The 72,089-nt window shown below is 43.5% G+C and overlaps 4 long non-coding RNA genes across 4 annotated transcripts; 1 reads left to right on the top strand and 3 right to left on the bottom strand.

Annotated features, from left to right (window-relative positions):
* Positions 1 to 5,073: 5,073 nt before the first annotated feature.
* Positions 5,074 to 9,911, bottom strand: LOC309374301. Its single transcript, XR_014170498.1, has 2 exons — positions 8,957 to 9,911; positions 5,074 to 6,098 (listed from the first exon to the last, which is right to left on the bottom strand). It is a non-coding gene; the product is annotated as an uncharacterized lncRNA (long non-coding RNA).
* Positions 9,912 to 32,266: 22,355 nt separating this feature from the next.
* LOC309374319 lies at positions 32,267 to 34,896 on the bottom strand. The gene is made up of 2 exons (XR_014170521.1): positions 34,806 to 34,896; positions 32,267 to 33,325 (listed from the first exon to the last, which is right to left on the bottom strand). It is a non-coding gene; the product is annotated as an uncharacterized lncRNA (long non-coding RNA).
* Positions 33,325 to 35,109, top strand: LOC309374306. Its single transcript, XR_014170507.1, has 2 exons — positions 33,325 to 33,587; positions 34,859 to 35,109. It is a non-coding gene; the product is annotated as an uncharacterized lncRNA (long non-coding RNA).
* A 7,025-nt stretch (positions 35,110 to 42,134) lies between these two features.
* Positions 42,135 to 44,294, bottom strand: LOC309374318. The gene is made up of 3 exons (XR_014170520.1): positions 44,235 to 44,294; positions 43,711 to 43,766; positions 42,135 to 42,272 (listed from the first exon to the last, which is right to left on the bottom strand). It is a non-coding gene; the product is annotated as an uncharacterized lncRNA (long non-coding RNA).
* Between the last annotated feature and the right edge of the window lie 27,795 nt (positions 44,295 to 72,089).

Genomic DNA, 72,089 nt, shown 5'->3' on the forward strand with positions numbered 1-72,089 from the left:
AAAGCAGACCCCCCCAAGTGCTGTCTCCTCACGTCCTCAGGTGGTCAATTTTCCTTGCCAGCTACCAGTATGCACTGATTCACCGCCCTGGGAAGGCGATGGGCCATGCGGACGCCCTCAGCAGGCTACCACTACCGGAAACAGGCCCCGACCCAGCACCTGCACAAGAGGTTATGAGCCTGGAGCTGCTTCCCGACCGCCCCATTCAGGCACAAGAAGTTGCACAAAATTCCAAGAAAGATAGGGTCATCTCCCGGGTCCTGGACTGGGTGTGGAGGGGATGGCCCAGCAGCAGCCCCGGGCCAGAATTCGCCGGCTACACAACCCGCAAACATGAACTGTCAGCCCACAAGGGGTGCCTGTTATGGGGAAGCAGGGTCGTTGTTCCCCAGCCCCTCCGCAAAAGGGTCCTCACAGCCCTACACGAGACACACCCAGGGGTAGTAAGAATGAAAGCCCTTGCCAGGAGTTATGTGTGGTGGCCGGGGATCGATGGAGAGATAGAGGCCTGGGTCAAACACTGCCAGGCCTGCCAAGAATCCCGCCCAGATCCCCCAAGGGCCCCAGTCCAGTCCTGGGAGTCCGCCCGAGCACCATGGTCACGCCTGCATGTGGACTTCGCTGGCCCCTTTCAGGGGAAAACATTCTTCATAGTGGTGGACTCCTACACCAAATGGCTGGAAGTTGCACTGGTACCGTCCACTTCTACGTCCGCAGCCATCCAGGTACTACGCAGGCTGTTTGCAACCCACGGGCTCCCTGACACTCTCGTCTCAGACAACGGGACTACATTTACGTCAGGAGAATTCCAAACCTTCACAGCGCAGAACGCCATCCGCCACATCCGTTCGGCGCCATTCCACCCAGCCACCAATGGCCAAGCAGAACGCATGGTGCGGACCACCAAGGACACCCTTCGCCGCATGATGCAAGGGGATTGGGATACCGCCTTGCCACATTCCTTTTAGCACAGCACAGCACCCCCAGCTCAACGACTGGCCGGAGCCCCGCTGAACTACTAATGGGTCGGCGCCTTGCAATCAGATTGGACCGCCTTCACCCCGATAGAGCTCAGGATGAAGTAGGGGTGGGGGAAGGCAGGAACCCCCGGACCTTCGAGGCCCAGGACCCAGTGTACGCAAATAATTTTGGGGCAGGCCCTGCATGGGTACCCGCCACAGTCACCAGGGTCACTGGCCCCGTGTCGTACGAGGTGCTAACAGATGGGGGGCAATGCTGGCGCCGCCACTGCGACCAGATACGGCGACGATTCCCGGGAGAAAACCAGGAGGAGGAGGACAGGTCAAGGGAGTCCCAAGGGAACAGTGGGGCAGTGAGGCCCATAGAGCAGCAAGGGCAAGCAGGAGAGGCAGAATCAGTAAATACAGAGAGGACCCGTGAGGCCGAAAGGACACCAGAACCAGAACTACGACGGAGCGAGCAGGTTGCACCAGACCAAACAGCCCCATCACAGCCAGCATCCTTGGAACACGAGCCAGAACCTGAACCCCGGACCAGGGAACACCCCAGGCCACAACGCACACGTAGGCCGCCGGCGTACCTTGAGGACTATGAATGCGACCTCCCGGGCAGGACTGGAACTTAGAGGGGAGGGGTGTTATGTACTGAATTGAATAGGATCCAAACTGCAACAGTCTGATTGGTCCTAGAACAATAGGATCCAAAAGGCAGCAGTCTGATTGGTTCTAGAACAATAGGATTCAGAATGCAGCAGTCTGATTGGTCCTAGAACAATGCAGCAATATGATTGGTTGGCAGGAACCACCCAATCATGCTCCAGATAGAAGTGAATCCACAACCTGATTGGCTTACAGTAGAATTCCAGAATTAGCCAATCATGTGCAGCCCATTGTGTAAATAATGTATATAAAGCAGATACTTTGAGGGGACATTGATTCATTCCTCCTCACCACTATGAGCTGAATAAAGAGCATGAAATCACTTTGCGACTCTGAGTATATTTCACCTCCCAAACACTTTCATCTTATTCCCTGTACAGTTGTACCTTGGGTTAAGAACTTAATTCGTTCTGGAGGTCCGTTCCTCACCTGAAACTGTTCTTAAGCTGAGGTACCACTTTAGATAATAGGGCCTCCCGCTGCCGCCGCCGCGCGATTTCTGTTCTCATCCTGAAGCAAAGTTCTTAACCCAAGGTACTATTTCTGGGTTAGCAGAGTCTGTAACCTGAAGCGTCTGTAACCCGAGGTACCACTGTATTGTTAGGCTTTTGTTTAGTTATGAAAAGGTTAAATAGACCCTCCATGTTTAGAGATAGTGTACCCCTTATTTCTGGACCAACACTGGGTCCTGAGAGCATGGGGAAAGTATACAATGTGGTCCTGGATGCAGAATTGAGATCTCTGAGGATCTCAGCTTTAATTTATTTAAAGAAGCCAAGTTTCTGGTCCCAGTGAAGAAGGAAGTAAGCCACCTGTGCTTTCCATTCAGTTGCTCAGAAATAAACCAAATTATTTCAAAATTCAGGAAATTGCCTGAGAGTTTTTCCTGAACTAATTAAAGGTCAGTCTGATTTTTCCCACCATGAGGCTCCAAGCCCCTTTCACCCCAGCCAGCCTTCTTCCATCCCATAATAATAATAATAATAATAATAATAATAATAATAATAATAATAATTTATTTATACCCCACCCATCTGGCTAGGTTTCCCCAGCCACTCTGGGCGGCTTCCAACAAAACACTAAAATACAATAACCTATTAAACATTAAAAGCTTCCCCAAACAGGGCTGCCTTCAAATGTCTTCTAAAAGTTTGGTAGAACGGGTTCTCCCTAAATGAGAGCATGTGTTGCGGTTGGGGAATACAATCCACCCTGTTGTTACTGGGCAGTTTTGGCCAAACCAAGGACCTTAAATGGTTAATTTGGTTACTGGGGAGTTTTGAATGTTGCTAGTTTGGAGGAGGGGTCAGAGGCCATAAATATAGGACGCCCAATGCTGGACGTCCTCTTGGCTTTTTGCACCGGATCACCCGCCCACCCTCCCTTTAATAGGGGGGGGGGTTCTTGATCACTTGACCTTGCTATGCCTGTCATGGGGTCGTTCGCCTTGGAGTGGGGGCCTGGTAGGAGTTTTGCCATTTGGCGGATTGGCTAGTGCCATTTGGTTTTTGCCTACTGCGTAGCAAATTGTCACAACTTGTAAGGTTGGTGGTTAGGCATTGGTTAAAATTGGTTGGTGGAGGGGTAAGTGCCTACCCCTCCAATGGTGGTGCGGAAAAGGGAATTCCGTTAAAGGAATCCAGGGGCTTGCCATTCTTTTCGTCCTTGTCCCTGGAATCGGACTTGGGCTGTGCAAGCCCCACTGGAACATGAGGGTGAGAAGTGATGGACTGATGCCCAGCTTCATTTTCTCACCCAATACTTGTTTCCCATGCTGGCTTCCGCTAGAATCTGGAAGTCAGTTCTGTCCCTGGGCATGGACAGATAGTCATAACCAATGCCTAAGCAACCACTCACATTTTTGTATTTTGAATAAAGTTGTGGCCAAAATTATGCCAAAAACCTTAAACAAAAATTGATGTGTGATGTGTGACTTTTTGGTGGGGGGTGGCATTGTGGGACTCAACACGCAATTATTTTTCTCTTTGACATCTGGTGGGAGGGCGTTCCACAGGGAGGGCGCCACTACCGAGAAGGCCCTCTGCCTGGTTCCCTGTAACTTGGCTTCTCATAGTGAGGGAACCGCCAGAAGGCCCTCGGTGCTGGACCTCAACGAATCCTCAAACCTGAACGATCCTCAAACCTCATAAACTTGGTTGCTGTGGCTAACGATAAGCAAACACAGGTAAGGGAAAGAAACACAGAGGATGCACATCAAACTCCCATATCACCCCTATGGAGGGACACATCTACTATGCACAGACACATCATTGAGTTTTGGAGGTTGCACAGAGACAAAAAAGTCTCCTCCAAACCATAGGTGTGTATTGTGGAAGAGGAAGTCCCAGCTCCCTCCAGGGATGCCCTTGTTCTAATGGGTATTTACTGATGGAGGATATTCCCTGCCTCCTTTCCAGTTGTTTTCAAAACTGAAGCCTCTTAGTTCAGCTGCCTGCGATGGCTGGCCCAGTTGAATTTAAGGGAAGTGGGGCAGCGTTGGTGGCTGGGGTCTGTTTTGGTGCTGAGTGGTTATGAGGGCCTCCCAGCCATCTAAGAATTTGTCTCCAGCTCAGATTTTAATCTGAGCCAGAGAACAATTCCAGTTGTTTACACTTCTCTCTTCTTTGAGCCCCTGGACTCCATATCTTGGTCTGACTCCACGAGTTTCAGTGGCAATTCCTAGTCTTTACGGCTGTAAAAATCTGCCATGAACCATATTGGCCAGTGTTTGCTGACATAGATAAAAAATAGTCCTTTATTGTGAAACAACCAGTTAAAAAGCCGTTAAAGAAAAAAATCCAATACATTTCAAGCCCCTTAGAATTTCCTTCAGGGACTCCTAAAACTGTTTACAGTGAGGACAAATACCTTCTTCCAGCCTCCTGAAAGCTCTGGCATCTGGATAAGGGAGAAAATGCTTATTTCCATCTCTGTAAAGTGATCAGTGCCTTGTGTTTTCAATGGCCAGCCCACTTTGAAAAAGCAATAGCCTCTCTTGTGGGCTTTGTGCTATGTGGGTGCTGGCGCCTGCCTCACAAAACTGCATGAAATATAGTCCAGAAGCGACACAATAATGTGATTACTTCATACGCAGCGGTGTCGAGTGTGAAATTCACCAAATGATTAACGGTATGAGCCTGCTGTAAAATATCATCCTGATGCTTTGCTGTTGCCCCGCTTGTCCAGTTTTTAGCGCTGGCTTTCAAACAGTCAGAAAACTAAACATGATTATAGCAAAACATGGCTTCATTAGTCCCCTCGGGGAATTAATTACCTGCTTTATCTGAGAAACTGTAATAATCCTCTTAGGTCGTGAGTTGTTAATCTATGTTAACATTGCAGTGTAGGTCAGAAGTGTGGAACAAGACAATCTATATCCTGAACAATCCTATTGGTGACATTTCTTTTCCATACAACGACCGAGACAAAGAGATATCAGAAAAGCAAGCTTTTAATAATTTTCTCCTTAGCTTTTGGGTACTGCTGAACAAAGGCAAGGACATACAGGGATGTGCACTTCATATTAGCCTTTTCATTGCAACTGTCATAGCAGCATCTACTATGGATTAAAGAGATCCATTCTCAATTTTTCTTAAAACTTGGTTGTGTCCTATTCAAACCTAGTGCAGGAGCAGAATCACTTTTCCTTTTCTTTTTTTGCAAACAATGCCAGAAATGATAAAAAGCCTGTTTGTAGTGTTTGCACCTACAGTTTCTGCTTGCAAAAAGCGGGAAGCAGCTTACCAGATTGGGGGGAGCAGCTATGCGAGGAGAGAGAGGGGTGAGACGGTGAAGTCAGTGCAAATACAATAGTGGAATCAACTTGGTGATCCTGCCAGTGGTTTGCACCATGCTGACCAATTTGGTGACCTTGCCAGTGAGTTTGCACCATGCTGACCTGCCTGCCCTCTTTCTCCTGTTAAGCAACAGTTACCCAAAGCTAGGATAGCATTTCCACACTGTCCTGCGTCTGCAAAAAAAATGTTTATTCATTAAATTGCCTTCGGTGAAATTGTTGTCAAGTCAAGCTGGCTGGTAGCATCTGGCCCCCTGATTTTATTTAGAGTTGCACAATATTTGTACCGAGGTATATTTTCAGTGCAAACATAGTCCTCAGAGCTGGGACCTGACTACTCATATTGAGTGAAGGACACTGGTGGTGCTACAGAAAAAGAAAGAATAAATGCGATGCTTTCAGAACCTCCAAAACATACCAGGGAAAAACCCTTTCCTCGCCTTGTTTGTAAGCCAACTGGCTGCTCCTTGATTGGCTGCTGTTTCAGGAATATGAATCAGATGATGAAATGGACTGTGCTCCACAAAAGTGTTTGCCATCCAAACTTTGGTCATCTAAGGTATCTCAAGACTGTTGGTTGTTTCACATATTATCCTTTGTGCTTGCACTGCAGCAGCTGAAGCCTATGACCAGGACTGGGCTGTAAGGAATGTCCTTAGAAGCTGCAGAAACAAAGAAAATTGTTCTTGTCAGTGGTGAACCACATTTGCAAAAGAAACTGTACTTGAAAGTGCCAGAGAATAACATTGTTTGACAATCTGTTCCTATTACTTCTTACTTGCACTAGGCATTGTGACTTTCAGATCTTTCAATCTTTGCAAACTTGACTGCTAGACTATTTCGTGATTTTAAATTTAACACAGACCAATAATCACCCAATGAATTTGAGACTCCTCATACGGAGCTCAACTTCTCTTTAGCACAATATAAATGAAATACAATCCCCATGCATCCAACTGATGGAGATCCTTGACTTTTTTCTTAAGGCATTGTAATTACTCCTTGATTCATTTTCCTTTGAATGGAACAGTTAATAGAAGTTATTTTTAGCGCTGCTCCTATGCAACTCAGGTTGAAATAAAATGTTTTATTTCCCCCAAGGAGCAATCTGTTTAAAATCATTTCTCAAGCCTGGCTACTATCAGTAGCACTGTCAAAACCTCATTATTACTGACTTCATGTTTTGAATTTTATTCAGCACCTTTTCAGCCACTGGTCACAGGAAGCTTTGGCAGGCCCAAATAACTGTTTGCAGTATTCATATGGGAGCATGAATAGAAATTAGGCAGAGCTAAGGCAGGATAAGGACGCAGTCAGACAGACAAGGCTAGCAGCGGCTGTGTGTCAACCAAAAGAGAATATCTCCATCTACCAGTGAGTGAGCTAAAAGGGCAAACAGGAATGGCAGCTTGAAACACCCTGTCAGGAATTGAGACTGGAACTGGGAGATGAGTTTATTTTGTTGGATAATGTCTGAATGTGATGTAAGTAAGGTCCATGTAAGTAAGGGAATGAGAAAAGGAAAGAAAGAGGGTTGGGGAAGGAAGAAAGAAAGAAAGAGAAAAGAAAGAAAGAAAGAAAGAGAGAGAGAGAGAGAGAGAGAGAGAGAGAGAGAGAGAAAGAAAGAAAGAAAGAAAGAAAGAAAGAAAGAAAGAAAGAAAGAAAGAAAGAAAGAAAGAAAGAAAGAAAGAAAGAGGCACAATGGGTAAACAATGTCTGTCAAGTAGCTGTAAAGCATTATAGACAGAGAGACAGAGATAGAGATAAACAATTAACTTATTTTTCGCTCCTTAAGACGCACCCAACCATAAGACGCACCTAGATTTTAGAGGAGGAAAACAAGAAAGCAACGCAAAGCGTCTTGAGTGAAGAGGCAGGAGCAGTGGCGTAGCGTGGGGGTGCAGGGGGGGCCTGGCCGCACTGGGCGCAACATCTGGGGGTTAGGGTCAGGGGGCACAAATCCACGGGTTAGGGGGCGCAAATCCACGGGTTAGAGGGTCAAATTACTTGCCTTGTCCTGGGTGCTGACAACCCACGCTACGCCACTGGGCAGGAGCGCTCCCTCTTTGCTCAAGAGGCTTTGCGTGGCTATCCCTGAAGCCAGGAGAGCAAGCGGGATTGGTGCGCATCGATCCCTCTTGCTCTCCTGGCTTCGGCGATAGCTGTGCAGCCTGCATTCGCTCCATAAGACACACATTTCTCCTTACTTTTTAGGAGGGGGAAAGTGCGTCTTAGCGAAAAATACGGTAACTATCAAACTACATATTCGGCATGGTAGGTTCCTAGAGAAGCTGGGACAGGCAGCAGTTTTAATTTTATTTATTTATTTAGAGCAGGAGTGAGGAAACACTGGCTCCCTAGGTGTTGTTGAACTTCAATACCCATCACTGGAGACAAATAGTCAGTTTATGCATTCACAACAGTGACCAGAGGAGGAGTGACTCCTGGGAGGAGCTTGGAGAGATAAAACACCATCGTGCACCTGTAGCAGCAGAACATGGATACCTTTATCTACCCTCTGCAACAAAACACGTCCCTCCCATATCGGTCTCTACAGCTACAGCAGGCGCTGTGACTGTCAGGGACTGAGCAGAGGAGAATGGTGGAGAACGCCTCCCCATCCTGACCCTTCCAAGGAGGAGGAAGAGGAAGACACTATATATTTACAACAGGGCGTTGAGGGAGGTAGCAGCTCAGAGGCAGATGAGGGGAAAAACTGGGAAATCGTGGGAGGGCTGGAACAACACCCAGCTGACATGTTGTCATTAGGAAGCATTCCAAACGATCCATCTGCCAGAACCTGGCGAGCCTTAAAAGTAGGAGAGCAAAGAGCTCAAAGACAGAGGGCATGTAGCAGCACCCACAGAGGAGATGATGAGAATGACGAATGAGGAAGTGGGAAAGATGGGGGTGGAGATTCACTCGGGATGCCATTATCCAAGAGGCTGTGTTCTATAGCATCTCTCTGTAAAAATTGAAATAATAATAATAATAATAATAATAATAATAATAATAATATTTTTTATTTATGCCCTCCCCTCCCCAGCCAAGGCTGGGCTCAGGGCGGCTAACAAGCAATAATAAAAACAAGTTGAATGAATACAACTTAAAAACAAAATTAAAATACAACATTAAATTATTGAAACATTAAAATATTAAGATGTAGCCTCATCGCAGGAGGAGAAAGGAAAAGAAAAAAGAAAGAGGGGGAGAGAATCAAATTGTCTCCAAGCCAAAGGCCAGGTGGAACAACTCTATCTTACAGGCCCTGTGGAAAGAAATCAGATCCTGCAGGGCCCTGGTCTCATGAGGCAGAGCGTTCCACCAGGCCAGAGCTAGTGTTGAAAAGGCCCTGGCTCTGGTTGAAGCTCATCTAACTTCCTTAGGGCCCGGGACCACTAGGGTGTTGCTATTTATGGACCTTGAGTCTCTCTGTGGGGCATACCGGAAGAGGCGGTCCCGCAGGTATGAGGGTCCTAAAAAAGGACGGTAAGAAACTTTCCCTTGTCTTTATACTTACCTGGACAACCAGCTGGGAGCCGCTGACAGCATCCTGACAGTAACTCTCCAATGGTTTGACTTTACCCCCGAAGGCACTTTCTTCCATCATCTCCCAAGACAGATGGATACCAACTCTCTCAACTCAACAACTCCCATCAACCCTAGGAAGCTCACTTTATAGCCTTATGAGAACTTCTCAGAGCGGCTTATAAAAGATTCCCAGATGAAAAACGGCAAGTCTGGTTTCAAGCAGAGGAACTCAGGTGACATTTCCTGCCCTCATTCTTGGGTCTGCCCTGATTTTGACCTTCACCCTCAAACCGTAGAGGCAGCAAAGCCTACTGAGAATCTTGGAGGACAAAGGAGTGGGAACTGAGCAGCTTGAATTCACTCAGCTCATAATGGAGGCAAGTCTTTCCTTGCTGGCAATTGGCCGTTGCCTGGCAACAATTCTCACTGAGGACCGCGAAGGCAAAGGAGTGGGGCTGAACTACCAGAACTTGTTCAGCCCATGATGACCTTACATAGGCATTTTCTATTGTCTTTGCTCGGTGTGCTGTGCAAACCAGCAGTTCTGATTGCTAAGAATGGGAAGTACAGCATAAAAGAGGCTAAGAGAAAGCTAAACCACAGTAAGGCTACAATCCTAAACTCACTTACCTGGCAGTAAGGCTCTTGAACTTGGAGGGACTTGCTTCTGAGTAGACTTCTATCCTATGTATAGCATTACACTGTCAATGATCTTTAATATGGACAGTGCTTTTTCTGGGGGTACTCAAGGGCACTCAGTATTGGCATCTTTTTTTTCTAGAAGAAAAGCACTGCAGATTTATGTGTAGGGAATATAAGACGAAGCTAAACTATAGCTGAGAACTGGGTCCCACCTTGTTTTCCATCATAATCTGGAGATTATACCAAAGATATACCTCCTTTTTTATTATTTAACTGCTAGGCAAATCTAGCCAGATGGGTGGGGTATAAATAAAATTATTATTATTTATTATTATTTACATGAACTGTAGGACAAATGTACACACTGAAAGCTGAATAAAAATGGATTGGAATTGACTAAATATATAATATAATGGAAACATTCTGTGGCGGAGGGAAACTAGATTATCCATTGGTGTCTTTCCAGTTTTATTGTTCTTAAATTTAGCTATAAAGCGTTCACATAAAATGTGGTCAATTCTAATGCTCAAATGGTAGTGATGTTTAGCACTTATTTTGTGTCTTAAAATCATTCATGTACATTACCTCGCAAATCCTTTTAATAGCCCTGAAAGGTAAGCTAGTGTACTACTTTTCTAGTGTTGCATATAGAGGGTCTTAAGCTGAAATTTTCGGCTTGCCCAAAACCACACAGTAAGTTTTGAATGAAGACTCTCCAGCTCACACTCAAGAGTCACTATGCTCAATCAGTTCCATGTAACGTCACAGACGCCATTAAGTGGTATTCTGAGCGGGGATATCCTCAAAACCCATTGAAGAATGTGCTGAACCTTCTCAGAGCTCTTTTGGGTCTGCTGAAATCCGTTGGCTGTTTTGCCCAAAGCAGGAAGCTCATCTTGACATTTCACATTAGGTCAAACTCACTACATTAGATCAAGGCTTAGTCATACTTCAAGTAGACCCATACAAATCAATGGGACTGACTTAAGTGCAGTTGATTTCAGGGGGTCTGCTTTAAGAAAAAGCAGCATTGGGGCACTGGTCTGAAATATGGTCCTGATCTGAAATATGGTCCTGATCCTGGCCCAGAGCAGTCTTCTATCAAAAATTATCTCCTTCCTAGATGTTAGCTCCAGAAGCGCCATATGGGGGCAAGTAGAATCAGAGAGACTCCTGCCAACCTAGCAGTTCGAAAGTACGTCAAAGTGCAAGTAGATAAATAGGTACTACTCCAGCGGGAAGGTAAACTGTGTTTCCGTGCACTGCTCTGGTTCGCCAGAAGCAGCTTAGTCATGCTGGCCACATGACCCGTAAGCTGTACGCCGGCTCCCTCAGCCAATAAAGTGAGATGAGCGCCGCAACCCCAGAGTCGGTCATGACTGGACCTAATGGTCAGGGTTTCCTTTACCTTTACCTTTACCTAGAATCAGAGGGAATCAGAGAATTCTAGACCAATCCCCTCTAGACCAACCGTTTCCAGTGCAGGAATCACAGCACAAGCATCTCTCACGAAACAAATCTGCTCCATCTTCCCTGTGAACAGCCCTTCAGATACAACAGAATAACAGAACCATTCACAGAGTTGGAAGGGAACCACCAGGGTCATCTAGTCCAGCCCCCTGTCGTACAGGAATCTTTTGCCCAAGATGTGGCTTGAACCTATGACCTTCAGATTAAAATTCTCCTGCTCAGTCTCTACTGATTGAGCAATCACACCTGGATATGGTGATTTTGGGTAGGAATTTGGTGCAGGCCTCAATCCGGATTGCAAACATTGTTCCCCGTGGCTTTTTCTTTAAAAATAAAAGTGGCTGCTTTAAGCACACCCTTTTTTCTTCCAAACTGTGAGTAACGTGACATATAGTGGCCCTAAGCATTCATTAAAAAGTTGCCTTATGCAAAATGCGATGGCAATGCCTACAGATGTATTTGTAATGGCAGGAATAATGTGTTCTCTGTTGAGAATTTTATTGTCCATTTCTGAATACATGAAACAAGCCTCTTTCTCCTCGCTGTATTCTACCTCCTTTTCTTCTTCTGCTACAATTTTGGGTTGTTTTCATGGCCTCTTCATGTTTCTCAATCCTTTATTGGCATGTATTCCGCCTCTCTTTGTCACCACTCGCATGGCACAGTCAGTGCTGAATCTGTCTAGCTCATGATTTTGTATTCCTAAAGGAGACTTTCATTTAAAACTGTCCTTCAGCTTTTGTCCTCAGAGATGGACGGAGGGGGGGGGGGAGAGAGAGAGACACCAAAACCCAACACATTCCTTCAGAAGCATAATTGGGGACAATGGCGCTGTGCACTCTGTAAAGAATGACATTCTTCTCTTCAAAGTTTCCTTAATCTTTACAATCCTTTATTTTCTGAATCACTATGTCATCTTAAGAAGGATGGTGCATCTGCAGATTTATATTATGAATAAAAGCCAGCCAGAGCCTTGGTTTTCTGCATGCAAACATTGAATTTCACAGCTGATGGACTTGGGTCTGGAGTTAATGATGTGCAGCATGAATACTTTATGAAGATCAGATGAAGTGTTTAAGTGAAACACTTCTCAAAAACCTTCCCTGTTTTCTTCAGGGTGCTTTTGAATCTTTCAGTTCACCAGTCACATATCTTTGAGGTTCTGGTTTGAAATTGTAATATACTAGACAGGTACCCTAGATTTAAGAGATTATACAAGTTTTGGTAATGTAGGAGGGTTTTTTTTAATACACTGTCTGGTGTGGTCACGGGTGGCACTGTGGGTTAAACCACAGAGCCTAGGGCTTGCCGATCAGAAGGTCGGTGGTTCGAATCCCTGTGATGGGGTGAGCTCCTGTCACTCGGTCCCTGCTCCTGCCAACCTAGCAGTTCGAAAGCATGAAGTGCACATAGATAAATAGGCACCGCTCCGGCGGGAAAGTAAACAGCATTTCCGTGTGCTGCTCTGGTTCGCCAGAAGCAGCTTAGTCATGCTGGCCACATGACCCGGAAGCTGAACACCAGCTTCCTTGGCCAATAAAGCGAGATGAGCGCTGCAACCCCAGAGTCGGTCATGACTGGACCTAATGGTCAGGAGTCCCTTTTCCTTTACCTGGTGTGGTCAGTGCTATTTTTCTAGAAAAAGAGATACCTGAACTCACCATGAATACCTCATTTGTTCTCTTATAATGGCAATTATAATGGCACCTGAGAGGTGCTGGAACTGAGTTCCAGTGAGTTCTGACTGGGGAAAAAAGCCCTGGGTGTGGTTATCATTACAACAGAATAAAGAGGAGCTTGTGTTGTCTGCTATGTGCTTGACTCTTATGTGGAATGGTAATCGAACTTTAATGTAGTATCTGTGCTTTTCATTCATTTGCCAACCATGTGTGCCAATTAGTTTCCATATGACCACTAGCTTTATTGAACAGTACTGATTTTTTTTTAAAAAAGCACCAATCTAACAACCTTTTCAAACTCAGGCCATTATACAAACAATACTCCGTTTGTTGTCAATGTTTTGGAATTTACATCAGATGCAATGTGCTAAAATGTGTAGGGAGGCAATGATATACTCTCCACCACTGTCAGGCTTCGGGGAATCGAATCCCTCCCCCGGTGGCAGTAATTAAGAAGATCAAATGCAAGGAACATTCTTACCAGATAGTTTCTTTAATAATCACAGCGAGAGACAAAGGAATGCATCTCTCTCTAAAAATGGCATTGCTCCCAGTTAAGGTTTACTCCCTCTGTCCCCATTAATCTACGTAACTCCTATGCCGGTTAATCTGAGCTTGTTGCCTCTGCTCTTTCTGTTCTATCACTCTCAGAGCCCGTCTAGTCCTATGTGAAGGGGGGGGGGTCAAGAATGCTGTCCAAGGACACTGAATCTGACAGCCATCTCTCTCCTGGTGTGCCCTCTTCTAGCTGTTCTTCACCCAGTATTTCCCAGCTTTCCTCCTCTGGACTATGCCCCTCTGCAAACCACTGTTCTAAATCAATACTGTCCTCATGCCCTTGGGAATGTTCAGGAGAAGGGAGTGGGGCGGCTCCCTCCATTCCTCCTCAGTCTAGCCCCTGACAAACACATTGCTGCAGAAAACCAGGACGCACGGCTACATGAATCACATGAACCGCATGAGATCGTGGTGCCCCTAAATGTGTGGTTTGGGGCATCCTGCTCTCAAGAAAACAGCACCCATAAACAGGATGCCCCGATTTAATCGGGGCAGTTGAGGAGTACGAAATGAAGGTAGCTTAACATTCACTGTTAACGTTTCTTATCCTGTCTCCCTACTTATATAGCTTTCTGTTACGTGTGTGTAGACATTAGTAATGCCTAATGGTACCAGTAGCTTTCTTTAAAAGAAATAATGATTTTTTGAGTTTCTCTCAGAGTCACATGCATAGTCTCATACGCTGCCATACAAAACTGAGGTCATTCTGAATTACATAAATTTTATTTCATCTCCTCAGCTTTCATCCTCAGTTCATCATATATTAAGACTATGTTTTTCATTTATTTCTCATACAGATGAGGAAACAATACACACAACTTTCTCCAAAGAGAAAGTTATAATTCCACTATATAATTGCATTATAATTCCACCCCTACCATTGCACACCCAACCGAATGTTTAAATGTGTGAAATGTTTGAATGCTTATGTTTAAAGTTAGGGTTGTCATACTGGAATACTCTTGTCGGTACCAGTGTCCAGGCAGAAATCGCTAAAATGTCTGGGAAATTCTGGACAGATGTCAACCCATGTCGGATTTCTAGATTTTGCCGAATTTCCTTAAAACTAGTTCAGTGGCAACCCTATTTAAAGTATCAATTTTTCTAAAAATAATAAATGTTAATGTTGCTTACTTATATTGATCAACCAAATGCATTTTTGTCAAAAAAAGGCTTTTATTTCTAAAGAAAATGATTTTTTACAAACAAGTGCGCACCGACCCCTCTCGCTCTCCAGGCTTCAGCGAAAGCAACACGAAGCCCCCAGAACGCGGAGGGAGCACTCCCTCTGCGCTTCGGAGGCTTCGTGTTGCTATCACTGAAGCCAAGGAGCCTGCATTCGCTCCATAGGATGCATACACATTTCCCCTTAATTTTTGGAGGGGGAAAAGTGCATCCTATAGAGTGAAAAATATGGTATTTAATTAACACTTACTCATCCGCACCCTCCCCAACAAGCATTAAATCTGCTGTGCTTACATAAGATTTAACAGTCATTATCATTAACTTTCTTTCCGATCTCACAATTCAGAGGAAGCGCTTCAGCTCCTGCTATCAAACGACCCCCAACATGAAATTCCCCCTTTCCACGGCTGCTCCTAGATCAGCAGGGAAATAAGTGCACATAGCAGACAAATAATATATTGCATCTGTCTGGAAGTAAAGTGAAAGGTGGGAGGACAGAGCGTACTAGGTCCATGCTAAGCAGAAGGGAGAAAAGTCACTTGTAAGACGGTTGTTAGTCTCCACGTGAACACAGATTGGCAAAACCTTCGAGATATACTCCTGGGACAGCTCTTTCCTCAATTCAGAGAGGCAGCTTTGATGGAATATCTTGTCTATCACTGAGGACTGAGTTCAAAAATTACATTCTGTAGAGGAATCACAGAGCCTACAGTACCTCTTAAATTCTATCAGGTCAGACTCAGTATGCACCGGCAGATTGATGCTTTATCCTGAAACAAGGTTGAGACTCATCATTCTGACATGTAACTGCTGGGCCCCTGAAAAACCCATGAATATAGATAAGAAAGGACGAGTGAGTGAGTGGAGCCTGGCTTCTAAAGACGACATAGTGCTTTTCTCCCTTCACTATCTGCCTTATGCAGGTATCGGCAAGGGTTGGAGGGGGGAGGGATTTCCATAGATTTCTCTCTTTGTAACTTATATTGCAAATTTGATTTCATCTTCTTTCTTCTCCCATGGTTTTCTTACACCTTTGTGTCCCAGAATGTCTAGGGAAGTAAATAAAGAAAATGTGGTTCATATTGTCACCCCGCCCTATTCTGTATGCTTATGTAACTCATCTGCCTTAAGAACGTCTTCTTTAAAATTAAAAGCCCCCTTCTTCCCCCACCAAAAAAAGAAGACTAGTGAGATAACTGGCTGATCTAAGTAGACAATCTGATCCTTCTTGGTATTCTTTTCCATTGAAACTCCATATATCCCAAATATAGGTGATATTTACCTGACTGTAGTATTTTCAATTCATTCTTCAGCAGCAACTTTAATAGTTTTTCTTATTTTGAAAAACCCGCACAAGAGTAGTTTGAGCATGATGACTTACCGCAGCCTTGCAAATATGTCTGCAAAAGCACTAGCTCAAGAAAATATCCCACTTGCTATATCTCCCCAATTTAAGTCTGCGGTAGGGAAATGTTTTCAGCCGGAGGGACACATTTACTTCTGAACAGCCTTCTGGTGAGGGTGGGGGCTTGTGTCAAGAATGGGTTAGAGGCAAAGTGGACAGATCCATGAATGTAAATGTTATCATTGTACGGTAGGATAGTTTCTGTATACTCAGACACCCCTCTCTGTCCTCTACCCAGGCAAGTTAAGAGCCGTGAGCAGAGTCTGAGGACACATCTCTGCCAGACAAAAAAACATTCAAAGAATGCAAGAAGCAGGGCCATTGTGGATTGTTTTCATTCCCATCCAGCCAAAGTTTCCCTTGAACTCCACCCACTGCATTGTCCAAAACAAGGCAACCGGAACCCTCCTAACTGGTGGGAATGGTTCAAGGGAAGAACACAAGGTGCCTTTCCATAGGTTCCTAACTAGACCAAACACAGTGTAACAAACATGGAAGGACAATAGAAAATGCTGGCGAAGGTAGAAAGGGGAGCCAAACTAACTTGGGCTGGAAATATCTGTTCCAGGGGAGATCTCATGAAGACTGTGGGGTTCATGGGGAGAGGATAGTGGCGTTTGCCTGTTCTTTTGGAAATGTCTGTACAGGGGGAGAGAAAGGGTTAATAGGTAGACCAATAGAAAAGCCCAGAGGTGGAGCCTACCTGTTTTTAAAAGGCTTAGCCAGAGGTTTAGACAGCTGGGAAAAAGCAGTTGGGAAAGCAGTTGGAAGACAGTTGGAAATAGAGAGACAGTTAGCGCAGTTGGTTCTTGTGTGAGGGGAGGTAGAGGAGTTTGAGTGAGTTAGAGACAGGAGAAAATAAGACTAAGAGGGTTAAGGGTAAGAGCGTTTTGAATGCATTTAAAGTTTATTTGCATTTGCAATAAACTACAATCTTCGTTGTTAACTTGAGAACCCGACTGAAACTAAGTGTTTTACTAGGGAGAACCTGGCTGGTGGCAGCGGATTAGTGGTGTACGGGTCAATAGTCCATGAAATGACTGAGGGCTCCATACGAACACCACAACTCTCCTGCTTCCTTGGCCAAGAGATGTAGCCTTGACAAAGGGAGAGTGATTTAGCAGGAAAGTGATCTGGAGTCATTATCCCACCATGGAAGCTGGTGGACACAAGTTCCCTGGCTTTTGGTGCGGGGTAAAAAGTTGGAGGTGGGTTCTGTAGGTAGAATTAAAGAGGGGAGAAAGGTCAGCAGAGGTTCTTCCTTAATTATTACTGCGGTTTTGTGTGTAAATCCTGGGTGGGAGTTCTTGAACTTTTGTGGTGTTAATGACTTGTAGATTATCTTACTGATAGGGAGGGACAATGCTTAGGGACAATTCTAGTGAAGAAACAGCCTGCCCACCTCTACTGAGACTGGGTGGCTTAGCCCTTGCTGACAGAAACTGCAGTCCCACCCGACACACAAGCAGACACACAAACTTTTCTTGTCTTATTGATATCCAGAAGTGAAGGAACCACTATATATGCAGGGGGGAAAGATGTCAGGCTATGGTTGTAATGAAAACTAGCCCACTTCATCATGGCTATGGGAGAGAATGAAGTATCAATTTCTTTATCTTTGTCACAGGAAAATCTATGTGCATAGTAGAACAGTAATTGGGTACTCATCTTGGGAAACCATTTACTGTACTGACAGTTAGCATCAATAGAAATGGGGGGGTGTAGAAGGAGGGGATAACTAAGGAGGAAACCTAGAACATGCAGCAGGCAGACTAAGAGACACATTGGGCAGATTTTTAATTTTGCAGTTAGTGTTGCCTCATGTGCTCTAGAGATCAGAATGATTGCAAAATCCTCAAATGTTGCTTTAATGATGATTGCACAATCCAGAAAATGCCCAGGCACGTCTTCCATAATGGCACAGAATAACTACACCCCAGGAGCTATCAGGCTTGGCAAATCACAATTTGCATGATATTTCCTCTTTTTAAATGGCTATTTCAGTAGGCTTGCATATGGACAGTAGCTGTATGTTTGTCCATCACTGTATAACCACTTTGGGCACGTTAAAGCATCCATCCATCTGCAACTTGCTTCTTGGCTCAGACAAGTGAGGGCATATATTGGCCAAGAAACACACCTGGTCCTGTGTTATTGCCTACTTTATGTTCATTATCTGCGTTTTCATGAACAATTAGGGGAATAAATCTTCTTCAGTGGCCAATTTTATAACCTGAAGACTCCTGCTGTAGAAATGTTATGGCGAAGCTGATGCAGTCATGGCAGTATAAAGTATATATCAGCAATCCCCAAACTGTGTGCTAAGGCATCTATGAGTCCAAATTATCTACCCATCTAGGGTCTGCCTGCTGTGCCTTTGCACAGTTCATGGAATCAAAGAATCATAGAGTCGGAGGAGGTCTTGTAGGTTGCTTAAGCCATTCCTTCTGCTTAGTGCAGAAATTCACAAATAGAGCATCCCCAAACCAGTGGTGGTTGGTGCCCATTAGGACTGATGGGCAAAAGGCAAGGAGACCAAGGGAGCCAGAACAAAGGACACCCTCTTCCCTGCTGAGCTTCAGAGGCAAAAATGAGGCTAAAGAGGAAGAAGCTGACAGCAGTGCTACCCATTGGACTGGTTGTAAGACGACAGGGAGACAGGGTGTGATCAGAAGGTGGTGGACGTATTCTGGATATTAAGCCCATTCTATTCAGTCATGTGACCTGAAAACACACTGCAAATTAGGCTGGAAAATTGGGTAGCATAACTCAAAGACTATTTCAAAGGCTTGTTTCACCTCTGCCAGGCTTAGGCTAGCTCAGCCAGCAGCAATTCCTCTGCTGAATGGAGTTTGGATCCGGTGTAACTTTACACTAGCTTAACTTATGCCACCCTTGCTTCCCACCAGCTTCTTGTCTATTGCATTGTTCCTTTAGGGACACATGCAGTTTGGCCATTAAAGGTAAAGGTACCCCTGACAGATAAGTCCAGTCGGGAATGACTCTAGGGTTGCGGCGCTCATCTCGCTCTACAGGCCGAGGGAGCCGGTGTTTGTCCATGTGGCATTTGCCCTCCTAGGTGTGTGACATCATACTGGGTCATAAGGAAAGGGTTAACTAAGTGTAAAATGATTAACCAATAGGAACCCAAGGAGAGGAGTTAGAGTTAGAGAAGGGAGAGGGAGGAATAGTCTGTGGGTTGGGCTAGTTTGATGTTAAGAGGGGTCGGTTAAACAGTTGGGATAATCAGTTAGAAGGTATTAGGAAGGTATAGGTCAGTAAAGAAACTAAGACTAAGAAACTGACAAGAAAAATTATATGAAACCATTAACTTGTTAATGCTTATAAAATAAACTTGTTTATTTGGTCTAATGTTAACAACTGTCTGGACTCCGTGTGTACCCGAGCAGTGGCGTAGCATGGGTTGTCAGCACCCGGGGCAAGGCAAGTAATTTGTGCCCCCTAACCCGTGGATTTGCGCCCCTTAACCCTAACCCCCAGATGTTGCACCCAGTGCGGCCAGCCCCCCTGCACCCCCCACACTATGCCACTGTACCCAAGAGAAATGGGTTGGTGGCATCGGGGAAGCAATCACAGTGGTGGCACAGGGATCAATAGACCGTCAAACGTCTGGGGACCCTGTGTGATTGCCACAGTCTGTTTCCACAGACAGTTTTTCCGGGTCATGTGGCCAGCATGACTAAGCTGCTTCTGACAAAGCCAGAGCAGTGCACAGAAACAAAATTTACCTTCCTGCCAGAGCGGTACCTGTTTATCTACTTGTACTGCGTGCTTTCGAACTGCTAGGTTGGCAGGAGCTGGGACCGGACAACAGGAGATTGCCCCATCGCGGGCCTCGAACAGCCGAACTTCTGATTGGCAAATCCAAGCGGCACAGTGGTTTAAACCACAGCGCCACCTGCGTCCTAGTTTGGTCATTACTCATTTTAAAAAAACAGGACGGTTTCAAAGAACATCTGCCAGAGCCAAGTATGTAAACATATGGATTTTGCTCCATTCAAAAGCCTTGAGCAAGCTTTTTTTTCTTCTCCTGGGGTTGCCTCTCTCTGTTTGAGGCATCTGCACACAGCTTGTGCAGCGAGTGCCAGCGCAACTCACTCTTACACATGAATAAGGGTAAAAATAAAAAGCTATTTTCAAATGTAAGAGCAAAGCGTGCCTCCAGTTTTAATGCCGAGTGAGAGAGTGGGAGGGAAAGTTTGCCCCGACTATCAGGGGCCTGGGAGAACTTTAACAATTTCCAAAGGCGTTTTTGCATTGTGCTTTCGGCTTATCCATATTGGCTGCAACAATCCTCTGAACAGCTGGATTGTTTAAATTCCGCCGAAGCCACTGGGATTTCAACAGCCTAACCGTCTATAGGGTTTCAGCGATTATAGATTGTGCACCCAAAAGGCTGTATTAAACACTCAGCCTTCCTTCCCCATTCCTAAAATTGTTACATCTACAAGTTTGCTGCCCCCACTCCCAACCCCAACCCAAATATGTGCCAGCGAGCAGGAGGAGTTTGTGCTGAGCGAATGCGGCTACTTTGAATTACCTTGTTCAATTGAGGGCTTGCAAGCTGTACCACAAAGAAAATAGGATCAAGTTACAAAAAAACTGCTGCTGATGCTGCTTCCAGAATATCTGAGGAGGGGGCAAAATGATTTAGGGAGGTTTATCCTGCTAACCGGATTTACTGAGCTTAGTACACTTTTGCTCTCTCTCACTCTCTCTTTTAAAAGTCTAATACAGAACAGGTTTCCTTACATAGAGATTTGGCAAACAAACTTCATTTGATCTCTGAGAGGAGCTTAAAGGGGACTTAAAAGTGGGGATGGAAGACTGCTCTTTCATAACATAAGAAGTGATTGAATCCTTCCTTCTAATCCTTAAGTGGAGCATGGCTAAATATTTAGGTCAATTTTGTTAAATTGCCCTTTTTTCCCCTTGTGGAAAATGAATCTCTCATTTTATATTTTGGCCTGGCTTGGATTGCTTAAATATAAAAGAAAGAAAAACTTAAATTACTTGATATACATACATTCAGTTCCGCAAATTACAAAATGGAACAAAGGAGATGTAAAGTGTATATTTAAATGGAATGAAAATGTCCTTCAGTTGTCCCGCCATGGTTTGAATCTCTTAGGGAGCAATGTGTAGGACCTTTTCTTTCTTTCCATTTTATTTATGCTTTTCAGGCTTATACGTTTCACTAATTTTATGATCATGTTAACATTTCCAAACTTGACTTCCTTCCCCCTCTTTCTGAGGTTCCTTAAATTTGTTTTTAAGATCTTCTGCATATCCAAATTAACTTAATTTGCTCATTTATTCATCTACTATAAATATATACTCTTATAAAACTGCATGTTATTTAAATAATCCTGCCAATGTTCTTATCTGTTTACAATTTATCTGTAAATATTCAATAAACCATTTCCATTCTTTTGTAAAAAGTTCATTGTCTTGATTTCATTTCTGCATGTTCCATAGGTTTTTGTATCCATTCTTCCTTTGCTGGGACCAGTGGCATAGCGTGGGTTGTCAGCACCCGGGGCAAGGCAAGTACCATTTGCGCCCCCTAACCCATGGATTTGCACCCCCTAACCCATGGATTTGCGCCCCCTAACCCCCAGATGTTGCACCCAGTGCGGCCTGCCCCCCCTGCACCCCCCACGCTACGCCACTGGCTCGGACTTCTGCTTCTTTCCATTTTCCAAAATGGAAAATGGTGTAGGACCCTTTCTGAGTCATGCCATTCGTCTTTTCCAAAATCTTTTCATTTCTCTTAAAAGTTATTGAATGACGCTCCTCAATAGAAGCTTCCAATTCTGCCAGCTTTGGACAACACATGTGAGTCCAGCAACTAAATGCTGCAATGTGGAGTTCTCTTGTATCTAGTCACCCAGCCACATAGTCTTGACTTCCTTCATCATACTATTCCCCTTCTCCACCTGGTTCTCCTGTCTCACACATCTACAACAGTCCATCAGCATTCCATGGACAATATATTCAAACTTCTACGCAGAACGAGTCTGCCCCTGTGCCTTGATGGAGGTAGAAACTGTCTCTCATGCCTTGTTACGCTGCTGTTTCTATGGGGATATGCGCTCGGTATTTATTACCCCTGCTATGCAAAAATCTCCAAATGAATCCAAACTTCAATGTCTAAAATCCCTGGTAGAGGACAAGGATCCTGAGATCACCTTAAGGGTAGCCAAATTCTGTGCGATTGCCATAAAACTTAGGGAACAAGTTGTGCTATCATAATGATTAAATCATAATTTTAGGTTATATGTTAGTGACTAAGTTTTAATTTATATATTTTAACTGTTGCTATATCTATCTTGTCCCTGTTATACCTAAATGCAAATTCAAATGTATCCCCATGGTGTTTTATGACTTCCTTGATATTGTATGTGGGCTGGAACTGGTCTGTGACCGAAATAAGAAAAAATCATTCATTCATACGTCTGAAAAAATTGAGGTTCTCTGAAGCTCCCCCTTGTGTTTTGCTTAGACAAGCATTGGCACTCATGCCTAAATACTGGAAATAGAAGTTTAATGGATCTGTGGGTGCCCTGACTCCCTTGGGTTTCTGGGCGTCTTCCTCACTTTTGATTCCTAGGTGCTGGGATTTAATTGATTACTGCAATCCATTATACATAGGGCTGCCTCTGAAGACAGTGCAGAAACTTCAGCTAGTGCAGAATTCAGCTGCCAGCTTGCTCACTGGAACAGGATGGTTTGAGCATATAATATAGTGATTCTGGTCTGACTGCACTGGCCACGGATTAGTTTCTGGGCCCAATTCAAAGTGCTGGTTTTGACCTATAAAGCCTTAAATGGCTCAGGACCGCAATACCTCAAGGGATCCCCTCTTTCCATATGAACCTACCCGGACCCTGAGATCATCTTCTGAGGCCCTCCTTCGTATGCCTCCTCCTTGAGAGGTCCAGAGGGTGGCAACATGAGAACGGGCCTTCTCTGCAATAGCTCCCCATCTGTGAAATGCTCTCCCCAGGTAAGTTCGCCTGGCGCCTTCATTATACACCTTTAGGCACCAAGCAAAAACGTTCCTTTTTAACCAGGCCTTTGGTTGACATCCTATACCCTTTTAAAATGTGGCTTTTTACTGGGAGGGTGTTATTGGGATGTTGTTCTTATTTTGATTTTATATATTGTGATCTTTTCTGTGAACCGCCCTGAGACCTCTGGGTATAGGGTTATATATAAATTCAATAAATAAATAAAATAATCAGTGTTTTGAGAGTTAAGATGGAGCTGACAGGCAATGGGTTTAGCAGTGTAGAAACAGAGTCCATACCAGTAACTTTCTTAATGTTCTCTATGACAGGCAATGTGTGTATAAGCATAGGAGGGGGACCTACATGTCCTGGAGGAGTTGGAGTCTCTGTGTGTGCACATGCGCGAGCAATACTTTGCAGAGCTGAGCCATATAGCTCAGGGATAAATTGGCCTTGTGTTATGCTAAATGTGTGTTGTTGTTTAGTTATTTAGTCGTGTCCGACTCTTCGTGACCCCATGGACCAGAGCACACCAGGCACTCCTGTCTTCCACTGCCTCCCGCAGTTTGGTCAAACTCATGCTGGTAGCTTCGAGAACATTATCCAACCATCTCGTCCTCTGTCTCCCCCTTCTCCTTGTGCCCTCCACCTTTCCCAACATCAGGGTCTTTTCCAGGGAGTCATGAGGTGGCCAAAGTATTGGAGCCTCAGCTTCACAATCAGCTTCAGGGGTGGGTTTGTTAATTAATCACAGGCATGGGTGGCCTAATTGTCAGGACCACAGCATGCTAGAAGGAGAAGTTCATCCCTTCCATCCCAAGGCACAGTCATTGAGACTGCCCACCAGCATATGCTACTCGAGGCGATTGCCTCATTCTGAGTAATGGCTCTATCCCCCATGAATTTGTCTAATCCCCTGTTTTTATTGATTTATAAAAGTATTTATGAATCACCAACTCATGAACAATATCATGGCAGTGTTCAATAAGATTATTAACACGGCGTAATTGTATACAAACTTAAAATACACAGCAGACCAAAACGGATTCAAAACAATTCTCTAAACAGAAGATTTTCAGCAGATGATGAAATATCAGAACTGTCTTATTTCAGTAGGAGCAGCATTCCAAACTAATAAAAGGAGTAATAATTCCCAACAAAAATAATAATAGTAAAAACACAATACAGCATCAAAACTTCCCTAAACTTTGTTTTCAGGTGTCTTTTAAAAATCACCTAGCTATCTATTTGACATCTGCTGGGATGGGTGCCACTACTGAAAAGGCCCTCTGTCTAGTTCCCTACTGGTGACACTATGCTAAAAGCTATAGTATGGGTAGAATCTCTACTGTGGAACATTTAGGAAGGTTTCTCCGAATGATTGCAATGATCTGACTAGTCTAAAGTTCCCTTTCGTTGCTAGTCTTGTTATTTCAGGGAGCCAAGAAGAGAATTTTTGAACAGGGAACAAGACCTCATTTTAAGATTCAAAGCCAAATTATTAAAATCTACTTGCCATCCAGTGTATTCCCCTTTTTTTTCCTTTTTAAAAATGGTGGCAGCACTGGTCTTCTCTTGAAAATCAGAAAACATATTTCTCTCTTCCATTTCTTTTTGTGATAAATACCGGTAATCAAATTTTTCTACTTGAAGGGAAGAACAATTCTTATGCTGCAGCATGTCACGAGGAAATGAATGGCTAGTATTTTCAACAAGCTTGGGGCCAAAGAAAAGAAGCCTTCAAACAAAAAAAGCCTAATAATGGAGGTTTTTTTGGCTGGGGATATAATCTGCTCTGAAAGCTTGGTAATGTGAGCCAAGATGAATATCGTACATTTCAGCTTCTTGAAGGCATCTTCGGGCAAAGTGAAAAGAGACCGTTTCAAAACCTAGAACGATTCCTCCCCTAAGTTTCTGTTAAATGTTTGAAGATTTCCCAAAGGACATAAAGGCATAGTGCAGTACTTTTTCAAAAAAGCCAAAGCAAACTGTGCCCAACCTGTTCCCTCTGAAATGTTGTCCTATCATTAAAGGTAAAGGTACCCCTGACCATTAGGTCCAGTCGCGGACGACTCTGGGGTTGCGGCACTCATCTCGCTTTATTGCCCGAGGGAGCCGGCGTACAGCTTCCGGGTCATGTGGCCAGCATGACTAAGCCGCTTCTGGCGAACCAGAGCAGCGCACGGAAACGCTGTTTACCTTCCTGCCGGAGTGGTACCTATTTATCAGTTTGCACTTTGACGTGCTTTTGAACTGCTAGGTTGGCAGGAGCAGGGACCGAGCAATGGGAGCTCACCCCGTCAAGGGGATTCGAACCGCCGACCTTCTGATCGGCAAGTCCTAGGCTCTATGGTTTAACCCAGAGCGCCACCCGCGTCCCTTGTCCTACTCTGGAGCAATTAAATCTCATGTATTACAGCATATTTCTGAGATGCATGTTTATAATGCTTCCAAATCATATATTAAAGTCTCCATCACATTTGTTATAAATGGATGGGGGCAGAGTGTCCCATTTTGCCACCTGAGGCAAACGGTAACTGCCCTGCCACTTTTGTGTCACCCCTCCCTTACCTGGGTTGTGTGGCAACACACATGAAGCGGTGGCAGGCTCCGGTAAGATATAGCATGGTCTCATGCACTCCATGAGATCTTGCAAGATTTCAGCAAGATCTTGAGAAATTCAAAGTGTTGGTGCTGACCTTTAAAGCCCTAAATGGCCTCGGTCCAGTATATCTGAAGGAGCGTCTCCACCCCCATCGTTCTGCCCGGACACTGAGGTCCAGTGTCGAGGGCCTTTTGGCGGTTCCCTCCCTGCGAGAAGCCAAGTTACAGGGAACCAGGTAGAGGGCCTTCTCGGTAGTGGCACCCGCCCTGTGGAACGCCCTCCCACCAGATGTCAAAGAGAATATCAACTACCAGACTTTTAGAAGACACCTGAAGGCAGCCCTGTTTAGGGAAGCTTTTAATGTTTAATAGACTATCGTATTTTAATATTGTGTTGGAAGCCGCCCAGAGTGGCTGGGGAAACCCAGCCAGATGGGCGGGGTATAAATAATAAATTATAATTATTATTAAGAGATGTGGGCAAGATATTGCCAGAAGCCAGTGCTGCTTCTCCACTGGCAGGGTGGGTACCACCTCTTGGGCTTCTGCCGCCCGAGGCAGCTGCTTCAGCCCACCTTATGAGCAGGCCAGCCCTGAAATGTCCACACAAGACATCCTATGGGGTAGGTTGGGGTGAGAGTTAGTCACTGGGCAAAGGTCACCCAATAAACATCATAGTTGAGGAAGGATTTCGACCCAGCTCTCTCTAGTGATTTAATCCAACTATCTGTTCTTTTCTTTGCCAACCAAGTTTGCACAGTGGCTGGGATGATGGAATAAAAACTTGCCCACAATATCTCTGCTTAGCTTTATTTTAAGTAATAATCAAACAGCTGCAAAATACCCCTTCTCACCACTACACACTCCCCCAGTCATTAACCAAATTCTTTAACACTACACTACTTGATTAGTAAGTCAACAGAGAGTACAAAATAAGAGCGTAAGATAGCAAGATATGATACAAAGCATTTGGTCAACTTAAATAGGAAGGACAGATCCTGAAGCTGAGGCTCCAATACTTTGGCCACCTCATGAGAAGAGAAGACTCCCTGGAAAAGACCCTGATGTTGGGAAAGATGGAGGGCAGAAGGAGGAGGAGACGACAGAGGTCGAGATGGTTGGATAGTGTTCTCAAAGCTACCAGCATGAGTTTGACCAAGCTGTGGGAGGCAGTGGAAGACAGGAGTGCCTGGTGTCCATGGGGTCACGAAGAGTCGGACACGACTAAACAACAACAGTATATAGTTTACAGTATGTGTATCCTGTATATTCTTGAAAAAGTCTGAGAAATACAATCTCTTCTGCAGCTATACTTGTCATTTCTCCTTGCTTCTCTTATTAATCTCATGGTAAGTAATAAAATCCTCAGTGTTTCCTTACCTTGCACCTGTAGTAGACTATCATGAGAGTTCGCTTGCACCAATCCATAAGTGTTATGGCTTTTATGCTATAATATGATAATACTCTTTAGTCTTCATGGAAGGCGGAGTCTTAATTTCCATAATAGGCAGTTGAGCTCACTCTTGAACTCTTACTATTGAATCCAAATGAGTCTGATTTGATGTCAAATGAAACCATCTCACAGTCTTAAGAAGAAGAGTTTCCAGACCTATTATTTCTATTGCAATAATAAAAAGGACCGTCTTTCATACTATAGTGGCTTTCAAAATGCTATGTTTCACAATGAAAGGCAGACTGTTCTTCTTTGACCAATAGCTCAAAATAATAAGATCCCAAATCAAAAGGAACGCTGTAAAAAGGAAAAGGAAAACAGGGTTCCTTGTGAGATATATGTGGGTAATGTGGCTGAAATCCTTAAATTAGATGAACTATGGTCTGAAATATGAATTCTATCTGCCACAGGAACAGCCTGAAATCTTGTAAGTTTGGGTTCTGATTTTCAGACTTTGCTGCCACTTTGAAAAGCAACTCATCTGGGTGTGATGTGGGCAATTAGATTCCTAAGCAGCTCTGAATGCCTAGGGAAGAACTGAGTGAATCAGTGACTGAGGGGAGGAATTCAATATTTATATATGTGTGGGTCTTGTGGGTCTCTATTACACATCATTAGAATCAGGCAGTTTAAACACTATAAAGCAAGATATCCCATGACGATTATAGTATGAGATAGTAAACCTCCCATAAGAATTCTGTCCAAAAATGTATTAGGGTTCAGTTTTGTGGTCCCTGGGAGGGCATCAAAGGGTGCATGGGATCTGCCTCTCTCAGTGCATAGAAAGAGGTCCATCAGAGAGAGAGAGAGAGAGAGAGAGAGAGAGAGAGAGAGAGAGAGATATGGTGGTAAAGTCCTCTACCATGTTGGAGGGAAAACAAGAGGCATTCTGGGGGACATTTCAGGAGAGGCATGTATATACATATGTAATTTGATTGCATGCTGCCTTTCCAGAGTTCAAACCATGCTCAAGGCAGCTTACAACATAAAATAACAACAAAACTACAACAACAACATTTTTTCATACCCCCACCCATCTGACTGGGTTGCCTCAGTCACTCTGGGCAGCTTCCAAAAGAATATACAAAAGCACAACAGAACACCACACATTAAAATCTTCCCAATATAGTGGTACCTTGGGTTACAAACACCTAGGGTTACAAACACTTCAGGTTACAAATTCCACTAACCCAGAAGTAGTACTTCGGGTTAAGAACTTTACCTCAGGATGAGAACAGAAATTGCGCAGCGGCGGTAGCAGTGGGAGGCCCTATTAGCTAAAGTGGTATCTCAGGTTAAGAACAGACCTCCAGAATGAATTAAGTTCATAACCAGAGGTACCACTGTACAGGGCCACCTTCAGATGTTTACGGATGGTCATATAATTATTATCCCTTCCCCCTCTTTCCTTTTCCTGCTGTGATGGAACCCCTGTTTGGGGACTTCCTTGGCTTTTTTCTGGCCCACGTAGGACCAGTCTGGCTAGTTGGCATTGGTAAAGATTTGATGTTTACTCAAATCTGCATTTTAAGTTGCATTTTATTCCTGTTTTTAAGTTGTATTTTAATCAATTGTTTTTATACTTGATGTAGGCTGCCCCGAGCCCGGTCTTGGCTGGGGAGGGCAGTGTAAAAATAAAATAAAATAAAATAATAAAATAAAATAAAATAAAATAAATCTCCTTGACATCTGGTGGGAGGGTAGATCACAGTGGTAGATCAAGGTACTGTAGATCATTACAATTGTAGCCATAAACAATAAGGAAGACATCCAAAAAAATACACAACCAAACTAAACAATTTCCACATGAATCACAAGAACTAAAATAAAGATACAAAAAACAACAGCAACCCACCAACCACAGCAACCACCCCAGCCGAAGAGTCTGTTCAGCAGCCTCAGGTTTTGTAGGTGGAGTCAGTCCTCCCAGGCCAGGTGGCAAAAGGACTGCAAGGCAGGGAGCAGGTTTTCCAGGATAAGATGGTCTCTACGCCAAGTCCAGAACCACTGTTGTTTGTTTCAATGGGAGGAAAATATTGTGTGTGTGTGTTGGGGGAAGGGGACCTGGAACTGAACATCAACAGGGAAAATGAACCCTACACTTTCTGCCCCATCCTTAGTCTGTCTGCTTCTTGTATCCTATGAATGAACTTTATTACGGTCTCAGACCAGGATTAAAAAAAGCATATAGATAAAATAGCGGTTAGGATTTTTTTTGACCGATAATTATTAGTGCAAGTGAGGACAAAGAAACAGGCATAGGATAAAACATCTGGATAAAATACAAGATTAAACACGGATAATGGATGGATAAAAAACTGATAATTAAAACAGATAAGAACTAAAAACAAACAAAGACACACAGTTAAAACAACTGTAAGAGCAGAAGAACTAAAAGACTCGCAGTTAAAACAACTATAAGAGGCTGCAGAGTAGAAGCCTCTTAAATAGAGGACACTCACAACATTAGAAACTGCTGTGCAAATATGGTTAAAACAGACAATTAAAACAATGTACAACACTAAATTTAGCAACAATGTACAACAATAAACTGTCCCAGGGAGTTGACTCAGAATCACCCATGGAGCCGTGTTTGGGGCTTTTCATGCCGGACTATTTTGAGTTGGGCGATGGTCTGCGCCTACAGATCTGTGCACAGAATCTGGAGACCATCCAGGTCATCTTCTGATCTTTGCCTAACAGCAAAAGGTCAAATTTTTGCTTTTGCGGGAGGTCGGCGAGCCTCACTAGCAAGGGATCCATGATCTTACTACGTGCTTCTTCATAAAAGGGACATCTAAAGAACAAGGGTATCCCAATAAGGCACAGCCCCTTCCATCTCTTCCCAGTCCCACTTTCTATTGCTTCTTCAGTTCTTTGTCTCTATCTCGTCTTCTCCATGTTTGGTGTACATGTTTTCTTACTGCCTTGTGCTATGTTTTTAGTCAACTGTTTCTTATTCTCCCTCCTCCCCACAGGTAGTGTGTTTCCAGTTGAAGCAGCGCTTGATGAAATTTTGACCTGTCTTCCAAAGACAAAATATTCTCAGGAAACGTTTAGTATGGCATTCAGCTAGACTTTCACACCTGACTTGACTGGCTTTAACTTGCACCGCGTTACTTAAGACAAATTTGAGAGCATTAAAAAACCCTTTAAGGTAATGGGCTTTCAGACTTATGAATAAAAGAATGAAATTGGGACTGAAAGATTAACATGAGAAAAAATCAGACTGTGTGGAGGGGCTCCTGGTGAGTTTGCAAACAGATTCCCCCCCCATATGTATACTGATTTCATAATTAACTATATGATGCCATTTATTTCTTTTGTTTGCAAAGTCACTTTGCATAGGTCAGAAGCACATTTAAAGGTTCACATCCAGTTTTCTCTTCGATTTTTCCAATTTGTTCCACTGCTCAGCAAGCCGGGGTTTTTTGCAGACTCATAAATTTTCTGTAGATTGTCTTAATGGCTGAGTCATTTTATTTCTTTGTTTTATTTTCCTTGCAAAATAATCAGTTTTCCAGTTATTGACATGCAAACAAATCTGCTTGCCTTGGCTGGAATATTTCATTAAGCCTTAAACATCTAACTTGCAGATGATGGATGTACTATTATTCTTAGTAAAATGTAGCCCATCTGCCTTATTTTCCAGCATCTAGCCGCTCACATTAGAAAGTTATATGAAATTGCACTTGAGTTTTGTTTTGGTTTCTTAAATGAAATAAAAATCATCGCTGGCCATTACTTTCCGCAAACCCAAAATAAAACTCAGGAACACACTTCCCACAGGAGGCAGTGATGGCTCCCAACTTGGAAGGCTTTAAAAGAGGACCGGACACATTCATGGAAGAGAGCGCTATTGATGCTCTGCCTCCACAGTTGGCTGCAGCAATAACAATAACATCTTATTATTTATACCCTGCCCATCTGGCTGAGTTTCCCCAGCCACTCTGGGCGGCTCCCAATCAAATGATTAAAAACAGTACAGTGGTACCTCAGGTTACATACACTTCAGGTTATATACACTTCAGGTTACAGACTCCACTAACCCAGAAATAGTGCTTCAGGTTAAGAACTTTGCTTCAGGTTAAGAACAGAAATCGGGCTCTGGCGGCTCAGTGGCAGCAGGAGGCCCCATTAGCTAAAGTGGTGCTTCAGGTCAAGAACAGTTTCAGATTAAGTACGGACCTCCGGAACAAATTAAATACTTAACCTGAGGTTCCAATGGACAGCATTAAATATTAAAAACTTCCCTAAACAGGACTGCCTTCAGATGTCTTTGAAAGATAGAATAGCTGCTTATTTCCTTCACATCTGAAGGGAGGGTGTTCCACAGGGTGGGTGCCACTACCGAGAAGACCCTCTGTCTGGTTCCCTGTAACCTCACTACTCGCAATGAGGGAACCACCAGAAGGCCCTCGGTGCTGGACCTCAGTGTCCGGCTGAACGATGGGGGTGGAGACGCTCCTTCAGGTATACAGGACTGAGGCCGTTTAGGGCTTTAAAGGTCAGCACCAACACTTTGAATTGTGCTCGGAAACATACTGGTTTCAATGCTTCTGAAAACCAGTTGCTAGAAACCGCAGGAAGAGAGAGAGCTTTTATGCTCAAATCCTGATTGCTGGTTTCCCACAGACATCTGCTTGGCCACTGTGAGAACAGGATGCTGGACGAGACAGTCAGGTTATTATGTTATTAGAACAGTTTCCTGGGTCTAAACTGAATAACTCATATCAACTTCATTTTTCTAGCAAAGTATTTCACCCTCTCATGGTGCCCAAAGTGGGTGCACTCCCAAGGGGCGTGGGGCATGAAAGGTGCCCTCCCAGGCATGAAATAGCCACTTGGGTGCATGGAACGGTGCCCGCACCCTGCAGCCGGGGGCAGAGTGAGCCGCCGATGGCGGACATTTGGCACGCCACCTGCCTGTGACTCCCAAGTCTCCCCCAGCTTTCAAAACGATGTCACCCCCCTCACCGAAGACACCCAGGGCGGCTTGCCCCCACCGCACACCCCTTCCTCTGCCCCTGGCTGTCTGCCCTTCTGTCCCCTAAGATCAGAGCACCACGCACCAAATTCACAGCTACTAGCAACTTGCGGTTTCTGTCCTCAGTCTCAGGTAGCACATCGAAACTTCAGCCACTCCACTGATTGTAGGAGTCTTTTCATTTTAGAGCCAGGGTTCTCTCCTCAGGTGCAGTGGATAATGCTGTCCTGAAACCAGTCTTAATAATAATACTAACACTCAAAATGAAAAGAAAGAAAGATGTTAATGAACCAAGTAAATTTATGTGAAACTAGTTTGGGAAAACTGCTACAATGATGTATATGGAAACTCAGCCAGGGGGATTTGAGGAAGTCACCAACAATGATAACAAAAGTGGAATTTTTACAGTTAGGATATATGTGTGTTTGCTTGTTTTTTGATGTTTTCTTTTTATGTTTGTGGATATGTTTGTTATAAATTTGGAAAACTAATATTTTTTTGGGATGATGATAACAACAACAACCTAAATTCAGCTAACAGTTTGCTTTGGTGCATGGGAAAGGGTACAGACTATATTGCCTTTGAATAAACATGAATAAGACCAAAAGACAGACTTCGATTGGCATATCTAGATCCTGGGAGGAGGTGGGAAGCTCTGAGTTTTTGTATATTTCTGTGGTTTTGTCTAATACATTGCAGAGAGAGGGAGGGAGGGAGAGAGATTTCATTCTATCAATGTTCAATTGTTTTAAAATATTTTTTGGTATGTCTTAAACATTTCTTATTTTTAGCTGCAAGTCATCTTGAGGGGAAATGGTGGGGTTTAAATAAATATATATTAAGACATCCAAACTGGAGTCCCAGATTTTTGAAGCTAAAACTGGATATGCACAAAGGAAAATAACCTGCAGATACTGAACCTGGCCCTGGGTTTGAGACAACAGGAAATTGCTGCCTGTTGTGGATGAATGTTTTTCTGCACTGCCCACAGCTGTTTACTCTTGTCTTGTAAATAATCCCTTAGGTTTTGCATTGCTTGGTGCTGTTTGCCTTGCTTAACAGTGTTTTCAACTCTGCAGTTTCTGTCTTTTCATTATTTGGTCAATCCATCAGGCCACCAGTGAAGGTTTCTAAAGTCATGTTTCTTTTTATCTGCATCACACCCACAGGGAAAGCTTCATGGAACTTGATTAGAGAGACACATGAGTAGTAGAGCTACTTCCCTCGCAAGGTTCTGTTTCTTCTTGGGTTTGTCCACAGTTCCTTTAGGCCTAATCTCCTCTCCTCACTTGGAGAGGAGCTTATGTGGGGCTTTGCCTGAGATGCAATTATTGCCTATGTCTTGGAGAAAAAGGAAAATGAAGAGGAAAGTCTCTGTATGGAATCCTTCTAGGCCGCAGAAGAATTTCTGAGGGAAGCCATTCAATTTGTTGTATATGTAAGAATGGCAAGCTGGCCAGACTTACATTCTGAACCAGGCAACAGAGAGTTCTGCAACATCAGTAGTTGGCTTGGAAGTCATGGCGCCTCCAGCTACTCTGAGGTCACAATGGCCTACAGCTACCAGCCAGTCATTGGGCAGAGGAAGCATAGGAGAGAACAGGTTAGAAACAGTAACATATTATCTATGGATGCCAAGGCTGGGAGAGTGGGGAAAGGAAGCAACAGTTTAGCTGGGACTTGTGAGAGAGAAGAAAGCAAGTCTGGAGTTGGAAACAGTGGCATAACATGGTTTGCTAGTGCCTGGGTCCTTACGGAGAGGGATATTGGTAGGGAGGGGGACCAAGAAAATGCATGCACATTGAACTGCCTAATGGCATCCGCATCACCCAGGAGATCGCAGCCACAGAGATTTTTTTTTTTTAAAAAAAAGAGTAGTTTCATTGTCTAGAGAGGTCACTTCCTAGTTCGCATGGAGAAACCATTTTCAATGGAGCCCAGCGATGGAAGCACACAGCTGTATTGAGGCAGCACCAGATGTGGAAATTTTGTGCCTGGGGCAACCACCCCGTACCTCATTCCACTGGTTGGAAAGACGTGTGCTGGAAGGGGGAAAGTGTCAGCATCGCCCTTGAGCCAGTACCACCAACTGGACTCATGCACTTCAGCCCGACTGGGCTAGGCGAGCTGGGTAGCACTTCCAGAGACCAACTTCTGGATAGGAACAGGTCAAAGTGCTGTGGACTCACAGCTTAGAGTTGTGAGCACCGGATTCACTTCCACAAGAAGACAGTCGTCGCACAGCAGAGTATAGCAGAGTCTAGCAGAGTATATAAACGACTCGGAGAGCAGCTCTGTAGAATATCTTCTTTATTCTGTCTACAACTATAATGCAACTATATACAGAGCTAAATGAGTTCTAAGCATAAATGAATGCTGCACTACACTGAGCGTCTGCAGCTGCTCTTAGCAGCAACCTTATCTCTACACACGATCTCTAACACCCAGTCTCTCTCTCTCCAACACACTGACTGACTGACTGACTGACTGACTGACTGACTGACGTGGTGCTGGAGTAGAATAAGTAGAGAACAGAACACTGCTCCTCCTCTCTGGAGAATCAGCAGACTCATCAGGAGACTCTTGGATATGGGAGGGGTGAAATCTCCTCAGAAAGGAGGGTTAGAAGGCACTATACAGAGATGTTAAGGAACGTGGTGTGTCCTGACTCTTGGCCTTATGAAGGCTTTGCAACAAAAAAGCTTAAGAAATTTGGCCACTTGTGGAAGAAGCGTCTGGGGGAAAATGTGCTGCCTGTCATACTCTCCCCTCTCCAAGCCCACCCGGCTTAGCAGTAAGAACATACTTTAATTCTACTCACCAGTCTCCTTTTGCTTGGTAAATGATCTCTCAACTGTTCCTCTTTGCCTATAGGATTCACAGCCCTGGGTTTCCAGTTTGCTGAAGATCTGCCACTGTCAGTTAAATTATTGTTAAATGACATCATGTATGATATCAAAGAACGAAAGAAACAAAGAGCACAGGTTTGCATATTTTTCTTAACCATGACTCCCATGAACTCAGAGAAGGAATAGTATTAAAACTGGAAATGTTACTATTGCCACGATGGCATATTAATTTGGAGGCCTCTTCATAATCAAATAAAAGTGACATGCTTTGTACAAGTGTCGAGTCCACGTTTGACCTTTCTCAGTTCTTTAGCTTTCCTTTCTCCCCTCTTTACTGGTACTTTGTCAAACTGTCTTAATGTCTTCATCGAAAAGGCTCAGTGCACAGCAACTCCCCTTGTAGCCATAGAAACATTCATTACGCTATTCTCTCTGGTTTGGCTTCACACTCTCCTTGTTTTTCACACAAGGCGGCAGAGGTAACCAAACAAGAGCTCTCTGTGTGAGATGCACACGGATTGCGTATCATGTTTTCTCTCATTCTTGCTTATTAATTTATTGGAAAATGTAATGTGAAAGGGTTCAAACGCATGAAGGCAGCCGTATTGAAACAGAACAAAAAAAGACAGCAGTGAGGGCGACACACCTTCAGGTGACATTCATTGGCAGGCCTTGAAACAAGTCTGGCACTTTTCTTCTCCCCCAAAGATGTTTTATAAAACAAGACAGCAGTGTTCAGTCAGGAATGCATATATATATATATATATATATATATATATATATATATATATATATATATGCATAGGGAAATGTATTCTTCAAGACAGGCTAAGGTGAAAGCTATTGCTGAGCTGAAGCTATTGGCAAAACCTATTCAGTGTTTTGCAACTTTCTGACCAGTTGCAGGACCTTAGCCAGACCTGGCAGAGAATCCACGGAAGCAATTGGCAACTCGGCTGCAGGCAGGATAGACGAAGCAGGAACCAGGAACTTGTAGTTAGGTATTATATACAGTGGACTATTTACAGGAACAGAACACGGATCTTTTGCTAGCTCTCTCTGACACAACTCACAACTCCTACACTGACACACAGAACTCTGAACTCTGAACTAACACATTCCATTTAGTAGGCCATTAATTATCACTCCCTTGAGAGAACTTGACCAATCAGGGAGCTGTCTCCATGCCTTCGTTATCACCAGGCAGACGTACTCCTTCACATGACCTTCTGGCTGTCTGCCAAACCTTAATTGACTCTGTGTGAGTAGCTGCACGTACACAGTTTCCCAACAGAAGCAACCCTTGGTGTTGCAGCCAAGTTCAAAAGCTCTGAAAGTAGGAGCAGATTGCTCACTCGAGGGATGGGAGTAAACTCTGGTCAGTATATATTTTAACGCGAACCAACCTAATTTGCACTTTCTGAACCAATGCAGGAAGTGAACAACAACATTCACCCTTGGCCAAATTTTGTTATTATTAATTTTTAATGGGTTTTTCAAAACGTTTTAAAAAATTTACTACGCAGACAATGTATCATTCACTTATATTTTTTTCTTTTTGACTCCCCACCCCTCCTGCACTGGTGTTTTTATTCTTATCCTTAGTTGCTGCATTATACTTGTTACTAACCCCCCTAAGTCCATCTTAACATCATTTCATCCCCACACTGCTCATATCTCAAATCCTGCACACAATTTCATATCGCTAAAATATTTTGACAGTCCAAAAAGGCCTCCAGTTTTCCATAAACAGTTCATCATTTTGATCTCTTAGTTTTACAGTTTGCCATTTCAGCCTAATCCATTAATTTTATAAGCCATTCTTCCTTCGTTGGAGTCTCTTTGTCTTTCGATTTCTGCATGTATAAGATCCTGGCTGTGGTTGTTGCATACATAAAAATATTAGTCAATATCTTTGGAACCTATGTCCCAAATATCCCTAACCAAAAAGCTTCAGGTTTTTTTTTGGGGGGGGGGAATCACCAATTTAAACATCTTTTAAAAGTAATTATGTCTTTGGCTGAATTTTGCAATGCAATCTGCAACCTAGAAACATGTACAAAAAAAGGGTATGTTAGGGAAAAGAACACATACAGATACAAGTGCTGATAATCATGAAAGCAATGAACAAAATGCATTATATAAGAGGAAATGTGTATTTTAGGAGAAATGCACATGGAAATTCCCTATGAATTTTCATGCAGATTTATTTCATAGAATCATAGAATCATAGAGCTGGAAGAGACCACAAGGGCCATCGAGTCCAACCCCCTGCCAAGCAGGAAACACCATCAGAGCACTCCTGACATATGGTTGTCAAGCCTCTGCTTAAAGACCTCCAAAGAAGGAGACTCCACCACACTCCTTGGCAGCAAATTCCACTGTCAAACAGCTCTTACTGTCAGGAAGTTCTTCCTAATGTTTAGGTGGAATCTTTTTTCTTGTAGTTTGGATCCATTGCTCCGTGTCCGCTTCTCTGGAGCAGCAGAAAACAACCTTTCTCCCTCCTCTATGTGACATCCTTTTATATATTTGAACATGGCTATCATATCACCCCTTAACTTCCTCTTCTCCAGGCTAAACATGCCCAGCTCCCTTAGCCGTTCCTCATAAGGCATCGTTTCCAGGCCTTTGACCATTTTGGTTGCCCTCCTCTGGACACGTTCCAGTTTGTCAGTGTCCTTCTTGAACTGTGGTGCCCAGAACTGGACACAGTACTCCAGGTGCGGTCTGACCAGAGCAGAATACAGTGGCACTATTACTTCCCTTGATCTAGATGCTATACACCTATTGATGCAGCCCAGAATTGCATGGGCTTTTTTAGCTGCCGCGTCACACTGTTGCCTCATGTCAAGTTTGTGGTCAACCAAGACTCCTAGATCCTTTTCACAAAAGGAAACACAATCTGGAATGTGAATAGTCACTGTCTCCCAATCCTGTTTGCCATCAGAATGATGGGAAATTATTGAGTCACAGCAAAGAGAACCTCTTGGACCTCTCTAGCTGAAACATCAGAAAGTCAGACCCAGCAGCAAGGAAAGAACGTTGTGAGAGACAATGCATCTTTTTAACTTGAGGATTAACAGTAGAGGAAATGTAAAGAACACTGATAATATTGGGAAAATATTGAGGCTCAGTGAGAAGGTTTTCTGGATGCTGTGGTCTGTTCACACCAAGCCATACAGGACAAGATTGCAAGTAGGAAGGGGAAGCATTGAATTGTAGCTGTACTATTTTCCAACTTGTAATTATAACAAATGATGGTGATGATGACTGCAAAGTATAGTGTTAACAAGTAATAGTGACATTAAGTGTTGACAGAAAAAAATGAAATACGAAAAAGGTCACTCACACCAGACCAAACGGGGAGCAGAGTTGAGTTGGGAAGGGCTCAGGAACATGGGAAGTTTCCCTGAAGCACCTCATAATTTAGGGTACACATAGAGCCGAAACATAGACTTAGTACAGTGGTACTTTGGTTTTTGAACATCACCATTGACGAACATTTTGGTTTTTGAACGTCATAAACCCGGAAGTAAATGCTTTGGTTTTCGAACGCAACTCGGAAGTCGAACATGCCACACGGCTTCCACTGAGTGCAAGATCCTGAGGCCTAGCTGTCGGCTATTGAGTTTCAGAACGTTTCAGAACTCGAACGGTCTTCCAGAATGGATTACGTTTGAAAACTGAGGTACCACTGTATATAGTTTCACGGTTCTTCTCTGTTGCTCCATTTCTCGTTGTTTGCTTGACTTAGCCAATAAAAATTCCAATAACAAAAAGTCTACCTTTAAAGAGAAAGTGTACACACACTGTCAGGTTTAGCACTTCTCTCACACAAGACACAACATTCTGGCAGTTTAACTAGCTGAGGTTTATTAGCAATAACAGGCTTCCAGCAATTCAGGCTTCCCACAACTCATTCCTCACTGTCGGAGTCAGTTGACTTGACTGGCTTCCTGCCCTTCCCAAGGCCAGATATACCCCAGGCCCACCCCTGCTTCCTGCTGGTCGTCCATTCTTCTTATCGCTTGCTTCACCTCCTACTTCTTGGAGACTCAGGTGAAGCCAATTCCTCCTCCTCGGGAGTTGAATCCAACTCCCTCCCACCACTTGCCTCCTGCTCCTTCATCTCTGTGCTGCTGCCAAAACTTACAGGCAGCAATCCAGAGTGAGAAGGGCATAGTGGTACCTCAGGTTACATACGCTTCAGCTTACATATGATTCAGGTTACAGACTCTGCTAACCCAGAAATATTACCTCAGGTTAAGAACTTTGCTTCAGGATGAGAACAGAAATTGTGCTCCGGCAGCACGGCAGCAGCAGGAGGCCCCATTAGCTAAAGTGGTGCTTCAGGTTAAGAACAGTTTCAGGTTAAGTACGGACCTCCGGAACAAATTAAGTACTTAACCTGAGGTACCACTGTATCTCACTTTCATTGCGTGAAAGAATCAAGTTTCTATTTTCCTCTGCCTCTTCCTCTGCAGATTCCTCTCTGCTGGCCATGTCTCTGACACACACACACACACACACACACTTATGCCATCTCCATTGCTATTCCCTTTCCTGGACACCTTAAAGCTCTTCAGCAACCCTCCCTCCAACCTGTGGGACATTTCTTCGCCATGAGTTCCCCCCCTGCTGTTGGACATCTGTTGGCTCTGTGCAGCCACTCACCCACTGCCACCCCCTATTGCCCTGAGGATGTTCGCTGGACCAGTTCATAAGATGTGCTGCCTTGGAAGCTTGAGTCATTTCTTGTCTTCTGCATTTTAAACCTAAATACTTTCAAGCCTTCAATAAATGGAATTACCGTCTGCTGTAAAGCTGCGGATGAGGCACCGCGGCTCCCCAAATGACTTAAATCTTTATGTAACTCGATTAGATATGCCAATGAAATTGTTAAGGGATTTAGCACTGAGGCTTTGGCATAGTCGCTATGGTGTATGGAGAGGGAAAAAACACCCTAGAAAATCTATTTCATAAGATATTACAAACAGCATTTAAAATTAGCATGCTGCAAGGTGTATTGAGTTGTATTCTCAATGGAGGAGAAAGCAAGTTTTTTTCAAAAGAAGCCACAGTAAGTTGTTCCTTAAGAATAAAAAATAAAACAGGGACAATCATTGTTCTCAAGGTAAAACACTACTGTTGTTGTTTAGTCGTTTAGTCGTGTCTGACTCTTCGTGACCCCATGGACCAGAGCATGCCAGGCACTCCTGTCTTCCACTGCCTCCCGCAGTTTGGTCAAACTCATGCTGGTAGCTTTCAGAACACTGTCCAACCATCTCTTCCTCTGTCGTCCCCTTCTCCTTGTGCCCTCCATCCTTCCCAACATCAGGGTCTTTTCCAGGGAGTCTTCCCTTCTCATGAGGTGGCCAAAGTATTGGAGCCTCAGCTTCAGGATCTGTCCTTCCAGTGAGCACTCAGGGCTGATTTTCTTCAGAATGGATAGGTTTGATCTTCTTGCAGTCCATGGGACTCTCAAGAGTCTCCTCCAGCACCATAATTCAAAAGCATCAATTATTCAGCGATCAGCTTTCTTTATGGTCCAGCTCTCACTTCCATACATCACTATTGAGAAAACCATAGCTTTAACATTACCATTCCCCCCCCATTCTCCCTTTTATTTGGCGATGCCTTTTAAACACAACAGTCATGTGTTAAAAGTTTTTCAGGATTTAGCCCTTGGATTTCTTCAAGTTAAATGTGGGTGTGAATACATTTATACAATGAGTCCGTATGTTACTGTGGAGGCCAATTCTGGATCCACATGTTCTTCCCCACAGTGAGGATATTGGTTTCCTGGTGGGAGTTGGTCACGGTGTGGATTTGCCAAGCGTGCCTCCCTCTTAACATGTTTCTCCCTTGCATCCTAAGTTTGAGTGTCTTCAAAGCCCATGACACCTTTGGTAAAGGCTGTTCTCCAACTGGAGTGCTTGCAGGCCAGTGTTTCCCAGTTGTCAGTGTTTATACTACATTTTTAGATTTGCCTTGAGACAGTCTTTAAATCTCTTTTGTTGACCACCAGCATTACGCTTTCCATTTTTAAGTTCGGAATAGAATAGCTGCTTTGGAAGACGATCATCAGGCATCCGCACAACATGACCAGTCCAACAAAGTTGATGTTGAAGAATCATTGCTTCAACACTGGTGATCTTTGCTTCTTCCAGTGATCAACTCCCATCTGGAAACCAATGTCCCCACTGTGGAAGGACGTGTGGATCCAGAATTGGCCTCCACAGTCACTTACGGACTCATTGTTAAAACCGTGTTTATGGAAGACAATCTTACTTGGCTACGAGTGATCACCAAAGAAGAAGAAGATAGTATTATTGACAGTGATATGAGTATTTATTGAATGATGTTAATGTATTTGTAGCATATTTTGAAACAAACATGTATTTCATTATTAATGCTGACATATTTATAATATTGGTACAGTGGTACCTCAGGTTACATACACTTCAGGTTACCCAGAAATAGTACCTCGGATTAAGAACTTTGCTTCAGGATGAGAACAGAAAACGTGCTCCGGCAGCACAGCGGCAGCAGGAGGCCCCATTAGCTAAAGTGGTGCTTCAGGTTAAGAACAGTTTCAAGAACGAACCTACGGAATGAATTAAGTACTTAACCCGAGGTACCACTGTATTGTTAATTTGGTATTGTGAATTGGTTGATTGATATTGATGTGTATTTAATTAGTTGTGTAGAGAAGGGAATTTTACACAACAGAATATACTCATGAAAAGTATTTTATTCTACCTTTTTGCCGGGTGTGTGTGTGTGTGTCCTAAAATGAATATACAAATATTTTTAAAACATTTGGACTGAAATGCAAAAGAGTGAGCTATCAAAAAAAAAATGGTTGCAGGATGGTGCTTTCTTCTCCTCCAGCAGAGATTTCTCAAGGGCATTTACTTACGTTGAGAGTGAATATTGAAAATATGCTTTGTGAGGCTGCACCTTTATTAAGTGCCTATCAATGCAAGACAGTTTAAACTAAGTCAGCAGCTAATGAAACTTGTCACAGAACAAGAGGGATTTGAAGAAGGGCTAATCCTAAGGGTTTCATTTCTGCTGGCATCCCAGCTAGCCTTAGGTCTTTGGCTTTGTTTTCTAGGTCATCAGCTTTTATCAGAAATTGAGTAACTTTAATTACGACTGACATTTATCGTCCAAAGAAGCTGGGAAAACTGAAGGCCAGGCCTAATACATGGACTTTCCTCTCTGTTTTCTGTTCATGTGTGTCAAAGAATGCCATGAAAGATAGTATGGGATGTCACGTGTACTTTGTTTTTCCATTTCACCATTCACAGTAACAGTATTCTTATGTGGACTCTTGACAGGGGACAATGACTGTTAACTGATTGGTTGTCCTGTACTTTAGCTCATTCTCTAGTTTCCTCCCACCTTTGCCATGTTATCCTCACAACAACCTGAGGGAATTGAGAAGGAGACAGAAATATAGTGATTTCCCCACAGCCACCCAGAATTCGTTCTTAACCTGTAACTGTTCTTAGCCTGAAGCACCACTTTAGCTAATTGGGCCTCCTCCTGCTGCTGCTGCACCACCGGAACACTATTTCTGTTCTCATCATGAAGCAAAGTTCTTAACTTGAAGCACCACTTTTGGGTTAGCGGAGTCTGTAACCTGAAGCGTATGTAACCTGAGGTACCACTGTATTAGGAGGTCAGAATATTTACTCATCCCTTCTAGAACATGTTTACAATAAGGGCTAGAAACAGGATCAAGGCAGTCCATTGAGAGATGTATTTTATAACAAGTTATGCTAACTTCACACCATTGGGGGGTGGGAATCATATTGGTACACACCGCAACGTTACTGTACGCGTGTTCAATTTTCATTCCATGTAAAGTAGCTTGAAAGTCAATGCATGGATAGCTCAGAATAATTTCTTTAAGAATTATGACAACTGCACATTCTTCCATGGGGAAATAATAATAGTGTCCTCAACTGGCAGTATGTATAGGAAATTTGAATACACAAATATAATGAAAAATAAATTAACATGTCCAACAGGGTTGGTATCAGTGCTTTCACCAAGGATAAAATATTCAGGGAAATGCTATCCTTGAATTGTCTACAACCATTACATGTTAGCTTATGTTTTAGTAAGTATTTTCCAAAAGCTGTTTTGATTGCTCAGTTTCAAAAAAAAAAAATCAGACTACCCTCTTCCAAATCACACTAATCAGATCCATCATCAATTTTAATGGTGTGATTAGGAACTTTTTCTAATTCGTCTCACTATCTGACACGAGCATCGATCAGTGCAACATAGTTCCAGCTCTAGAGATGTGACAAGAGCACTTCCTCTCTTGACATTTTGCATGCATTGCAATTACAGGAGACTGCCCTCATTAGATGCAAGGCTTCCTGTCATTCAGGTGATGGCAAGCATCTTCTCTTCTAAATGGGTGAAGGAGTATTCATAATGCAAAATGTATATCTCAGTTACATCATATCCGGACTATTGCAATGCACTCTTTGTAGGACTGCCAGTGGAGAGTGTCTGGAATTATTATTTTTTCCTAAGCACTCCCCCCCCCATGGCCTCACTCACTACAACTGAACCATGACCCAAGACTCTTCCTCTTCAGCCCAGACTTCCAGGAACTGAGATGGTGTTGGACCTGCCAATGTCCAGAGCGGGTGGAGGAGTATACACCTAGCAGCCAGAGGACTTCACCACTAGGAGCCGACTAGGCAGTAGAGAGGCACCAAAGAAGGACTAGTTGTGCACTGGGATCCAGAAGATGAACAGGACAAGTGATATAAAACTTCCCATCTCTACTGGGCCTTTGTTGTGATAGCAACTGGTGGCTGTGTTCCCATAGGCAAGTTCACTCACCTCTGCTCCCAAGTTTGGAGAAATTGTGATAGACAGTGAATCACAAGCTCTGTAATCTGAATGTGGGAATGCTTAATTACATGGAATGAAAGTGACAGAGTAGATAAATGCTGCATTCAGACACACAGGGGTGCCAACTTGAATAAAATATTGGTGGACCCAGGCAATCCCACCCTACCTAATTGCTCATGAGACACAGTGCTTACATGCCATTTGAATGGCAATGCCTGTCAACTTGGAGTGGGGGTGGGGGGCAATCTCCTCAAATATTTTAGTCCAAATGTTTAAAATCACAGAGCATAGAAACCTTGACCTAAAGAGTAAAAAGGACCCCTGATTATTTCACAAAGTCTAGGGAGAGTGAGCTCAGTAATGTGCCACAGACCCATGCTATAAGTAAAGTGAGAAACTGAGGGGGAGGGTAGACCTGTTCCTGAAGTTTTTATTTTCTAAGCACTCCCACCCCCATGGCCTATTACAGTAATTATCCCTTTGAGACAAGCATTTTGAAGCATTCTTCTTACTGTTGGAAGTACAACAGCAGGGGTTACTCAGTGCATAACCTAAGGGTTCAATTCTAGTGTATCTTTCATCTTTGTTGGAAGCCGCCCAGAGTGGCTGGGGAAACCCAGACAGATGGGCGGGGTACAAATAATAAAAAATTATTATTATTATTATTATTATTATTATTATTATTATTATTATTATTTTCTTCTTCTTCTTCTTCTTCTTCTTGTTGTTGTTGGCTTGGATGACAGCAGGCGTTGATTGGCTGGAAGTTCTAGTCAGTTAGGAGTTAGCTGTCAACGAGGAAGATGGCTGACCTTTGACAGTTGGAGGAGTTGGAGGGAAAGTACTTCCGAAGGAGCTTTACCTCCGTATGTGTGGCTGAATATGTCTCCCTGTCCTCAACTAGGCCTGAAAAGAAGGTTTCCTTCAATATATATACGGTTTATGTTCCATTCATCTAACTAAAACATTATCCGTTTTATTTACTCTCTGGACTCCATCTGCTTTATTTCAGTCACTCTGCTAACACTTACCCATCCCCCCCCCATTCTGTTTCCCTAGGAACCGTGGGAAATACTGGATGAGCAACATCGGTTGTGACTGGGAACCATGGGAACGATGGTTCCTGGTGCTCCTTAAGTCTGAAACTCTGTTTTTTTGGAATTGTTTCTAGAAGACTGAACCTATTCCCCCCCCCCAATCCCTGCCCACTGGAATTATCACCCCTACTGTGGCAGTATGAGCTCATAATTGCCTTCCCATTAGATATATATGTGGCTGTGAACCAAGTTATTACTTAGACCAAGTTAGCAGACTGGACAATTTAGCTGAGAAATCTAGCACTGGATGCTACTACATCAAAATTCACCATGTTGGTAATGCAAACAAAATTATCACAAATTATACTCTCTCTCTCTCTCTCTCTCTCTCTCTCTCTCTCTCTTTCTCTCTCTCCACCCCACCCACCCACTCTGCTGTCTAAGAGGGAGATTTCACTATTGTTTGACAATAGAGTCAGTAGGCATTTTATTAGCCCAAGCTCTGGTCAAAATAGTCACTATTTGCCTTACAACCAGTTGTTTTGTTCATTTTCATTTTGTCATTCGATAAAACTGCACCGATATATGCAAATGAGCAGTGTTTCCTCCCCTCAAGTCATCCTACTGTGACACCTTTTTTAAAAAAACACACTCTCAAGTAGTTTTATTACACAGCAGTAGGGTATGAATTATTCTTCAGATGTACATTCATCAGCATCAAATGTAAATTACTTTTGGGCTTTACATTCATCTGGGTTTAAGCTCACAGAAAGCTGTCTGGTTAGCTGAAATGGTTTCGTGTGTTGCCTTCTAGACTCTCCACCCTGCCCCCCCCCCAATGTTCTCACTGCCATTTTAAGCTGTTTTAGGTACTTGACCTATGGTCGTCTTCTGGGACTTGGCACAATGACAAAGTAGTGATCTACTGGTAATTCTTTATGTGCCAATCAATTCCTTAGCATAGCAGGACCAAGTCCTTTAAAATATAGCAGCTACCATGAAAGTACAAAGCATAAAACCTTGTCCTTTTTATTTTTTAATTTTTTGAAACAATATCTCCAGGTGTTAACTCTGTTCCATATTCTCAAAATCTTTACACCTGGCATTTACTTTAGTGGTGAGTAATCTTTTCTTGGTCCCTAGGCAATAGTATTGTGTCAGTGTTGTTGCCAGTCAGTGTGGAAAATGTTGAGTTACATGGATCACTTTATCCTGCTGGTTAATAATCTCACAGCTGTGCTTTGTTTGCAGCAATGGTAAATTTCCATTATACAAATAGGGATTTCAACGGCATGGAGCTCAATGTTGCTGGCTGTGTGTTCAAAGGAAGACTGAGAAGAAAGAGTAATAGGATTCTTTCAAGTTCTGGAAACATTCCTACTTTGTAATATGGTATTTGATGTTCAATGTCATAATCAAAAATCAGGCAGCTATGCTAGGATTACAGTTGGGTTCACTGAATAGTGAATCAGAGGAGAGCGATTATTTAGGGTAGGTCTACACTTGTCATTTATAACGTTAAAAATGCGTTATTAAAATGTGAACCAGAGGGCACTGCTGAGCAGCAAGCCACCAGCAGTGGAAACCTGCTATTAAGTGTTATAGAATATTTTATTTAGTAACATTTAGAAGATCACTGTCGATCCAGCCTTATATAAAGACAGAATGTGGGCTGTTTCAGTCTCTCATTGTGGCATTCCCCACCTGCATTCTGAAGTGGTACAGTCTGAAGTGTGGTCTACACATGGTGGCTAGGATCTCGAAGTGATAAAGTGGAATTTACTACTTCAGAGTGCAGGGGTGTGGGGATGCTTTTAAATGATCCTCCATGTTTTTTTAAAAAGAGGCCTGCATGCCATATGTTAACATGGTGACAATATCCTTTCTCTTGTGTTGTTCCCTGAAGTCTACTGTCATTCTGTCTTCATTCCACCACCTGATTCCCATCATTCTGCTGTACACATATACCAAGTCCCTCAAAGATTTTTCTACGTTATTTTCATAAACTCTTCACGGGGAATGAAAAACCCTGTGGACATACACAGGCACACATTGTTCAGTCTGATTCCAACTAATACTGAGCATTAAGCACAAGTTCCAGGGCTAAGCTTGCCAAAACATGGCTGAATTAAATTCCTGATTAGTCCCTTCCGCACAACAGGCTACATACACAATGTGATATTCTGGGTTTTCTGTTTCCAAGTTTCTGTATAGCTTAGCACAAATTTGTGCTTCTGTTGTTTTGTTTCCCATTTGGTATCTCTCAAAACTCGATGAGCCAAAATGAATCATTCCAACTGGAAAACATAAACAGCAAAATAGGAGATGAAGAAGAAACATAGTGTGGAGATCATGGTGATAACTCTCAGAATGCAAAATGCCTGTAAGCACATGAAAATTTAAGGAAATTAACAGGAAAAAATGTAATGAGAGAGGACAGCTTGTCTATGGATATGCCTTAAAATCGGTTAGCCAGTCTACAGGAATCTTCAGCTAGAAGCCACAATGGGAATATCCCACCAGATGTCAAAGAGAAAAACAACTACCAGACTTTTAGAAGACATCTGAAGGCAGCCCTGTTTAGGGAAGCTTTTAATGTTTGACAGACTATTGTATTTTAATATTTTGCTGGAAGTCGCCCGGAGTAGCTGGGGAAACCCAGCCAGATGGGTGGGGTATAAATAATAAATTGTTGTTGTTGTTAAATTATGCTTGTGTACAAAGATGCAAGCAACAGCCTGGTAGCTTGGTAGGAGGTGTCCATAACATTGCTGCAAAGTGAACCTGCTCAAAAATAGTATGTATGCGGAACTGTTTATTTTATAGGGTTGTCTAAAAGATAAAACGATAATAAATCTGAATCAGAATTCACCAGATTTTTACTCTGGAACACATGACATTCTAAAAGATAAATGGTAAAAGGTAAAGGACCCCTGGACAGTTAAGTCCAGTCAAAGGCGACTATGGGGCTGCGATGCTCATCTCGCTTTCAGGCTGAGGGAGCCAGCGTTTGTCCACAGACAGCTTTCCGAGTCACGTGGCCAGCATAATTAACCCACTTCTGGCACAAAGCACCACTGTGACGGAAACCAGAGCACACGGATATGCTGTTTACCTTCCCATTGCAGCGGTACCTATCTATCTACAGTGGTACCTTGGGTTACATACGCTTCAAGTTACACACTCCGCTAACCCAGCAATAGTGCTTCAGGTTAAGAACTTTGCTTCAGGATAAGAACAGAAATCGGGCTCTGGCAGCGCGGCAGCAGCAGGAGGCCCTATTAGCTAAAGTGGTGCTTCAGATTATGTACAGTTTCAGGTTAAGAACAGACCTCCGGAACGAATTAAGTACTTAACCCCAGGTACCACTGTACTTGCACTGGTGTGCTTCCAAACTGCTAGGTTGGCAGGAGTTGGGACAGAGCAATAGGAGCTCACCCCATCACAAAGATTTGAACCGCTGACCTTCTGATCGGCAAACCCAAGAGGCTCAGTGGTTTAGACCACAGCGCCACCTGCATCCTTACATTCTAATGTAATATAGACAGGTATGTGTTCATCAATACATACAGCATTGTTAAGCTGATTGCTGAACTAGGTTTCCCATTCCAGTTTATCATGACAAATTATCCCTCTGAGAAAATTGCAGGGGGCATTTCTGGTGCTTTTTGGGTGGGAGGGTGGCTAAAAAAAATTCTCTGAAATTTCCAGGAGGTGGTTGCTGCTTACCTTAATGCAACTCCACAGAAAGTGCAGATGGAAGAAAATTGTGGGGAGAGTTTCATGTTGCTTTGTGCTGGCCACAACTTCCTGGAATGCCTTTGGGAGCAATATGATATTGCACAATGTGTCAAGAAGTTATCCCAAGAAGTGTGGCTGGTGGGACACTGAGGAGAGTGGCAGTAGTACAAAGTAGGGCAGAGCTTCCTTTTTTAAAATAAAAAAAGTGATAAAAAGGAAAGCATTCCTATCAGCAGCACACCTGACAATAGCTAGGAGGTGGGAAGATTTAGGAGACAACTTGCTATCTGAATGGTATGTAGCCTTACTAGACTTTACTGATTGGTTGGGGTCTGTGTTGCTCCCAGGAGGGAGGAAGGAAGTCAAATGACACTGAGGTTGAGTTCTTTATTCCTGCTCTCTGGAGCAGCAGAAAGGCACTTGCATGGTCAGTTCACAGCAAGAGCACTTAGAGAGCGGTTACACACAGCTTATATACTCTTTCTGGTCTCCTTCCCCCTCCCCAGGAATCCAACCATGTCAGCTTATACATGATAGTTCACATCCATGACTATAAACAGATGCTCCTGTTCCGGTACTCTTGACCATAAAAGGGTGTTCCTGTTCCTGTATTCCTTATCTTGGGGTAAGAAGGTCACCAACTCTAAGAGCACTCCTGGCACCGTTCCCAGACTAGGTCTGTGAGTCAGTGTGGTCAGGATGTAAGATAAGACCCAGATGTGCCATCCCTGCTCCACTTTGGAATGGACAAGGCCATTCATTAGGCGTCACAGACTGATAAAGGAGAGAGCTGGGTTCCTCTTATACATTTAATCAAGAGCTCAAGTTAATAGTTTTTAGCTAATGCACACATGGAGGAGGGAAATGGGATTTTTGGGGCCGTTTCAGACTGACTGCACAGTCAGGTTTTAGATTTGGGAAACCCATTCCTTCAGTATGCTTATTTTCTGCTGCTCCAGATGGTAGGACCTAAATCAATGGATTCAAATTACAAGAAAGGAGATTCTGACTAAGCATTAGGAATAAGTTTCTGATGCTAAGAGGTGTTCAACAGTCAAACAGACTGCCTTGGAATGTGGAGGAATCTCTTTCATTACAAGTTTTTTTTTAACTGAGCTTGGACAGTCATCTGTCAGGGGTTCTTTAACTGTGATTCCTGCATTGCAGAAGGTTGGAGTAGATCACTCTTGGTGTTCCTTCCAACTCTATTATTCTACTATTCTATGAACTGGCACCAGTAGTGATGTGTGGAAGTGAAAGCTGGACCATAAAGAAGGCTGATCACTGAATAATTGATGCTTTTGAAATATGGTGCTGGAGGAGACTCTTGAGAGTCCAGTGGACAGCAAGAAGATCAAACCTATCCATTCTGAAGGAAAGCAGCCCTGAGTGCTCACTGGAAGGACAGATCCTGGAGCTGAGGCTCCAATACTTTGGCCACCTCATGAGAAGAGAAGACTCCCTGGAAAAGACCCTGATGGATTAAGGGCATAAGGAGAAGGGGACGACAGAGGACAAGATGGTTGGACAGTGTTCTCGAAGCTACCAGCATGAGTTTGACCAAACTGTGGGAGGCAGTGGAAGACAGGAGTGCCTGGCGTGCTCTGGTCCATGGAGTCACGAAGAGTCGGACACGACTAAATGACTAAACAACAACAATGAACTGGCAACCACCAATCACAAATGGTCTTTTGTGGAATGACGATATAAGATCACAATGTAAACAAAACAACAGAATAAGTAAAGAACAGAAGTTTTACAGTGAAGCAGAGATTCAACTATATGTCACTTACATGTTTAGGATGTTGTATGCTGTTTTGTTTTTTTAAAAGCAAATAAAATAGCAAACAGAAACAAAATACAACCCCTTGGCTATCTTGTAAGGTTAAAAAGGTGACAACCGACTCCTTGATTTTGTGTCTGTGTGTGTGTGTGGGGGGGTGTTTGGTAGATATTTCACCCCCTCCCATAATCTTTTGAGAGGGTGCCAGTTCAGCCCAAGCCACCAAAGAAAGGTTGAAAAATACATTTCTGACATTTTCAGCACAGTTCTAGTTACTTCTTAAATGAAGTGATTCGCTTTTGCTCTTTTCTATAGTTAACAGCCCAAGATGTCTCTTAAATGGGCATCCATGGCCAGAAGGCACCTCATTTAATTAGCATTGATGGTTTTTGATGGCTGGTGGTCACCCCCCACCTGCATGAATAGAGAATGAAAAATAGAGGCAGTTGGAAGTTAGGCAGTGCAGGAGACAAAAATTTGTAGCATTCTGGCACGAAAGAGCTATGAGGGAAGCAGGAAGGATATGCTATGGATTCTTGGGGAAAGAAATGTTGCTGTAGAGATTAGGTTTTTTCTGTTTCAGTCTGTGTCTACTTCAGCTTGTATGTTTGTAAATAAATCACAGAAAAAGACAATAGACAACCTCTCCTCACAAGGAAACCAATCTGGCAGTAGCTTCTTCCTGAACTACTTACCATTGAAGCTGGGAAGTGAAAAACAGCTTCACTCACACCATCAAATCCTGACTAACATGTGCTTTGTTGCTTAGTCATTTAGTCATGTCCGACTCTTTGTGACCCCTACAACTCCCATGATCCCTAGCTAGCAGGACCAGTGGTCAAGGATGCTGGGAATTGTAGTCTCAAAACATCTGGAGGGCCGAGGTTGAGGAAGCCCGGTCTAATCCAGGGATCAGCAACCTTTTTCAGCCATGGGCCGGTTCATCGTCCCTCAGACCATGTGGTGGGCTAGACTATATTTGAGAGGGAGAGGAATGAACGAATTTCTATGCCCCACAAATAACCCAGAGATGCATTTTAAACAAAGGCACGCCTTCTGCTCATGTAAAAACACCAGGCAGGCCCCACAAATAGCCTAGAGATGCATTTTAAATAAAACGACACATTCTACTCATGTAAAAGCATGCTGATTCCTGGACCATCCGTGGGTTGGATTGAGAAGGCGATTGGGCTGCATCCGGCCCATGGGCCTTAGGTTGCCTACCCCTGGTCAAATCTGTATGCTGATCTTGGGTTTTGGGCCACGCACTCCAGTTTCACATATCACACTCTGTTGAAGTTATTTTGAATAAATACTGGTAACTCCAGTAACAGAGGACTCTTTGATCTAGCAGAGATTTTTGTCAGTGGAAAAACCTTTCCCATGGGCTGGAAGTCCCATTAGAATAGCACATTAGGTGGTACAGGGAGGAGCTGCAGGAAAAAGGGGAAATTTGCCAAAATCACATTCTTCCTCTCTATCCTGAAGAACCTTCTGTTTGTGGAGGAGCACAATTGGATGTAGCTCACGGTTGTTATTATTTTACAGAGATCAAAGTAATCACAGCCATAATCTTGGGCCTTGATAGCCTATTTATACCTTTGCTATTCATTCTGTTGATAACTATAGGTTCAATAGAAAGGAGAGAGGCAGACCTAATAATAATCATCACCAAGCACTAGAAATCTAGGTATCAATTGTCAGCTTATAAATAGCTGAGAAAGCTATGGAGCATTATAGTATTGGCTAAGAAAGCACACAATGCATTAAAGTGAGGGAAGTGATAGCAAAACAAAAATCAAATTGGATTCCATTTATTCAATACTTTACCAACAGGTATATTAAAAATTATGAGAATTGTAATAGTGCTACAGTCATTCACAGTAATAGCAACAGCCATAATATGACTCATTTTAACATTGGTTTTGCACAATAACACACACACACATACACACACACACACTTTTACCTATCATCTATTCTAAAATGATCTTGGACCAATATAGCTCTTCTGAAGCTCCACATTACAATTTCTGAGACCCACTGAGAAGATTCAAATGGTAACACATTTACGCATCAGGCTCAGGCATCACAAAGAGACATTCTTGGGGGCACCTCTCCAGTTCAAGATCATCTTCCAGCTACAGATTCTACATAGTCTAAGCCAGAGATGATCTATAGCAGCAAGGTCCAACTGGTCAACCGTGATCAACAGGTAATCGCCTGGGTTCTCCAGGTTGATTGTGGCAGTTAAAAAAGAGATTGCCCAGTAGCTCCTGAGCAATCTTTACGTGCCCCTCCCCTGGCGCTATGCCTTATTGCCTCCATCAGTGCTTCTGCTATTATTCCATGCATCGGCGGCAGGGTGTGGGAAGGAGTGAGGGCTGTGGACTGATGGATGAGTGATTTTATTCAAAAAAGGTCGACAACTCCAGTCTTACCCCCTAAAAACTATGGACAACTATGGACAATGACAATGGGTAGATCACTGCCAGTTTTATCATACTGGGAGTAAATCGCAGTCTCTATAGAGTTGGGTGTGCCTGATCTATAAAGGTAAATGTAAAGATACCCCTGACCATTAGGTCCAGTCACGGACAACTCTGGGGTTGTGCGTTCATCTCACTCTATAGGCTGAGGGAGCTGACGTTTGTCCACAGAAAGTTTTTCCGGATCATGTGGCCAGCATGACTAAGCAAGTTGATAAATAGGTACCGCACCGGCGGGAAGGTAAACGGCGTTTCCGTGCGCTGCTCTGGTTCGCCAGAAGCGGCTTAGTCATGCTGGCCACATGACCCGGAAGCTGTACGCCGGCTCCCTCGGCCAATAAAGCGAGATGAGCGCCGCAACCCCAGAGTCGGCCACGACTGGACCTAATGGTCAGGGGTCCCTTTACTTTACCTATTATAATACAGGAAAATTAGAGCTTGCACATTTTCTAATACTTGGACAATGTTTTGTACATTGCACATCACTTCTTATCTCTTAGAATAAATCAAGGTTGCAGTTTGTTTCTGCTGCAAACACCATAAAGTTCCCACATCAATTTGATTGCGCGTTTTGTAAGGATTCAATATTTCTAACAAGTTCTTGAAGTCATTTTCATCGAGTAGTAAACCTACATATACGGTGATTGCAACTTTTCATTTCAGGGTGGCCTTTTTTCACAACTGAGAAGAATTAGTCCCTTTTTTCAGTGTTTCTAAGCAAAAGCTCATCCCTTTATGATGCAGGCAATCTTTTTTAAAAAAATTAGAAAGTTATAACCCTACTGTACTGTCCAAGTGCAGTCGCATCATAGATTTCTGTCTTAGAAATTACTAATAATTTAGACATAAAACACAAGGTGAGTGGGGTTCTTTTGCCTTTGCTAAATGGATGGGGTGACCAAAACCGTTTAACTGAATGTATTTATTATTTGTATTCATGGAACGCTTCATAATATTCTGTAGGCATTTTATGGAAAAAAAGATAATAAAACAATGGCACCAAAAATAATAATAATCCACACAATACTCAAGATGCAGAGGCTTCATTCATTCATATAACACCATTAGGATATTTTCAGTGAGTTTTTGATGAACCCCTTTTTGCTTCTGGCTTTAACAGTGTTGTAGCTCAAGCTGCGTGTGTAATTTACATATTTCCTGTAAATAAATAAACAAATTCAGCTGTTCTTCGCGGCAGGAGGTTATACAAAAATCATTTGGCATGTGCTGTGTTTTATGAGCAATTGCAATATGGACTCACAACAAATTTCACTGGGTGCTTATCAATCAATCAATCAGATTGAATAGAAATTGTGGTGGTGCACTGAAGATAGTGGCAATCGTTACTAATTAGGCATCAATGCTTGTGATATGGGTAGCTCATGTACAATTGCTCATAATATACAACCCTGTTATCAGTTTGAAATTGATACTCACGTTGTGTTTTCAAATACGTTTGAGAACAACGTATGCTCTAGGGGCCAATTCTAGGAGCAAATTCATTTTTTCTCTTTTGTGTAACCTCCTGAAGAAAAACGCTGCACCCAGATCAGTTCAAATGTCTGCTCTTATATGGCCACTGGAAAAAGTATGTGTGTGTGTGTATTTGTGTTGATTATTCCATTTATATTGGCAATAGAAAAGGCTTTATAATAATGCATGTGTTGATTGTTCAGTTTATTTTCTGCATTATAATTCTCAGTATGTCTATGCTTGTTTATTGCATTTGTTATTTCCAATGCAGAATAAACCTAATTTAAAGAGCAGCTGCCTATTCCTTAACCAGGTGCCTTGATCCAGCTGTGGCCATTTTCTAATCTTAATAAGTGGAACGTAGAGCAAAATATTGCAGCGTGAAATGCATTTATTTTCCCATGGTAAAGGAAGATACCCTTGTCTAGATTGCTTCTCTCACTCCTACCAGAAGAGTCAGTCAAATCTGACAACGGTTCTGCCCTGTTTAAGACAGTGGATCCTTACTTCAGTTTCCATCATGCCTCAATCCTTCCTGTCAACAGACTCAGGCAATGCTCTTCTATAGCTCTCTCCCCTCATTTTTGTGTGTTTTTCCTTTGTTTTCCTTCCATTTCTTCCCATGCCATACCTTCCCTCATTCCATTCATCCTACAGCCCCCATTCTCTTCCCATCCCCAACAGAAACTCAGTATTCTGTGGCCACCCAGCCCTAAGTGAACTACCGTATTTTTTGCTCTATAAGACTCACTTTTTTCCCTCCTAAAAAGTAAGGGGAAATGTGTGTGCGTCTTATGGAGCGAATGCAGGCTGCGCAGCTATCCCAGAAGCCAGAACAGCAAGATGGATTGCTGCTTTCACTGTGCAGCGATCCCTCTTGCTGGTCTGGCTTCTGAGATTCAGAATTTTTGTTCTCTTGTTTTTCTCCTCCAAAAACTAGGTGCGTCTTATGGTCTGGCACGTCTTATAGAGCAAAAAATGTGGTATTTTGGAGGAGTTGCCCCTTATGGTTTTTACCTAAATATTGTTTCTTTCTACTTCTGGAAACATTGGGGTTCCCCTGAGAATGCTGATATCTCCCTGTTGTTTAATAGTAGCCCCATAATCGTCCTAATTCAGTGTCTGAATTCACTATTAGTGCAGTATATACAGCTGAGGCACAGCAACAAGATGTTGCAATGGGAGGGGGGCTTCTGCCATTCCATCCTCTCTGTGGTTTCGTAAAGGTAAAGGGACCTCTGACCATTAGGTCCAGAGGTGACCGACTCTGGGGTTGTGGTGCTCATCTCGTTTTATTGGCCAAGGGAGCCGGCGTACAGCTTCCAGGTCATGTGGACAGCATGACTAAGATGCTTCTGGCGAACCAGAGCAGCGCACGGAAATGCTGTTTACCTTCCCACTGGAGTGGTGCCTATTTATCTACTTGTACTTTGATGTGCTTTCGAAATGCTAGGTTGGCAGGAGCAGCGACTGAGCAACGGGAGCTCACCCCATCGTGGGGATTTGAACCACTGACCTTCTGATTGGCAAGTCCTAGGCTCTGTGGCTTAACCCACAGTGCCACCAGCGTCCCTTGTGGTTTCCTATCCACCTCCAGTAAGTCATTTTGCATACCATGCACACTGAGCATGCTGTTTTGGTTTTGATCTCCATTCAAGGTTTGGGATGCAGTGGGTACAGTTGTGCCCAATCCAAGCTACATTTAATTATTTAATTCCCACATTGATGTCTAAGCATCATTCTCTCTTTTGTCCCTGGGGCATGGATGTGAGGAGGCTGCAATTCCATCTGCCTATGGGACCGCCTCTCCTAGTATGCCCCGTGGAGGACCTCAAGGTCCACAAATGACCACACTTTGGAGGTCCCAAGTTGCAAGGTGCTTAGATTGGTCTCAACTAGAGCCAGGGCCTTTTCAGTACTCGCCCCGACTTGGTGGAACACTCTGTCACAAGAGACTAGGGCCCTGTGGGACTTGACATCTTTCCGCAGGGGCTGCAAGACAGAGCTGTTCCGCCTGGCTTTTGGTTTGGACTCAATCTGACCCTTATGTTTCCCCTCCCCTTACAGTTTTGATCCATGGGCTACTTTTAAAATGAGGCTGCATTTTAAATTTCATTTTAACTGTATTTTAAATTCGCCCCATTATGTTTTTATTGTAATTTTTATTGTAATTTTACAGGTGTTAGCTGCCCTGAGCCTGGCTCTGGCCAGGGAGGGCGGGGTATAGATAAAATTTATTATTATTATTATTAATTAATTAATTAAAACCAGAGCTGTTTCTGTTCCACTACATTTCGAATTCTGCTAAAAACTGCATTGTTCGTCTTGCTCTCTCTCTCTCCTGTGGCTGAAACTAACATAATTAGTTGCATTAATGGTGATGATGGTTGTTAACTACATAAGTAACTTCAATGTTTTTCAGTGAAAGGGAAACACCAAAAACAACACAGACAATAACATGTGTATGTAATTTTGTGGCCTAAGGGTGGGAGTCACCTAATGAGTGCATTACCAGAAGCCCTATACAAGGACCTCTGCTTGTACAACAGGGCTTTCGCTCCTTCTGCCCTGCCCACCCCAAACTGGCCTGGCGAAGGTTGTTAGGAGAACCCTCAAAACAGTGTGTGGTAGGGATTCACTAAGGGCCAAGTCTCTTCAATGTGTGCTTGTGAAATGAAAACATCTGAATCTCTACATCATGTTATGTTTATCTGCCCTTTGTACAGTTCAGCCCGTGCTAGTATACTAAACCCCATAATCCAGCCTATGGCTGACAAACCAGTAGACCTACAGCTTGCCTGGGTTCTTCGAGATGTGGATCCTTATATGACCCTACAGGTTGCTAAATTCCTAACAGCCGTCCTCTCGTACAAGAGACGGAACGGAATGTTAGCTGATTATTGACAGTTATAAGAATTTTCTATAATGACATCAGATATTGATTTTAGTGTAGTGCCAATTTTTTTTAATCTTAATCTTAATTTTTTCTTATGAATGGCTAATATCCGTCCTTGTGAGTTGTGAACTGTGTTATACTACTTGTGGTTTGTACGAGTCCGCTGTTTTATTTGATTTGTTTTGTTGTGTTGTGTTTCATGATGGGCGTAACGCCGAATAAACATTTTGTTGTTGTGTGGTGGGGAGAGAGGGGAGATTATTCTGCCTGACAAGCTGAAATGCTTGCACTGATGGAATGATCAGAAGAGTGCATTGTTGAATTCCACCTGTAAAACCATATTTACTTGCATGGTTTCTGTTCCTAACGTTATGCAAACTCGATTTTTTCTTCCGATGAATTTCCCAACATTCCTACACCTGGGACACTGAAAAATAGCTGGAGCCACAGCGGTTGTATGGCCAAGAATAATTAGGGTAGGATAGTAAAGTAACTGGAGTCTGTTATGATATAAAATGCAAATGCTGTACTTTAGAACAAAAAATCTTGACATTTAAAGCACATCCCAGTTTCTTGGGTTTTTTTGTTTTTTGTAAGTGGCCTGATAATTAAAGTGTAGTGTAAAGAACAAGTTCATATGGAAACGTTCTCATCTGATATGCAAGTAATAAATTAAAAATTGGAGGCAAGATTATATTTTCTGAGCTGAGTGTCTTTACATCCACTTAACATTAATCCCTGGTAACCCAAAACAGAAAATATTTAATATTCTTTTTTTTTTTAAGCACAATGAAATAAACCTCCCAGTTGCAATAAACCAAAGAGGTAAGCCAAAATGAGAGCTCAAACAGTAAAATACCAACTCCATACTTCTTATAGTTTTGAGAATAGAAAAAAGTGGCTTTCCCATGAGCACATCAGATGGGCAAGATAATGGGCAAAACCTTGCCCAATATTTTGGTGCAATCTATGGGCCCCAGTGCCAAGGTGTCCCACACTTATTGGGCATGGGGCAAGCCTTATAGTGACTGCTGCTATTGCTAGGGGTGGGATAGAAATCTCATCCATTTTAAAGCTGAACCTACCTAACAGCCATTCTTTGAAATGTGTGCTGCTCCAGATTTTGCAAGGCAATTCTCCAGCCAAGTAAGGTGGACAATACAATGCATATACTACAAGAAAGTTTGTGTAAGAATGCATATATTAGTGAAAACAACATCCCAATATGTTGTTGTTGTTGTTGTTTAGTCGTGTCCGACTCTTCATGACCCCGTGGACCAGAGCACGCCAGGCACTTCTGTCTTCCACTGCCTCCCACAGTTTGGTCAAACTCATGCTGGTAGCTTCGAGAACACTATCCAACCATCTCATCATCTGTTGTCCCCTTCTCCTTGTGCCCTCCATCTTTCCCAACATCAGGGTCTTTTCCAGGGAGTCTTCTCTTCTCATGAGGTGGCCAAAATATTGGAGTCTCAGCTACAGGATCTGTCCTTCCAGTGAGCACTCAGGGGTGATTTCCTTCAGAATGGAGAGGTTTGATCTTCTTGCAGTCCATGGGACTCTCAAGAGTCTCCTCCAGCACCATAATTCAAAAGCATCAATTCTTCAGCGATCAGCCTTCTTTATAGTCCAGCTCTCACATCCATCACTAGTGGGAAAACCATAGCTTTTACTATACGGACCTTTGTTGGCAAGGTGATGTCTCTACTTTTTAAGATGCTGTCTAGGTTTGTCATTGCTTTTCCCCCAAGAAGCAGGTGTCTTTTAATTTCGTGACTGCTCTCACCATCTGCAGTGATCATGGAGCCCAAGAAAGCAAAATCTCTCACTGCCTCCATTTATTCTTGTCTTTGTCCATGGAGTTTTCTTGGCAGGGATACTGGAGTGGCTTGCCGGTTCCTCCTCCAGGTAGAACACGTTTGGTCAAAACTCTCCACTATGACATGTCCATCTTGGGTGCCCTGCTCGGCATAGTTCATAGCTTCTCTGAGTTATTCAAGCCCCTTCGCCACAGCAAGGCAGTGATCCATGAAGGGGACATTATGTTAGGAGGTTCTATTTTGACTAAAATGTTTATATTAAGGAAAATTGCATATAAAAGTGTGTCTATTCACACTAAATGCTGGTGAATTTTCACAAGGACTTCTTTAAAATTGAAACAAGGGAATAAGGAAACTGGGAGGAAGCAAAACTGACAGATTCACCTATCTGTAGTTTTGCAGGACCCCTACAATGAGTAGGCTGCCTGAACACTGATGAAAAAAGGCAGTGACCCTCTACGGCTCTGTGGGATAAGAGGAAGTGCAGGGAACTCTTGTGGCTTTCCAACCCCTCTTTAACGCCACTCCTCCAGGATTCCTGACAGACAATGGAATATAAATGTGGGTGGCTCTGTGGTCTAAACCACTAAGCCCCTTGGGCTTCCCAATCTGAAGGTCAGTGGTTCAAATCCCCATGATGGAGTGAGCTCCTGTACTCTGTCCCAGCTCCTGCCAACCTAGCAATTCGAAAGCACACCAGTGCAAGTAGATAAATAGGTACCGCTGCGGCGGAAAGTAAACGGCATTGCCAAGTGCTCTGGCTTCTGTCACTGAGTTCCATTGTGCCAGAAGAGGTTTCGTCACACTGGCCACATAACCCGGAAAGCTGTCTGTGGACAAACGCCGGCTCCCTTGGCCTGAAAGCAAGATGAGTGCCACAACCCTACAGTCACCTTTGACTGGATTTAACTGTCCAGGGGTCCTATAACTTTTTTACCTATAAATTAAATTAATAACATACAGGGCTTGTTCATCCAGCAACATATAGAAAGGAGTCTTGCAAAGTAGAATGCTTTTAACTGTTGCACTGTGTTATCTCTAAAACCTTTCTGAACAGAGCCTGGAACAGGACTGAAAACATAAAATGGCTCAAGTCTCACTGAATGCCTTAAAGTCTTGGTCATATCTTATTATCTACTAACCAGGACGTTATATGATAGAGCAGGGATTCCCAAAGTGTGGCACCTGGAGATACACAAAAGGATTTCAAAGAGTACACAGCCGATTTTTTAATAATATATATATATATTACTTTAACACTTTTTTTTTAGCTTGGGGGGGAATCAAAGAGAAAGAAGAAGAAGAAGAAGAAGAAGAAGAAGAAGAAGAAGAAGAAGAAGAAGAAGAAGAAGAAGAAGAAGAAGAAGAAGAAGAAGAAGAAGAAGAAGAAGAAGAAGCAGCAGCAGCAGCAGCAGCAGCGTTTGGACTTGATATCCCGCTTTATCACTACCCTAAGGAGTCTCAAAGTGGCTAACATTCTCCTTTCCCTTCCTCCCCCACAACAAACACTCTGTGAGGTGAGTGGGGCTGAGAGACTTCAAAGAAGTGTGACTAGCCCAAGGTCACCCAGCAGCTGCATGTGAAGGAGCGGAGACGCGAACCCGGTTCACCAGATTACAAGTCTACTGCTCTTAACCACTACACCACACTGGTGAAAGTAGTATTATTAAAACTAGCCCAAAATTATCTTCAGCTGAGAAGGGGTACTGTGGTAAGAGTAAATCTGTAAACAGGGTAAGTTTGGGAAACACTGCTAGAACTCTTTCATAAACTAAACTGTTCCAGATTCATTAACAATATTTAAGGCAGAAGCATACTTTACACAGTTGTTAATTCAGACTCTGGCAGAATGAAATCCTGACCCACCTGACCACTGGTGCGTTTCATTCCTTATAACCAACTAGTGTTTGTTTTGCTGCTGTAGATTTCGAGTTACATTGCCAATTTAATTCACATTTTCTTAAAAAAAATTCACAAGACACTCCTAAACCTCACTGAAAACAACATTGCTTATCTAGAAGTAGCCTGGAGCAGACCTTAATGGACCAACTTTAAACCCTTGTAAATGAGTCAATTGTAACAGGAATGCTGGCATGAGTTCAGCCGGTAGCTTTGCCAGGAGTAGCTCCCATAACAATTACACTTCCTTGATTGAAATCTATCAATCACTGCCATAAAAAATATACCGTGCCAGCATGTCTCTTCCTCATTTAGAAGTATTATTGTGATTTAGAAAGTATCAAGGTGAAATAATGTCATTAAAAAAATTAAAATGCAACAACACGAAAAATGCTTGTTAGACATAAACATCACCATGAATTAAAGAAGTTAAGCTGCATTATGTTCTGTGGGGAAGTGATAGACACATAACCTGCACCGGGAAATATCTAGACTTCATTATGAGGGCTAAAGTTCACTGTTCACTGTGAATCATAGTGACACAGTAAATAAGGATAGCCTGAATATCTGTGATTAACTGGAGAACTTGACAAAATGAAGAATAAATTAAAGCAAAAGGAGATGAATTTAGGAATGGTTGTAAAGTACCTGCCTTGAGTGCAAAAATTCCCAAGTGCAACCCCCTGCCAGAATTTCCAAACAGATTCCCTTTTCTGAAACCCTAATGAATGGAGGAATAGGAAATATGTTTAAGGATAAATCACGATTGGTATGTATTAAACAACGGTAGTTAATTTTGGATTAGTCTTTTTGGGAGGGCGGGGACAACTGCATTTTTCTGTGTAGCATTTAAAATTACAGCCTATTGATTTTTCTATTTTTTGCTGCATATTGTACATATAAAAAACCACACTAGTCTCCCTCTTTGCCTTTGCTTATTAACACCAGATTAATGACTATGTTGAGGTTACAGAATACTGCATAACCGTGATCTTTACCATTTGTGTAGACATCTCACCAAATTGCACTAGAAATTGCGGGAATTTTATTAATTGCAACACAGAGAGGAAGTGTGCAAGGTGACAGGATCATAGCGAGGCATCAGATATATGTGTGTGTGTGTGTGTGTGTGTGTGTGTGAGAGAGAGAGAGAGAGAGAGAGAGAGAGAGAGAGAGAGAGAGAGATATTACAGATGAATGGGGAATTAGTCAGAAGTAAGATAAGAGTAAAAATATATAGCCAGAGTGTACCATTTAGAATCCCCCATATTGCCTTCTATCTTACAATCTTTTAATAAAATCTTGTGTAAAATAACAGAAGGTAAAAACATTGAGATGCTCTATTGCAACTGGGCAATAAAAAATGGTAGCTTACAATAAGAAACATTGGAGCATCAGCAGAGTAATGACCTAGCCCTTCCAATTAGCGTACCATGACTATCTCGTTCAACATGGGTTGACTGATGATCCCTGATACCCGTGTACGGGTGTTTGATGAAGCACTTCTGGGCTTGCAGTGATTTCCCTCCTCGTGCCCCAGTCTTGCTAAGGCATGTCACTTACTTATGTGGCCCTGCAGCCTTCCTTTGCTGTGACCATGCTACTAACAACATCAAGGCTGTGGGCTGAAGCTGTCTGCCTGCTAATGCAGTGTCTTTCCCTTTACTGGAGAGCAGGAACCATTGTTCAATGGCAGAACACACACTTTTCATTCAGAAGGTCCCAGGGAGGAATGACCACTCCCCACATTAAATGGGGGGGTGCCCTTTGTGTGGTTGTGTGCAGCCCCTGGACCCTATGCGGCATCATGAGCACAGGCTTGGCTTAGCCTTCCCCAGGTGAGATACCTGGAGGTCTCTACCTACCTCAGCCAGTTGCCCAATCCTACCTGGGGAGGCGTTGCCAAGGTGATCAGGCCAGGTAGGGGGAGGGACCACCCTGCCCACACAATAGGGGGAGGGTCTCACCTGAGAATCGTCAGTTGGCTCCAGAGCTTCTCCCACCTACCCACCCTCAGTTAAGACTTCTTTTGCAGGTTAACCTTTTTTCCACAGGTACATGGGCGCTGCTACGTCAAGGTCGCTGTTGAAGGGCCGGAAAGGAATTCTCCTGCATTGGCAGGTTTGCCTTTCCTGTAGCAAAACATCACAACTTTGGCGGTATCAGGCCTTGGGCGGGATCCTTTATCTTCTCTGAATGGGGGGGGGCTGCAGCGGTGACCCATGCCCCCTCCTCTTTGCGGCGGCAATACCAGGGTTCCCCGTTAAAGGGGTTGTTTGAGAGGAGGCTTTGGCTATACGCCTAGAGGTCATCATTGCTCTCCCCTGAGATGGCAGCGTAATAGGGGCAGGCTCTCTCTTCTTGAATATATGTTCTCCAGAGCCAGCCCATCCCCCCCCCCCACACACACTGGATAACCCTGATGTTCCCCAGATCCCCGGCGGGGGACTGGGAGGGATAAATGCCCAGTGCCTGAGCCAAGGTCTACCCACATCTGAAACATAATAAAGTTGTGGCCAATTTTAATCCCATAGCACGTTGTCCTGAGTCGTTATTCCACACGGGGGCCACCCAGGGTTTGGGGGACTCTGCCTGTCCACGCAATACGATTTTCCATTGGTGAAAAAACTGGAGTTTGGCTTTTGCTGCTCAACTCCCCATGAGACTCTCTCTGAGTCCATAATCGGTCAGAGGAAAATGGATGGAGGCAGGATCCAGTGGAAAGCAAGGGCGATATTTATTTTTCTGTTGCAACTGAGTTCCCTCTCCAAGGAGAGAAAGAAACCCTAAACAAAAGTGTGCAGGAACCTTTAAATCCTTTGACATTGCCCAACCCCCTTAGCCAAAGACCACCCCAAAACCGTCATACATACATCATAGGAGGTGGCCTACAACAGAAATCCTGTCTGCCATGATACCTGAGAATGGTCTCTGGTTGCAGTACCTGGGCAACCTGGACATTCTTTTGTGATGGTTAACACTTTAGTTCCTGAATCGAGGTCACAGGCTCACCCTATTCATACACAAAGACGCTCTTAAGATAGGATTTGTAAAATCTCTATGTGGGACATGAAGCTACAGTTAGAACTGGATATGGAACAACTGATTGGTTCAAAATTGGGAAAGGTGTATGACAAGGCTGTATATTGTCTCCCTGCTTATTTAACTTCTATGCACAATTCATCACACAAAAGGCTGGATTGGATGAATCCCAAGCTGGAATAAAGATTGCCGGAAGAAATATCAACAACCTCAGATACGCAGATGACACAACCTTGATGGCAGAATGTAAGGAGGAATTAAAGAACCTTTTAATGAGGGTGAAAGAGGAGAGTGCAAAATATGGTTTGAAGCTCAACATCAAAAAAACGAAGATCATGGCCACTGGTCCCATCACCTACTGGCAAATAGAAGGGGAAGAAATGGAGGCAGTGAGAGATTTTACTTTCTTGGGCTCCATGATCACTGCAGATGGTGACAGCAGTCACGAAATTAAAAGACGCCTGCTTCTTGGGAGAAAAGCAATGACAAACCTAGATAGCATCTTTAAAAGCAGAGACATCACCTGATCGCCGAAGAATTGATGCTTTTGAATTATGGTGTTGGAGGAGACTCTTGAGAGTCCCATGGACTGCAAGAAGATCAAACCTCTCCATTCTTAAGGAAATCAGCCCTATGCTCACTGGAAGGACAGATCCTGAAGCTGAGCCTCCAATACTTTGGCCACCTCATGAGAAGAGAAGACTCCCTGGAAAAGACCCTGATGTTGGGAAAGATGGAGGGCACAAGGAGAAGGGGAAGACAGAGGACGAGATGGTTGGATAGTGTTCTCGAAGCTACCAGCATGAGTTTGACCAAACTGCAGGAGGCAGTGGAAGACAGGAGTGCCTGGCGTTCTCTGGTCCATGGGGTCACGAAGAGTCAGACACGACTAAACGACTAAACAGCAACAAACTCATTGAACGTAAGGTATGGATGTGGCCTACAACTCCCATCAGCCCCTGCCAGCATGGCAAGCAACCTGGGATGATGGTTGATGTAGTCTGACAACATGGGGGCGGCATTGCCTTAGCTACCCCTGATCTACTTCAAATGGCAATGGTGTACCAAGATCTCTTTGACTAAAAAACCCCAAATCTTTACAACATTCATTTCTGCGCACCCCATTGCACAGAGCAGCTGGACGGCAAAATGCATGCTACGGTGGCTTCCTCCTTCAGCTTAAGTTGGGGTAATACAGTCTGACTGTAAATGTCACTTGAGGGGGGCCAGAGCTGAGATCAGACAGCTCACGTGAGGGGCTGAGTTGCACTCTGCGCTCAAAAGCTTCATTTGAAACATTTGAAGTCGGTTCCTGAGGCAGGCTGCCTACCTGGGGTAAGACCTAGGTTAATCTCTTCCAGGTGGTTGAACATGAAGACATCAGTCAGTGTTACAGCCACTTGCCTCTTCAAAGTAACCGGAGACAGCTGCTGTTAAGCTAATCAATACTCAAGTGTAGAGAATGAAAAGCAAAAGGTTCTCTTTCTGCAGGGGTTGGCAGCATGCTTAGAATTACAAAGTGCACTTTTGTTGGCTTTGATGGGCGAGAGCCTTTTTTAAAGAGGAGCTCCCTTGTTTGGCAAAGTTGTGTTTATCAATCTGAAATGTTACTCTGATAGAAGTGCAATCCATTGTTGCCCAGGTGTATGGAAATAGTTTCCTAGTGGTTACAGCAAAGGACCAGTCGCTTAGAAAACCTGAAGGCCTGGGATCTACTGAACAGTTTATCTACCTTCTTGAAATCAGCCAGCAGACTTATCCTTTGGGTGGGGCAAGGTCCTGTGTCTTGGTTATATTTCAGAGAGTGAAAATCCAGACAGAAAAGTTGTTGAGCTTTCTAAGGCAAGGTTGTTGAGCTTTGCATGCAAAGTCACACACAAAATGAGGTTTTAGAGCTTTCTTTCCCAGAAATCCCCAAGATTACCACTTCCATATATATATATATATATATATATATATATATATATATATATATATATATATATATATATGTATATACACATACACACACACACATATAAATTATAAAATGTACCACAAAACTTATCACTTATACAATCTTTTTTAGACTTCCATCAGCACCTCTGATGATCCACCATTTTAACCACTTCTTATGCATTTCTTAACTTTATATTGCCTTTACATCTCTTAACAAATCATCCTCCCCCTTGTCCATTTTTGCAATACTTCCAATAATACTCCTCACAAAACTTCTTGCAAACCTACAAACATCGCCTGATCCTCACAAATACTTTTCAAGTAGTCCATAAATTTACTCCAGTCTTCTGTGAATTTATGGTCCCGCCCATTTTGAATTCTTCCTGTTAGTTTATCTAGTTCTGCATAGTCCATTAACTTCATTTTCCGTTCTTCAATCGTCGGTAATTCTTCTTGCTTCCATTTTTGGGCCAGTAATATTCTTGCTGCTGTTATTGCATATAATAAGAGCTTACATTCCTTTCTATTTATATCACTCCCCACAATGCCCAGTAAAAATGCTTCTGGTTTCTACCAAAATTACCACTTCCAATAAGGGTTGACTTACATTTGGATTTTCCCAGACGTTAAAGGGATTACCCCTCAATGGCTGGATCCTGGATATGTCTGGGAAATTCCAGATGTATGGCAACTCTACATAGGATGGCCAGGTGAAAAAGGTGAAAGGACTTCTGCATTTGTCTAACAGTTGAGTAGGAGAGGAGGTTCTTGTCTGACAAACCAACTCCTGCAGATCTAATAGAAGCTCTGTCCTCTTTTGCAAATGGTCACTTTAATCTTGTGAGATTCCCCGGATGTTGAACTAGATCTCTATGGGCTCTATGGAGGGTCTCCCCCACATAACCCCTGCATCAATTGGGAGTTGCCTGCATAGATAGTTGAAATAAAATAATTGGTTCAGATTCTCTCCTCAGCTGGTGTTACGGTGTCCACAGGCCCTGTCCAGCTGCAACCTCATGCCTCTTCGAATAGCTCAGGACCCATACATAATGGCACAGCAGTGGATTGTATGACCAAATCCACCATCCCTTTCTGTTGCTCCTATCTGCCGAGGGATGAGGAGAAAATTGACATTCCTCTGCTTTCCTGCATTGCTGAACTCTTGTGAACGTGCGGTAACATTTTCGGAAGGATGTTATATACATTGAGCCAATCATGGGGTGGTACAGATCCTACAAAACTATAGGACCTGTAATACATGGGTGGCGCTGTGGTTTAAACAACTGAGCCTCTTGGGCTTGCCGATCAGAAGGTTGGTGGTTTGAATCTCTGCGATGGGGTGAGCTCCCATTGCTCTGTCCCAGCTCCTGTCAACCTAGCAGTTCGAAAGCATGCCAGTGCAAGTAGATAAATAAGGACCACTGCAGTGGGAAGGTAAATGGCATTTCCATGCACTCTGGTTTCCATCACGGTGTCCCATTGTGCCAGAAGCGGTTTAGTCATGCTGACCACACGACCTGGAAAGCTGTCTGTGGACAAACACCAGCTCCCTTGGCCTGAAAGCGAGATGAGCACCGCAACCCCATAGTCACCTTTGACTTCACTTAACAGTCCAGGGGTCCCTTACCTTTACCTTTTACAAAACTGTGATAGTTCAAAGAAAATGGTTTGGAGGGATTGTATATGTTCCTACTGTAAAACAAGACTCCATGGACACAGAAAACTCACATGGGGAGAAATCTACTCCAAAATTCATCTCAATGTCCTAGTCTATTATGCACAGTAGGTTTATAGATGAAGAAGCATTCACATTTGACCCCCCTGTTGCATTATAAGTAGTACAGTCCAATAAGAGCTGTACCACATTACTGCTGATCACAGAGTGCACCCGTTAAACTGATTGTATGAATGCAGTCATACGTTAATATTTGCTAAATGGACGTATGTATGCATCTTGCGTTCATCTGTTTCCAGCACCTTAAAGCAAACAGCTCATGAAGAACAAACCATTCTGAATGACCAAGACATTGTTATTGTTTTAATCCCTTACTGTGCATGCTTGTCACATGTGTACTCAGAAGTAAGTTCTGTTGGATTCAATCTTACAATAACTTACGTGGGAGTAAGCCCCCTTGGACTCAATAGAAGTTCCTTCTGAGTAGATTATACAGGAATGCACTGCTATATAGATCCGACAATCTTTTTTTAACTAAATAAACTTTTTCATCAGTAGATACCTCTGTAGTAATGCTGGCACATTGTAGGTAATGTGCTTTGTCTGTAAAACTGATTGCCCCATGCCGTACTTCTTTTTCCAAAAAGAGGAATTTAAAGAAGCAAATATATCACAATTATTGATTCATAAATCTGCTTTAAGCATGAAGAAGTTCAAAAAATGTATTCAAAGTGATGTTATTCATGTAAAAATGGAATGGAATGACCCAGAGGCGATAGAAACATCCCTTAATAAGAGGAAAACTCGCCCTTTGGCACCAGGATTTATTAAACTCTGGAAGTGTTATGTGTTCTGGATAAATTATGTTGGCACATGGGAGGAAGCCAATAAGAAAAGTGTCTTTACTCATAGAGCAATATCTGCATCAACATTTCTTTCTGTATTTGAATCTTTGGAGCACTGAAGGGAAAAGGCACTCAGTTAAATCTAATGTTTCCTTCGTGAACAATTGTATTCTTAGTTATCTCTGGGCAAATTCACCCAAACTGTAGCGATATTGCAAAGCAGTCAATTGCTTGGAAGAGAAGACAGGCTATCTGGCTAAATAGGCATTGTTTCATTTTGTTTGCAAACTTCCTCTAAGGGTTTCAGTTTTAATTAACACAGGGAACATTTAGGGACACAAGAAGAAAAGCAACTTCCTAATTAAGCTTTCTGTCCTCCCCTCTTAATTGCACCTTCAGCATACTTCCGAGGAGGAAATAAACAAATCCCTGGGCCCTGTCATTTTGCTGACTCCAAAGTGTCTCTTGTTTCCATTGATTCTTTGCGACTTCCTCCACCATGACCTCAAAGCACAATGGCAGCACAAGCAATAATTTAACCACCCACACTTCCCCACATCCCTAGAGGAGTTATTTTCCAAGGACCAAACTACACACTTGGCTAAACAGATAAGGGCATTGTCAAGACATCAATGAAGGGAAGATTTTTGAGGGAATCATTTCCCCCGTGCCATGATCCCAAGGAATCTCTCCACCACCATAGCCACTATTTGGGTGGCTTCCAAGAAAGATTAAAAATACATTAAAATGTCACATGTTAAAAACTTCCCTGAACAGGGCTGCCTTCAGATGTCTTCTAAATGTCAGGTAGTTGTTTATCTCTTTGACATCTGGAAGGTAGACGGCGTTTCTGTGTGCTGTTCTGGTTCTCCAGAAGTGGCTTAGTCATGCTGGCCACATGACCCAGAAGCTGTACGCCAGCTCCCTCGGCCAATAAAGCTAGATGAGCGCTGCAACCCCAGAGTCGGCCACCATTGGGCCTCATAGTCAGGGGTCCCTTTACCTTTACCTTAATAGAGAGGGGAGGCAATGGGGTGGCAGGGAAAAAAGAACATAGATTCCCAGGAAAGTCTAGAGTGTGGAAATGACATCACCACACCTGAAAGTCCCTGATTTTCATTGAATCCAAACCAAAATGGATCAGGGTATGCTGGTTAGGGTGGTTAGTGAGTGATCCAATAGATCAGGGGTCCTCAAATTATGATCCGCGGGCCAGATACGGCCCACCAGGGTCTTGAACCCGGCCTGCCTGGCAATTGGAGACCCGCGGCACGCCTTCCCATTGCCTGGATGGCCACAGCCAATGCGAGCTTCCTTCCCTCCGAACCGCTACTATTGCAAGCGGCTGGGTCCAATCCCTTCCGGCTTCTCCTCAGACCACACTCTCCAGCCCCATCCCACTCAGCCGCCCATGAATCCCATCACGATCCCAAGTGCACGTGCACACGTGCGCCCCAGGGAGGGGTGTATGTGCATGTGAGAGAGTGAGTGAGACGCCGCTGGCATTTGTGGCAGCTCCCTCAAACTGCTGGGAAGGGACCACCGGTTTGGTGGCGGCCTCTGTGGTGGTGACCGCAATCCCCCCATCCCACCCGGCTTTTCCTTCTCCACACATGCACCTCCTCCTCCTCCTCCTTGGTTGCCAGACGAAGCGGGTCTGAAGGGGGAGGGTCTGGCTCAGGGACCAGCCGGGCCTGGAGCCAAGCCTGGAGGAACCACCACCGCCAAGGAATGCCTGTGTAAATAGCGCAAACGCATAGAGTGAAGGCGCAGCAGCTGTAGCCAGCGCCATAGCCTGTCGGAACCTGTGTTCGACCGAGTGACTCGAATGTGATTAACGACCAGAGCCTTTGATAAGGCTCCAAGCACATTTCCCCATTACGCAGAGTATCAAAGCAGCACTCAGGGAAGGACGAGGTAGTATGAGCTACATCGCTATGTTTTATTTTAACTACGCAGACAGAAAAGAAATATACATACTCTCTCTGTGAAAGCAGAGAGCAACTGAACAACAAAGGAACAGGAAACCAGTAAACATCACATCTGTCTCCTGTTTTCCATGAGACTTCCAACAATATGGAATCTTTGGAATGTAAACAGAGTCTTGTGACTCCAAGCACTGCACAGTGGCAACACACAGAAACCAACACAGCCGGGCCCGGGGCGCCAAGTTCCTCACTGGAGGACACTGAGGGAGGAGCAGATAGATTTTGCCGCCGCCACCGCTGCCCACAGCTTGAAGCTTTCCTACCCTCCCTCTTACTTGGTCACCCTCCCCCCCTCTCTCTCTCATATCCCCCCCACTGAAATACTAATAAGTTTATGTTGTTTAAAATCGTTCTTCATTTAAAATATTGTATTGTTTTTCTTTTTTTGTGCACTACAAATAAAATATGTGCAGTGTGCATAGGCATTAATTCATATTTTTTTCAAACTGTAGTCCAGCCCCCAACAGTGCCTGAGGGACAGTGAACTGGCCCCCTATTTAAAAAGTTTGAGGACCCCTGCAATAGACAGTGAAGGAAGAGAAGTCTTGTTGGTTTGTCTACCTTGTCTCTCTATCTGTCCCAAGACTCTGCATGACACAGTTCTATTTTCCCTTTCCTTGGTTGTGTTACTACAAACAGTCGTACCTTGGATCTTGAATGCCTTACGAGTCAAACGTTTTGTCTCCCAAATGCCGCAAACCCAGAAATGAGTGTTCCAGTTTGTGAACGTTCTTTGGAACCCAAACGTCCAACATGGCTTCCAATTGAGTGCAGGAAGCTCCTGCAGCCAATTGGAAGCTGCGCCTTGGTTGTCGACCATTTTTGGAAGTTGAATGGACTTCTGGAATGGATTGCATTCCACAACCAAGGTATGACTGTATTCCTCTTTTTTTACACGCCAGGCCAGCTTCTAGGATTCAGATCCACAGGGCTTTTGTATATTTGTTCTCTTTCTCCTCTCTTCCCATCTCACACAGTTGTTGCTGGGGTGTTCCTATGGGCATCTTTAATTTGGGAAGTTGTTCTATTGTAATGCCTCATGGAAGCACTGCATGTCCAGACTAATCTGATCTTATCTGCATTTTTAATGTTTATGCAAACCAATCTGATGATTAAGTAGTATCTAAAATCTATTAGAGACATCACCTTGCCAACAGACGTTAAAGGGATTACCCCTCAATGGCTGGATCCTGGATATGTCTGGGAAATTCCAGATGTATGGCAACTCTACATAGGATGGCCAGGTGAAAAAGGTGAAAGGACTTCTGCATTTGTCTAACAGTTGAGTAGGAGAGGAGGTTCTTGTCTGACAAACCAACTCCTGCAGATCTAATAGAAGCTCTGTCCTCTTTTGCAAATGGTCACTTTAATCTTGTGAGATTCCCCGGATGTTGAACTAGATCTCTATGGGCTCTATGGAGGGTCTCCCCCACATAACCCCTGCATCAATTGGGAGTTGCCTGCATAGATAGTTGAAATAAAATAATTGGTTCAGATTCTCTCCTCAGCTGGTGTTACGGTGTCCACAGGCCCTGTCCAGCTGCAACCTCATGCCTCTTCGAATAGCTCAGGACCCATACATAATGGCACAGCAGCGCCTTGGTTGTCGACCATTTTTGGAAGTTGAATGGACTTCTGGAATGGATTGCATTCCACAACCAAGGTATGACTGTATTCCTCTTTTTTTACACGCCAGGCCAGCTTCTAGGATTCAGATCCACAGGGCTTTTGTATATTTGTT

Source organism: Podarcis melisellensis (genome assembly GCF_964234715.1).
Source record: "Podarcis melisellensis genome assembly, chromosome: 7".
Classification (NCBI taxonomy): Eukaryota; Metazoa; Chordata; class Lepidosauria; order Squamata; family Lacertidae; genus Podarcis; species Podarcis melisellensis.